This window comes from Fundulus heteroclitus, chromosome 3, assembly GCF_011125445.2.
Source record: "Fundulus heteroclitus isolate FHET01 chromosome 3, MU-UCD_Fhet_4.1, whole genome shotgun sequence".
Lineage (NCBI taxonomy): Eukaryota > Metazoa > Chordata > Actinopteri > Cyprinodontiformes > Fundulidae > Fundulus > Fundulus heteroclitus.
In genome coordinates, this window is record NC_046363.1 from 4,390,694 (window position 1) to 4,451,641 (window position 60,948).

General features: G+C 40.4%; 1 protein-coding gene and 1 long non-coding RNA gene across 3 annotated transcripts in view; one reads left to right on the top strand and one right to left on the bottom strand.

The window, feature by feature from the left end:
• The window catches only part of zgc:114181 (M20_dipept_like_CNDP domain-containing protein), a 19,011-nt gene extending 11,657 nt beyond the window's left edge, over window positions 1-7,354 (top strand). Inside the window, exons 8-12 of the mRNA XM_021308274.2 lie at window positions 1,061-1,221; window positions 1,305-1,469; window positions 1,547-1,688; window positions 6,109-6,256; window positions 7,174-7,354. Of these exons, the coding sequence (XP_021163949.2) occupies window positions 1,061-1,221; window positions 1,305-1,469; window positions 1,547-1,688; window positions 6,109-6,256; window positions 7,174-7,252 (695 nt within the window). The 3' untranslated portion in view covers window positions 7,253-7,354. The remainder of the gene's footprint in view (window positions 1-1,060; window positions 1,222-1,304; window positions 1,470-1,546; window positions 1,689-6,108; window positions 6,257-7,173) is intronic.
• Window positions 7,355-18,927: 11,573 nt separating this feature from the next.
• LOC110366563 lies at window positions 18,928-60,699 on the bottom strand. 2 transcript variants are annotated; one of them, XR_002426778.2, is made up of 5 exons: window positions 60,265-60,699; window positions 38,030-38,094; window positions 35,770-35,834; window positions 19,491-19,703; window positions 18,928-19,056 (listed from the first exon to the last, which is right to left on the bottom strand). It is a non-coding gene; the product is annotated as an uncharacterized LOC110366563 (long non-coding RNA). The 2 variants fall into 2 exon arrangements; XR_004928333.1 differs by having other exon boundaries at window positions 19,491-19,663; window positions 60,265-60,697.
• Window positions 60,700-60,948: the final 249 nt, after the last annotated feature.

Below are 60,948 nucleotides of genomic sequence, written 5' to 3' on the forward strand. Positions count from 1 at the left end.
TATAAGGCTTTGGGAGTCTGGGCAACGATAATTGAGAATTATTGTCCATCAACTTAGAAAACATGGAACAGTGCTCACAGAGAGTGGTTTAAAATGGCCTCTGTGAGCGTGTCCCAAAACCACTGCTGACCATGAAGATCACAACAGTCTAGTACATTTACCAAGAAAACATCTTGATGATCCTCAAGACTTTTGGGAAAATATTATGTAGATTAATGAGACAAAAGAGGAACTTTTTGTAAGCTTTGTATCCTGCCACATCTGTGTAAAAACAAACAGCAATTTCGAAAAAGAACGTCATATCAACAGCCAAACATGTCAATGTCAATTTTATTTATATACATTTAACAACACAGTGTTGACCAAAGTGCTTCACACAAAGGTCAATACAAACAAAATACAATGTAATCAAAGGCAGCCGTAAGACAGCCATAAAAAACAGCAAATACAAAAAGAATGAGATAAAAACAAAGCTAAAAATAAAACATCAAACCCTCAATGCTGCAATGGAGCTCAAACTGAACCCACGTTAAAAGCCAGTGTAAAAAGTAAGTTTTCAGGAGGCATATAAAAGACTGCAGAAAGAAGGTTGTTTGTAGTGTGATGGTCTTGACTGAAATCAAAATGAAAGTTGTGGGGGGACCTAGTCAAATGCTTGAATCAAATCTAAATTAAATGATGCTACAAGCTTAAATCACATGTTATTAAACCCTCCAATGTGACTGAATTGATGCAATTTGTCAAACAAGAGTGGATCAAAAGTCGATCATAGGAATGTAAAATACTTTGGACATAAATGTCTGATTGTTGCTGCCAAGGGTGGAACTACCAGTCATTTGGTGTAGGGGTAATTATTTTATACCACATAGTGTCAGGTTGGTTTGGACGGCTTGAACAGCACTGCATTTGCGTCTGAGTAAAATATTCAGTAATTTCAATGTGAAAAAAAGAACAGAATCATGTGTTGGAATTATTTTTTTGATGTATGTTTTATATTAACAGGGATGGGGAGAAAAGTGCAGAAAAAATTACTAAAACCACTGAATTACTTTTCCCTCAGACACACTGATCAGCCCCAGCGGGAAGATTCTGATTCCAGGGATCCGGGAAGCAGTGGCTCCCCTCTCGGATGAAGAATGGAAAATGTATCAAGATGTTGAGTTCAACTTGGACCACTACAAAAACAAGACTGGTGTCAACCAGCTCATGTACAACAACAAGGTGGTAAAAACACAATCCTGAAAATAGTCCATCAGTTTTCTCTCAATTAAAGGAATGATTGTCTCTGTATTGCTATTCCAAAGGTGGACTTATTGGCCCATAGGTGGCGCTACCCCACCGTTTCCATCCACGGTATCGAGGGAGCCTTCTCTGATTCTGGAACTAAGACGGTGATTCCTGCTAAAGTTACTGCCAAGTTCTCCATAAGACAGGTCCCTGACATGGATCCAGCAGTAGTCAAGAAGCAGGTAACGTAGATAACTGCTGTAGAGGGATGTTTTTCTAGTGTTTTGCTTAACAAAAGTCCTCTTTTTTTGTGCTTTAGGTGACAGACTACCTTTATTCTGTATTCGCCAAAAGGAAGAGTCCTAACAGCTTGAAAGTTACCATGGTGATTGGGGCCAAACCATGGCTGGCTGATACTCAGCATCCTCTCTATGAGGCTGGAAAAGCAGCGGTTCAGAGAGGTAAGAAACCTACTTCAACTCCAGAGGAGCTGGATCAAGATGATTTACAGTAACAACATCAGCACTTTGTAATTGAAGCATAACAACACCAGAATTTACACAAAGTTGGGGGAGGTTGTGGCCGAGTGGTTAGAGCAGCGCGCTTGCACTCAGAGAAGGATGCAAGTTTGATCCCCGGTGCCTGCACTCTGGGTCCCTGAGCAAGACCCTTAACCCCCCGATTGCTCCCCAGGCGCCGCACAGTAGCAGCCCACTGCTCCCCAAGGGATGGGTTAAGATGTAGAAGTTAATTTCTCCATTGTGAGAAAGATATATATAAAAGTTCATTTTTTTTATACATGTATCTTTAGGTCATAACATTTTTGTTCATAAAATTGGTTCTTTGATTCTAAAATCTAAAAATAATGCTTTATTTTTCAGGTTCTGTATTTCAAAACCTCAGTTTGTTTTTACTTGTAAGTTACTGACCTCTTTTAATCTGGTTGTGAATGGATGTCTATTAAATGAGAGCATGCTAGGAGGGTTAGCTAGACAAGATAAGCAGACGCTTAAAGGTATACTATGCAACCGGGGCGAAAGTAAAAGTGCACTGTCGTAAAGATGCTCAGCTGTTCTGGTTTCTCCGTCAAGCCAGGCGCGGTTGTTTTGAGCTTAGCAGACAGGCGAACACAACGAATACAAAAGTCGAAAAAACGGCAGTACAAACAATGACTAACACAGTGAAAGTATGAACATGCACAGAGAGAGAGAGAAACCATTCCAAAGTTACTTACAATCGCATCAGCAGAAACACGAGGTCCGCGTCAGCCTTGCAGCCTTCTATGTTCACCCGTGTAGGACTCTTCTCTCTGTTAGAGCCCTTTTCTTCTTTCTTGCCTGCTCCAACATGGGCTTTCGCTGTTTTCTCGCTGGTTCCACCATGATAACTGCACAAATATCGCCACTGTGCTAGCAACCAGCATGCCTTTAACTGGGGGCGTGTAGCAGTTCTCGCCGTAAAGCAAGACCGACTTTCGCAGTCTTGCACGAGACTTCTGAGCCTGTGGGTGCGGGCCGAGGGCTCTTACAATTGCAAGTGCGGTATTTCCCCCACAGACCACCAGGGCGGCCGAGAAAACCTTTGTTCAACCTGAAATGACTCATTTAATCATCCAAAACGGTATGGAACACATTAATTAACTGAAAAATGTTGCATAGTATGCCTTTAAGCTCTTAGTTTCATTCTTCACCTCAGACACAGAAACTAAGTGTTAATGTACATTCTGTAACACAAACCAGTTGCTCTTGCTGTATGACAGCATTGCTCTCATTATTTGGAAATGAAAAGAATCAGATTGATGTGCTGCTAGTTCTAATATTCCAACCAAGTTGGATCAAGCCCTAAAATGTCTTTGAAGTATGTGTCCATTATGAAACACTTCCATTCTGAATAGTGCATTTGTACAAGGATCAAGGTTGTGGGAGTCCCTGTAGGTTTTGAAATAATGTTGTCGCTTTGTTTTTGAGATTTTAGGATCATCAGTTTAGGGGTACATCCAGTTCATTGGCTGCATCCTTTGAAGGCCGCATTTGTTGGCCAATTTTTCACGTCTTCTTCAAACATGGCTGACAAATGTGTCCTTTTTGAAAGATGGGTCCAGTGTATCCTTGGAGACCCACCCTATCCCATGATTCATTGTGGTTTGAAGAGAATTGTTCAAGCGGAAACGATAATGGTGGAGAGGATTGAAAAGCTGTGAATAAAGTTGGATGTATTACGCTTTCTGTGACATAAAAGCTTCTTAGCTTAGAGAAGTTAAAAAGTAAACCTGAATATCTGCTTGTTTTTTTTTGACACATCGCTTGTCATGGTATTAAGTTTTTTGACCCACATGCAGAAGACACTGAGGAGACAACGCAGGCAGAATTTAGAATGGTTTATTGAACCACTACAGAGGAGGCTATGTGGGGGTTCTTCGTAAACGTCTGGAACGAAGGGAATGAGGTCACACCTTGTGGACAGAGAACGAGAGGTTAATCTCTACCGCTAAGAATGGCAGGTAACGGTGAGACGGGAGGCTTACCGCAACTACGCAATGAATCCCCCATGGGGGGAATGAGCGGATGCTGCAGAAGGGCCGTTGGTGGTGGAGCGTCTGGGCTTGCAGTGGGACAGGTGGCTGCCAAGCGGGAAGGCTGATCGGTGGAGGGTGAGCAGGCTTCGGCCAATCGGGCTAGGAGACTGCGGCTGGACGACTGTCAGCTGGATGTCACGCTGGGAATGCGCTGGGGCGGTAACAGAAGTTCGACGGAGGTTTGCTGGGATCTTCAGGAGGGCTGCGAAGCGGGTCGGCAGTCGACCGGCTTGGCAGATACTTGCGAGTCCTGGGAGAGGTCCGGAGAGGGATCTGCAGCTGATCCAACCTGAGGCACAAGAGACAACGTTTACGCAGGGAACGTGAGACATCGTGAGACGTTGGCCGACTGAGTCATACCATGTATGGCTAACACTCTGGCAGTGAAGTGCTGACAGCCGTCTGCCTATAGGCAGCCACCACAGACCGAGGAAATGCCAAACACCTGTGATCAGTGCCTCCCAGCTGGTCAGCAGCCACCTGTGGGAGAGAGGGAGGAAAAGAGCTGCACCCAGCCTAGGCACAGCCGCAGAACCCTGACATCACTTAAAAAATGCTTGGATGTGCTCAGACATGTCCGCCGCTGCTGCACTGCTGCTGCCTCGCCTTGGTTGTCCAGCTAACCGGGTGGTAGAGGCTCTTTATGTCGAGAGAAAACTCCTATTTCTCCCGGCACATTGCTTTCAAACTCACGCTGGCTTTCCGCAATGAGTTATAAGCTATAATAATTCAGTCGGTTATCTAATGTCAATGTTTGGTTAATTCGTTATTATTATTATTATTTTCTACAAATTAATTGATTTAAACTTTGCTCAAAAAGTTATAGAGTTAGTGAAGTTATGAAAAATTTTACTAATAAATTGCACAAATAGTATTGGTCATCAATGGATTTTATTTAGTGGTAGATTTCTATATCATCATGAAATTACTTTGAACATTGGCTGATTAATGAATAAGTATAAAATTAATAAAATATAAATCAATAACATTTCAAATGAAAGATTGTGAGCTATCATGGATATCTGAATGGTAAAATTAAAATATCTGTAGTTAGTTACAGTGAAGACAGCGAGATTAACTTTCAGGCACCATTTGTTTGGTTTCACAACTGCTTCACACTGTATTGGTTGTTGGGCAACGGGACACCATCCTGGGCTGGAGTCACAATGCTGATGCTCTTCACAGGAAGGGTAAGAGCAGACTCTAACTCCTGAGGAGACTGAGGTCTTTTGGAGTGCAGGGGGCGCTCCTGAAGTTGCACTTGCATTCAGAGAAGGCTGCTGCTTCCCAGTTCAGACTGCCACTATGGCATCCTAAGCAAGTAACTTAACCCAGATGGCTCCCCAGGCCTTATAAAGCTGCCCACTGCTCCCTAAGAGAAGGGTTAAATGTAGAAGACAGATTTCTTAGACTCAGTAAGTTGTTTTCATCCCTGCTGTTAACTGCATATTTTTTGTATCTTTTTAATTTTTGTCTGTTGCTGTAGTTTTTGCACAATTATACATGCACACATTCTACACTTTGGCTCTATCGACTCAGTTGCACATTTCATGTAATATTTATTTTTTAAATAAATATACAGTAATTTTGTAATTTGTAATCTTGATTAAACTGCAATATTGTCCGTTTTGCTACTGATACACCTGATTTTCCCTGTTGTGGGACAATAAAGGATTATTCCATTCTAACAAGAGCACCAACACTTTATGTTGTCATCGTGCACTATGCTCAATGGAGGATGCCCTATATACCACCTTCTTATGGTCATCAGTCATGGTTTTACATGTAAAACTATTTCTCTATTGATTAAGTTATTGCCCTCTGGTGCCTGCACTAGATCTTAGCTTTTTGCAAATCCTTTTCTTACCCAACAATGGTCTGCATGTACGCCATACTATGTCAAAGTTGGATCATTACTGATCCTTTGTGTTTGCTAGAAAGTACATTTTCATGTTGATTTATTCTATAGACATAAATCAAAGAATTAAACTGACTTGGACAATAATCGTTGTTAATTTCTTTTATATGTATGTGTGTTTTTGATTGTATGGTTTTAATCTATCCTGTTGACAGATTTGTCATATGTTGTTTAACCTTTCTTCTCCTACAGCTGTTAGGCTTTACAGAAGATTGTTAACCTAAGGAAGTTAAGGTTTTTTTTATCAAATAGTAAAACAATGTAGAGTTTCTGAAAATTCCATGTATTTCTCCAGTAACAAAGAACATACAGTAAACTAAACAGCAGAGTTTTTGTGTTGCAGTCATGTATTTTTTTTCACAAATAATATGTGTTGGTTTTTCTTCAGTTTTCAACATGGATCCTGACATGATCCGTGAAGGCGGGACCATTCCCATCGCCAGAACTTTCCAGGATGTGACAGGGAAAAGCATCATCATGATGCCCATCGGAGGCTTTGATGATGGAATGCATTCCCAGAATGAAAAAATTAGCAGGTTTCTCCTCACTTAATTTCTACCATCTCCTTCCTCTGTCTTCTCAAGATGAGCTTAATTTTCAGTTTTGGTAAAGTGTAAGCTTTGGAGCCTGATGATAAAACAGTATAAGGACTGCAGGTGGTAAAAGAAAAAAGTTAAAATTTAAGTTATATTACAGTGGCTCTTAGAAGTCTACTCACCCCTTGCCATGTGTTTTTGACTTATAAACAAGACCATAGAAAACATTGGCACATATAATGTGACATATTTTCTGCACAATTCAACTGAAAAATAAACAAATCTTTTGGTTCAATAACCTACTTGCATATGGACAATGTTAGACAAATATTTGTTGAAGCACATTTTGATTCAGTTACATCATTTAAATTTATTTGGTTGATGGTAAACAGCAACATCTAAGCTGGTTTCTATTGAGCTGGATCACATAGTGTGGATGGACGGCTTTGTCCCAGTGGTGCCCTAAACTCTCATAAAGCTTTTGTGTAACATTGAAGATTTGTTTCATTTTACCATTCTTAGTCCATTAGTAATAGGCAAACATTGGCGCATTACTGTAAGACACAATATTTATTCCCATAATCTTCAGTCAACCATCATCTTTTTCATGCTTATTCATTAAATTAGACACAAAATGTATTAAAAAATTATTTTATAAATTATAATTTATAAAATGCAACAACCTATCATTGTGTATAAATAACATTTTAGGACTGACTGGAAGGGCTTAATTAAGACTTCAGATGAAATAACGTTTTGTGAGAAATGATAGCCAGTATGATTGGTTGATGTATCGACATTAATGTGTTTTGAATTGGATAATTGTTAGAGTAAATACATTTTAAGAACTCTTTAGTTCTCTGAGGGTTTAGGTTATGCCCATTTAAAACCTGAACCTTTTTATTTTTCCCTTACAGATACAACTATATCGAAGGAACCAAGTTATTCATCGCCTACCTGAATGAAGTTGCCCAGATCAAAAGCACCAGTGTGTGATCATTAAAGTATCTATCTATCTATCTATCTATCTATCTATCTATCTATCTATCTATCTATCTATCTATCTATCTATCTATCTATCTATCTATCTATCTATCTATCTATCTATCTATCTATCTATCTATCTATCTATCTATCTATCTATCTATCTATCTATCTATCTATCTATCTATCTATCATGGTAGGAATACTGCATCTGTTGTTGCTAATTTCTTCATTCCCTGTCTATGTTTGGTACTCGTTATGCTCCATATCATACTGTACTGTAATAGTGAAATACTGTAATTGTCCCACCTTGCGTAAATAAACCAATATAAAACCAATACATCTTAATTGAAAAATAAACAGTACTTTTGTTTAATGACTGTTAATAAGGAGTCACACGCCACATTGTTCATGGAGTAATTTATTGAAATTTTTTCACAGCTCTAGTGGCTCTCATTTTATTACAGTAGGCAGACAGGAAGGAGGTAGAAGAGGGGGAGAGACATGTGGCAAAGGACCGTGGGTCGGAGTCGAACCCGGGTCGAGGACTAAGGCCTCCATACATGGATCGTGCTACCCGCTGCACCACCTTAACATAAAATTACCAAATAGGTATTAATTCACATCCTTTACTATGGTACATAAAATATTTTGGCAGCCTTGAAAGTCTCAAAAACCCCTTTGATCTCCATAATTACGTAAGACGTTTAGAACTAGCTGGACTATCCCAAGATCTGGTCTGTGCACTGTGTATCACATGGCTAACACCACTCCTGCTGTGATGTGTGTGTATATATATATATATATATATATATATATATATATATATATATATATATATATATATATATATATATATATATATTCTTCTTTTAACCAAAGAAAGACCTAAAGCCTACAGCCAAAATAATGAAGGAATAGCTTCAGAAGCAAGGCAAGTGTATTTGTGTAGCACATTTCAGTAACAAGACAATTCAAAGTGCTTTATAGGGTGAAAAGATAAGAAAATAAAACATAAATTACACTGCAGTGGCATGATAAAGGAGGGTAGAGAACATTTGAGTTAGTTTAATAATTTAAGTAGAACATTTAAAGCCAACTCTTAACAAATGGGGTTTTAACCATGAAAAAAAAAAAAAAAAAAAAAAAAAAAAAAAAAAAAAAAAAAAACGCTTAGTAGTGGTTCTTGTTATGAGGATGCAAAGTAGATCTGAACCAGAAGATCTGAGTGGTCTGGAATGTTGATAAAACAACACCTGTTGTTTACGATTAGTAAACAACAGGTGTGTTCGAAGAACCCACTTAGCCGGATCATGATTAGCCGGATGAAATCATCTTGGATGTCTCATTTGATCTCGGATGTTTTAAGCAACGTACGAAGAACGGACCCCTGTTCTTGTTTTGAGCCTCAGCACTGATGTCTGGTCTAATTACTTACTCTGCACACCTGCCTAAATCCACCCCTGCTGCAATCACCTCTCACCGGTTTCACCTGATTCCACCTCCATATAAACTGCTGAGACCAGACATCAGTGCCAGGTTGTCTTGTTGAATGTCGGTGAGTCTCCTCCTGCAAATTTCTGTTTGTTGGTTTGCTTTTGGATTTTTGACCCCCTGTTTTTCCAGAGACCTGAGCCATTCAGTCCTGCCTGTTCCTGCCCTGTCTGCCCTGATCGTCCGTCTATTTTTATACCGTCTTTTGGTTCGACGGTCTCTTTTGGATTTTTCCCTGTTTGTTTTTTTGATTTTGTTATTAAAGAGCCTTTCCTTTGAACAAACCTCTGCTGGTCTGGCTGAATTCTGGGTCCGCTGCCTCTGTTCATTACAGTTTTATGCTCTTAAACAAAGAAGCATGTGGTATTACAAATTAATAAATGTATAAAATAATACATTTTATATTTAATAAAGAAATAGGTTGGATTAATTTCCATTTCTTTCACTCTCTCTCTCACATGTACAATCCTGAGCCTTCTCTCAACACACAGACTTTTTTAAATGCCTGGATAAGTGTTCTTCAAAATTTTCAGGTCATTCCTGAAAAAAAAAACACCTGCATTTCCCCACTGAGGGACAATAGAGAATAGCAGTCAGAAGGCGGACTTCCTGTTTGCGGTAAGGCGTATTGCGTCACTTCCTGTTGTTGCTGTGTGAACGACGGAGCTTTGCTCCAGGCTCTCTCGCTTTTTATCTTTAAACCTCTTTGCTGTAACATCTGTTTCCAAACATAAGCACTTTTAAAACATTGTCTGTGGCTGCTCATCACGTTTGGGAACTCCTCGTGTTTCACACGGTTTGTTCTTTGGCGTGATAATAGGGCGTTAGCCTAGCTTTAGCCTAGCGTTAGCCTAGCGCTAGCCAAGCCTTAGCCTCATGATGGCTTCTCCGGCTCTGACTAAGTCTCCTATCTGCTGCTCTCTGTGTCAGATGTTCAGTTATTCCTCTGCCTCCTTTAGTGATGATGGTACATGTAATAAATGTAGTGTTTTTGTAGCTTTGGAGGCGAGGGTGTCAGAATTGGAGACCCGGCTCCGTGCTGTTGAAAAACCAGCTGATAGCCGCTCTTTTGCTAGCGCGGAGCCGCATAGAGTAACTTCACGTAGCGAACCTAAAGCAGTAGCACCCGAGCAGCCTGGTAACCAGGCTGGCTGGGTGACAGTTCGTAGGAAGCATAGCTCTAGATTACAGACCCCAGATCACCACCAACCCATCTGCGTTTCTAATAAATTTTCCCCTCTGAGCGACAATCTCGCCGAGGAGCCGACCTTAATTATTGGCAGCTCCATAATGAGAAATGTGGCACTAAAGAAACCAGGGACCATAGTTAAATGCCTGCCAGGGGCCAGAACAGGCGACATAGAATCCTACCTAAAACTACTGGCTAAGGATAAGCGTAAATACCGCAAAATTGTTATTCACGCTGGCGGCAATGACACCCGGTCACGCCGATCAGAGGTCACCAAAGTTGGTGTTGCTTCGGTTTGTGAGTTTGCTAAAACAATGTCGGACTCTGTAATTTTCTCTGGTCCCCTGCCTGATCTGACCAGTGATGACATGTTTAGCCGCATGTCATCATTCAACCGCTGGTTGTCTAGGTGGTGTCCAGAAAACGACGTGGGCTACATTGATAACTGGAGAACTTTCTGGGGAAAACCTGGTCTGATCCGGAGAGACGGCATCCATCCTACTTTGGAGGGTGCAGCTCTTCTTTCTAGGAATCTGGCCGGATTTATTAGTCCTCCTAAATGCTGACAACCCAGGGTCCAGACCAGGAAGCAGAGCCGTAGTTTAACACACCTCTCTGCAGCTTCTGTACTGTTACCCACCCATTACCCTATTGAGACGGTGTCTTTCCCACGGCCAAAACTTAACAGATCAAAAACTGATCTAAAAGGAACAAATCATAAAAACCTAATAAAAATCAATATGGTCCACCTTGAACCTAAAAATAAAATAATAAAATGTGGTCTATTAAATATAAGGTCTCTCCCTCCAAAGACTTTGTTAGTTAATGAATTGATTTCTGATAATCAGATTGATTTGTTTTGTCTCACAGAAACCTGGCTACAAGAGGACTACGTTAGTATAAATGAGTCAACCCCCTCCAGTTATTCAAATTTCCACATTCCCAGATCTGTGGGAAGAGGAGGAGGAGTGGCAACCATCTTTCAGTCTGATTTATTAATTAGTCCCAGGCCAAATAATAACTACAGTTCTTTTGAACATTTAACCCTCAGTTTCCCTCATCCAAACTGCAAAGCAATAAAACCTCTTCTGTTTGTTGTTTTGTATCGTCCACCAGGCCCTTACACTCAGTTTTTAGATGAGTTGTCAGATTTCTTATCTGATTTGGTGTTAAATACTGATAAGGTTATTATAGTGGGTGATTTTAACATCCATGTTGACACTGAATGTGATAACCTTAGTGTAGCCTTTAAAACTATCCTAGATTCAATTGGTTTTGCTCAAAATGTGCATGAACCGACGCACTCTCGGCTCCATACTTTAGACCTTGTTCTGACATATGGCATTGATTGTGAAGAATTAACAGTATTCTCTCACAACCCTGTCCTGTCTGATCATTTTTTAATAACATTTGAGTTTAATCTAACTGAATTCTCCACCCCCAAAAGAGGGTTCCATTATAGTAGATTTTTATCGGATAATGCTGTATCAAAACTTAAAGAGTCTGTCCCCTTTTTAATATCCTCAGTATTGCAGAAATGCCCTGTAGATGGCAGCATTGCTGTTTCTTCCCATTCACAAATCGATACCTTTGCTAACAATGTGACTTCCTCATTGCGTTCTGCATTAGACAATGTAGCTCCCTTGAAAAAGAAGGTGATTATTCACAGAAAACTGGCTCCTTGGTTTAATTCAGAGCTGCGTTCCTTGAAGCACAATGTTAGGAAATTGGAGAGAAAATGGCGCTCTACACACCAAGAGGAATCCTACTTAATCTGGAAGAACAGTCTATTGTTGTATAACAAGACCCTCCGCAGAGTTAGAGCAGCATATTTTTCATCATTAATTGAAGAGAATAAAAATAATCCTAGATTTCTCTTTAGTACAGTTGCCAAATTTACCCAGAGCCACAGCTCTGTTGATCCATCCATTCCCTTAGCTCTTAGTAGTAATGATTTTATGGGATTCTTCATAAATAAAATTGATGCCATTAAAAATAAAATAATTGGCATCCTCCCAAACATGATTACCTCGTCCTCAGTAAGTGAGGCAGCATTGGAGGAATCTTTAGAATCTGTGCAGTGTTTGAACTGTTTAGAAGCAGTAGAGCTTTCTGAGCTATCTAAAATTTTAGCTTCATCTAAACCTTCTACCTGTATGTTAGACCCAATCCCAACCAAGTTGTTTAAGGACATATTCCCTTTGATCAGTGGCACTATTTTAGATATGATTAATCTATCCTTAGTAAATGGATATGTACCACAGGTTTTGAAAGTAGCTGTTATTAAACCTTTACTTAAGAAACCTTCTCTTGATCAAGATGAGTTAGTAAATTACAGACCTATATCTAATCTTCTTTTCATATCTAAAATTCTTGAGAAAGTAGTTGCTAATCAACTTTGTGAACATTTACAAAGTAATGACCTACTTGAGGAGTTTCAGTCAGGCTTCAGAGCTCATCATAGCACTGAAACAGCTCTGGTGAAGGTCACTAATGATATTCTCATGGCCTCAGATAATGGACTTGTGTCTATACTTGTCCTGTTAGATCTCAGTGCTGCGTTTGATACAGTTGATCACAATATTCTCCTACAAAGACTTGAACATACTGTAGGGATTAAGGGGAAAGCATTAGGCTGGTTTAAATCTTATCTGTCAGACAGATTCCAATTTGTTCATGTTAATAATAAATCTTCCTCAAACTCTAGGGTCACCTGTGGAGTACCACAGGGTTCAGTCCTTGGACCAATTCTCTTTACTATATATATGCTTCCGATAGGCAAAATTATCAGACAGCATGGGATTAATTTCCACTGTTATGCTGATGATACTCAGCTATATTTATCCATAAATCCTGATGAATCCAATCAATTACTTCGACTGCAGTCATGTCTTGATGACATCAAAAGCTGGATGACTTTAAATTTCCTGCATCTAAATTCTGACAAGACCGAAGTTTTAATCTTTGGGCCAGAGTCCTCAAAAAATAAACTTCTTAACCAATCACTTAATCTGGGTGGCATTAATCTGGCCTCTGGTAATAAAGTAAAAAATCTTGGTGTTATTTTTGACCAAGACATGTCATTTAAATCCCATATTAAACAGGTTTCCAGAGTTTCCTTTTTTCACCTCCGGAATATCGCCAAAATTAGAAACATTCTGTCCAGGAGTGATGCTGAAAAACTGGTCCATGCATTTGTTACTTCAAGGCTGGACTATTGTAATTCTTTACTATCAGGAAGTCCACAAAATGCAGTTCAAAGCCTTCAGCTGATCCAAAATGCTGCAGCAAGAGTTCTGATGAAAATCAACAAGAGGGATCATATTTCTCCAATTTTAGCTTCCCTTCATTGGCTTCCTGTTAAATCAAGAATAGAATTTAAAATTCTTCTTCTAACGTATAAAGCCCTTAATAATCAAGCTCCATCATATATCAGAGCTCTGATTACCCCGTATGTTCCTAACAGAGCACTTCGCTCTCAGACCGCAGGTCTGCTGGTGGTTCCTAGAGTCTCTAAAAGTAGAATGGGAGGCAGATCCTTTAGCTATCAGGCTCCTCTTCTGTGGAACCAACTCCCAGTTTTGGTCCGTGAGGCAGACACCCTGTCTACTTTTAAGACTAGGCTTAAAACTTTTCTTTTTGACAAAAATTATAACTAGTGACTCATGTTACTCTCAGCTACCTTTATAGTTTTACTGCTATAGGCTTAGGTTACTGGAGTATATCAGGATCTAATTTTCTCACTATATTGAGTTCTACTGTTCTTCAATTATGCATTATGTGTTGTCATTTCTGCTTTAACTTTCTGTTATCTCTCTTTTCTCTTCATAGTAGGTACACCTGGTCTGGCGTTCTGTTAACTGTGACATCATCCAGAGAAGACGGCTCACCCGCTACTACCATCTAATGTAGAACAGATTACTAGATCAATGTGTGCTTCTGTGCTTTTTTGTTTCTCTTGTTGTGTCTCTGTTCTGTCTTCTGTAACCCCAGTCGGTCGAGGCAGATGACCGTTCATACTGAGCCCGGTTCTGCCGGAGGTTTTTTTTTCCCCGTTAATGGGTGGTTTTTCTTCCCACTGTCGCTTCATGCTTGCTCAGTATGAGGGATTGCAGCAAAGCCATGTACAATGCAGATGATTCTTCCTGTGGCTCTACGGTTCCCCAGGAGTGAATGCTGCTTGTCGGGACTTTGATGCAATCAACTGGTTTCCTTATATAGGAAATTTTTGACCAATCTGTATAATCTGACCCAATCTGTATAATATGATTGAACTTGACTTTGTAAAGTGCCTTGAGATGACATGTTTCATGATTTGGCGCTATATAAATAAAATTGAATTGAATTGAATTGAATTGAATTCCAGTGTCTTACTCTACCCTTCTTACAACTAGGGCTGGAGCTTAAGATCTTTGAAAAAGAATCGGTTTGGACAGCTTCCTGCATGGGCTGGCATTCTGTAACTCCAGGGTGCCTACTTTGGCAACGTGATTCAGCCTTTTTTTGTGAAATACAGACATAACATACAGATGTCATTGAACACCTTGTCGAGGGGGAGGGGGGGGGGGGGGCATGCATGGATTTCAGAGGCCTGTAAACGTTCATCAAACCGGCTTGAGCAATAACAGCCAGTAATTGGAAAGAGTCAAGCTTTCCAAGAACATATTTTTACCATTAGTTAATCATGAAACATGGTTGCTGCCTCTCCTCCTCTCTTATGGTGCCTATTCTAGCTTGGAATATCATTGTTGGTAACTCTATCAGTGTAGATGTCTTACTATTTTTATCTAACAATTTTTCTATTTAAAACATAACATCAAGATTATACTTAGTAATTTGGTCATTGATTAAAAATAATTTTCCTAAAAAAGGTTAAATAATGCTGGTTTAAGTGACCGGGCTGCACAGTTGAACAGTGGGTAGCCCTGTTGCCTTGCCACAAGAAGGTCCTGCATTTGAATCCAACCCTGAGTCTATCTGCATGGAGTTTGCATGTTCTCCCTGTGCATGAGTGGGTTCTTTCTGGGTACTCCGGCTTTCTCCCACAGTCAAAAAACATGACTGTTAATTGGCCTCTAAATTCTCCTTAGGTGTGAGTGTGTGCATGAATGGTTGTTTGTCCTGTCTGTCTCTGTGTTGCCCTGTGATTGACTGGCGACATGTCCAGGGTGTACCCCGCCTCCTGCCCAGTGACAGCTGGAGATAGACACCATCACCCCTCACGACCCCACAAGGGACAAGCGTGACGGAAAATGGATGGGTTCAAGTGACCTAGTGGCTGGTATTATTTCTGTTGGAAGCTGCACTTGACAGGAAATAGAATAAGTATAACGTTACTAATCTTAGCTTTGTGTTACCGATTAGCACAGAGATTTTACAGCATTCTCTCATCTGGGTTCAAGCCTTTCCTGTAAATAATCACTGCCGATAGTCTTATCATTTGGACCCTGTACACTTCAGTTTGCTTCTGGAATATCTTCAAACAGGCCCATCATCCCAGATATGCGGAGGAGGATGTGTGTTGTCATTTTTTGTTTGATTTTTGGGAGGGGGGGGGGGGGTAGCTGAACAAACCTTGTTGGATGCTGATTCAGTGCCTCAGGCTGGACAATGGTAGAGGTTGTCTGGAGAAAATGTGGGATTTGGGCATGGTGTGAGTTGCATTCTGATCTTAACAAGGTTTCTCATGTTGTCTGGCAGAGGGGAGTCTACGCTGAGTGGACAGAGCAGAAAGGCAGGTGAGGAAGAAGGTTTGGGGTCCTCTGTCAAGGCTATGGTTTGGGGTACACTTGCTGTCCTGCTGAAGTCTGGGAGATTCCACTTGTAGTGACGTAGAAGCCTTGTTCTGGGTCCTCTGTCCCCCATGGTTCATCCTTACCTCAGAAGGCTGCAGATGTCATTCTGAATGCTGTCTTATTAGTTGTTGTGGGCTTTATTGTTGTCTCTTGTATGCGGCAGAGGCTTCTGCTTTGATTCACAGAATAAAATGATGTCGGAAGTGGAAAGTTTTACTCGTGTGTTATGAAGACAAAACCCATCAGCCTTAAGTATACCCAGAAGATAAATTTCTCTGATTAAGCAGCACATGTTTAAGCCATTAGTTGAGCATCAGCAGTCTGCTGAGTCTCTCATCTCCACGCCCAACTGCTAGCAGAGGTCCACGAAAAACACCTTGACTTTGAGACCTGCAACTTTGTCAAGCAAATAAATGAAATCCTCTTTCAGGATTTTTGATTGTTGTTTCTCAACATCAATGGCTTCTGTATGTAGGACGTGTTTCACTGTTGGATGCTCATCCATGGTCATCAATATTTTCTCTGAGATATCAGACACGATGTTATTGATAAGGCAAGTTACTTTGGGTTTTACCGCTCAATCACTCTCTATATTAGCGCCTCAATAAACTGCTTCTTAACACTATCTAATCTTGTCTGTCTGAAATCTGGGTCCTCTATTTCCAATCATTACACATTTCTCTGCAGTGCCTGACAGTTTCATCTAGGTGCACAGTTCTTCCTGCTAGCTGTCTTCTCAGATCTGAAGGAAGGAATTTATCCTTTGGATTTGCACCAAGATTCCCAGGGAGGACTGCTAATTTTCTCTCATCAGCATTCTGTTTCTTGGTGGAGGTAGTTAGCTGTCTGTCAGTCTTATCACTGATTCACCAGTAAGGTGGTTTCATTTCCACATACAGCATTTACCTCCACCTTCACTTCAACCTGATGAATTTTCTTTTCCTTAACTGCTTTTCTTCTGGAGAGCTTTGCAGTCCTCTGTGGTAAAGGGAGGCATCTTGTACTGATTAGCTTAAGTTGCCATGAAAAATTGATGCTACAGCTAACATCATCTGGTCTTTCTCTCAAAAGTGATTAATATGAAGAAAAAAACTGAAAGTTATTTAGTTCAACTTTTCTGTGGATTTTGCCTGACAGCCAAAAGGTTAAGAGTAAAGAAATGCAAGCAAACAGAGAGCTAGTGTAAAGCAGGACTAGTGCACTTGGCAACAGAGGATGCACATCTTTTCAAAAAGCGTATTTTTTTCTTGTCATGAAGTTCTGTGTGTAGATATTTAACAAAAATATATTTCAGAATAATTTTGATCAATTTCTGAATAATTCTGTAGAATGAAATAATTAGAAAAAAAAATATTAAGGAATGTATATACTTGTTGTTGCTGGTATCAATGTCTGAATTCTTTTAAAATCTTAAAGGTGACTTATTATGAACATTTCTCTTTTTGCAATCAGAGTGCTAAAAGAAACAACACAATCCAGCTGTTTTTGGTAATTACTTAATATTTTCTTCTAAAAATGAGCCGTTTCAAAAACCTCCCAAATATTGCATCCCAATCAGCAGGCACTGTTCCCTCACCTAGCTGGTTTTCCTTATGTATGCACTGCACAATGGCTGCATGAAAGGACAAATGTTTTGTTGTTGGCTGCAATAAAACATCTGTCTGTGCACAGTTTCCCAAGCGTGGAGAATAGAGATGTGTGACTTAATTTTATTTTTGCTGACAATGTCCAAGCCAGGGGCAGCCTTCCTTGACATTGTCACGGAATAAGTATTTGGAAAACTACAGACAGTACAGTACACAGCAGGATTTACCAACAGACTTTTACCAAAGAAAAGTTCTGTCCCTACTATTCGTTGGAAATCTGCAGATGATGGGGATGTAAGTCCTTAATGATTTGTCTTGTTTGCTTTGTATTCTTGTTGTATTCTTGTAGCTAACGCTACTGATAGCCTATAGGGTTACCCCGACAGACGTTTGCGATTTCTGGAGAAAGTTCTGGTTTTAGATGACCAATCCGCAGGAGGGGGCTCCCCCAGGACATTTCCCTGATCGTAGCATTTGATGAATGATTAAAAAATGTTGTGTGTAGAGTGTTATTATGCTAGCTGGGTAGACAGAGTGAGTAAGCATGATGTGCATGACACCAGCTGTTATGGTAGCTGGTTGTAATGTTTAGGGAGGGTCAGGTAGCGGCTGCCTTTACAAAACAGAGCACAAGCTTGATGGGGAACTGTCCTTTGATAATATGGTATGTGTGAATTAATTCATTTTGTTTTGACTGTGCTGATCCTTGCTGGTTGTTCAGAAAGCTTCACCTCTGCTTCTGGATCTGACTCAAGGTCAAAGATGCACGGCTTTACTGTTCTGCTGGCAGCCATTTTCCTGGCTATATAGTCCCAGTGTAGACTTTGAGTAGGGGGAAGCGGCCAACTACAACTTATTTACATAAAATAAAAACAGTCCATTTTAAATTAGCTCAAAATAGACAAAACTGGGGAGGTGAAATCTCATTATCTGAAAATGATTTTGTGCTAAAAATGTAATGAACATGTTTGATAGCCTGTAGACTTAGGACCTATAAGTAATACTGACACCTTATGGCTCAAATCAGTACAACAGCTTGCCAATCACAACAATTTAATTTTTAAATGGTGTGTTGTTATTGTGAATTTTTACATCCATTATATAGAGGTATATAATGTTGTATTCTCTGCTACTTCTGGGGCCCGTTCTTCTTACTTCGCTAACTCAGTTAGCTGGCATGATCTTGGATCGTTTGGTTATTCGAAACTCATCTTGGACTTGCTGTCATAGCAACATGTGCGCAAACTTAAGCCTGCTCGAGAGCAGGATTAGATCGCAGCTTTATAAGCGGAGGAGATAGGGAGAGGAGATAGGGAACGTACGAAGAACGGACCCCTGGACAAAACATTGTTGATGGAGAGGACCGGTTGTTTATAGGGAATGTTACTTCCATCCCAGGTTACAAATGGGAATGATTTAGGTTGATTTTACAGTATATATCTTGCTTTTAGCTCCTTTAAATTAGATTAGTTAGAGGTTATTCTGCCTTATTTAAATAACATTTTTGAAGTTGCCCTTTTAAAATATCAGTTCAGTTTATTTATATAGGGCTAATTCTCAACACATATTGTCTCAAGGTTCATTACAAAAGAAAAGTGCATTCAGTCCAGTCATACAGACACATTCCAAGTCAATTTCAGTTTATTATTCAGATTGGTTCAAAAGTCTTCCATTTAAGGAAATGTAGCCGATTCCATCGAGTCATTTATTCCTCCTGGATGAGCATGTAGCCACAGTGGACAGTCGCTGGCACTGTGTGAAGTGAAATGTTTAATGAGCAAATGATCATCCAGTCACAACAGACATGTTAGCAGCAAACTCTCACACACTCAGACCATTGTGCATGATTATAGCAGACTGATGGAGACATTTTCATTCCAAACTGGGGATTATTTTAAGGTTTATTTCCGCCGTGCTGTCCTTCAGTTATGTATTCCAGCAGGAAATGGCTGGGAGGAACCCTGATGTTGTGAAGAAGCCGTCCCTGACACCTCAGCGGCCTGATTCACAACACCAGCTGACCCTCACCACCCACACAAGCACTCACCATGGCGCTGTGAGTCGGTGCAGAGGCGATATGAGGCGAGCTGCCCTTCAGGGATAGAAACATAATGCAGACAAGACAGCTGCAGAATCATGTGTTTCTCTGTTTCTGACAGCAAAGAACCAGTAACATTAGAACTCACCTTCACTCTGCAGCCCAGTTCTGTCTGGGATTAACTTCATTCGAATTGCTAGAGCAGAAGCTCGGGTGGCCACATGAGGAAATACTGGGACAACTCTGCGTGTATTTCAGTCTCTCCACTGGGGGGCAGTTTGCACACAGGAGCTCTGCTTTCACGTTTTAAAGGCTGATGATCTGATGGGAAACAGGTCACACAGACAAACCACGGTTTAACCTAAAGAGAAGACAAAAAAATTCAAAGTTGCATTTATCAAATCAGGAATCAAATCATGTGAAGATGTCATTTTAAAACTTTGAGGTTTTGAAAAGGATCTTCAACTGTGCGACCTCAACGCTGCAGCAGTTCATCTTTTCCAAAACTCCCCTAAAAAAACTGCAGAGGTGCTCTGTGAAATAAAAGGCCCGGTTCTTACATGTAGCGGCGCTCTATTTGCTCGCCTTTTTATAAAGTGCTTGGGAATTGAGGACAGGGTTATGATCAAGCTAAGAATAACTTTGGTCTCACAGCAGCAAGCCCTAATCCACCTTGAAGCAGCCCCACTGAGTGTGAAAACTCAAATCATGCTCAGGAAAAGTAGGAGACGAGTTAGTATAACTGTAGCCCTGGATCTCTGGGTAGCCCAAGATCTAGTTTCTACCCATCAGAACATGATAACTCTGTCTGATTTACAAAAATACTTAGCAGCAAAGCATTGTTTTAATGACTGATGTTCACTGTAAAGTGAACAACTGCTTTAATGATACCCACATGCATACAGCTTGGTTTTATTTGTAATAATAATTACTATTATTAGTGGTCTGCACAGCACTGCAGTTGATAGCACTGTTGCCTTGCAGTAAGAAGGTCCTGGGTTCAAATCCCAGCCTGGGTTCTTTCTGCATGGAATCTGCATGTTTGCTCTGTGCATATGTGGATTCTCTGCTGGTACTTCAGCTCCCTCCCACAGTCCAAAAACACGACTGTTAGGTTAATTAGAAAATAGCCCTTAGATGTGCTGTGCACGCTTGTTTGTCCTGTATGGCACACCGTCACCCCTGCACAGATAAGCAGGTATCGACAATGGTTGGAATATCACTCGTGTTGTTAGTAGCAGTCATACAAATGATTGATTTTGTATTTCATAATGATAACAATAATAGTTTAATAGTTTAAAATCACTGTTATAAAAAAAATCCACCTGATGAGGTCTTTCTGCATGGATTTTCCCTCTTAAATGTCACTTTTACCTGTCAAACACTCATTTTGTTTTTTTTTTCTCGTTGTTTGGTATTTGGTTGAATTCACCTCCATTACTGATCAAATTTACTTCATCTGCATCACAGCAGCAATAGTTTTGTGGGGACAACAAAGAAAAATATGTGCAGGGAGAAAAACACCAAAGATCACCAGCTCCAGTGACAATCTCACAAAGTATGAAGAAGCACCAAAGGCATAACGCGTGTGCCTTTATGGATCTGAGTGGTCTGGAGCAGAGCGCTGTGATCCCCCCACAGCTTGCCGGTTAAACCTTCACAGTGGGCCACCTCGCATAATGAAGTTGGCCCTAAACGTTTCAGAGTGCTTTGTTGGACCCTAGGTGGGAGCTGCAGGGTGTTATACAGCCTGGTCTGCTCATTATGAGCAGCGTGCACAATGTTCAACAGATATTGCAGTGAAATTAGGTTTTAAGCTTAGCCTTCCCCCCCTTCCCTCCATTAATCAGTGATTTGTCCTTTCCCCTGACCAGTGGTGGACAGGTCGAGCCTTTACTAATTCTTTCCAAAGCTGCTGCGGCACACTTCACATAATATCCCGGCAACACATTCCTCCTAATCCCTTTCATCAGGTTCACTGGCTTTTCTGGTCAATCTAATTGCAACAAAGCCCACATGAGGGCTTTTGTGCCAACAGAAAGTTCTTTAAGGGTTTCAATTAAAAGGCTGGGCTGGCCCAGCGGAGACTCCTGGCTGAACGCCAATGTCCTTCAGACAAAGAATGTCACCCACATAATAAATGGAAACACTTGAGTGAAGGAGAGGTGGAAGAGGTGCAGAAAACGGGGGGAACGACGCACCCAGCCGCTCTGCACGTAGCTTTACTCATTTCACAAGCAATTTCTGAGAGCTGAAAAATTTGACGTAGCAGTCGGAGGGATTATCACAGAGTGGGTGCATGTTTGGAGGGATGGAAACACAGACAGGCTCAGTTTCTGAAAAAAGGAGCACCCGTTGAGAAGATGGAAGCGGTCTGAAGTTTTGTGGAAAAGACTTATTTAAAGGCTGATATGAAGTTTCTTCTCATCCAAACATGGTGGAGTTTTCTGCCGTTGTCTGTTCTGTATGTTGGGTATTTACGGTAAATATCTCCTTCACTACATCTACAACCATCTTTCTCCACACCGTCCAAACAAGTGACCTAAATTTGATGGCTTATATTTTAACTCATGCATATCCATTGATGGGGAAAAGGTCGTGTCCATGACTGTTGAGGCAGTCGGGGCAAAAAGCTAAACTCATCCCAGAACTGAATGAGATCTCTCAGCGGTCTTACTTGACTATCTGGCTCACTTCATGTCAACACAGTTTGAGTTTTAGGTTTGTTGTCACTCATTTCTACACAGCTCCCATAAGAACATTACAGTATATGAAAGCTGAGGCCTGGACTTGGACCGGACCTTTGGTTCTTTTCTTTTTCAGCCATACTGACGTAGGTAAGCTGCTGTTTTTGGGATCATTGTCCTGTTGATGACCCAGTTTGTCCTAAAGCTTCAGCTTTCAAGCAGTCAGCCTCATATTTGACAAAACAATATTTTAAAAGTGGCCAAGTGCAGTGGCTACAGAACAAGTCCCAATCATCTCTCGGCCACCGCCACTTTGCAATTTCTTCAAACCCTCAGTCTGACCCTGCGGTCATTTTGCTGAAACAAGCACTCTTGAGTATATTGACAGTTGCTTCAATACTTTCCACAGTGGAATAATCTTTCTCTCTGTAAAATGGCAGAGACTATAAATAGTTTGGTTCTTGCAGAGTATGTACAAGATTAACATCCTTTCTAAGCAGCAAAGTACTTAGTTTATGGTGTGGGAACATCTGGGAGGGTGGCAACTGGCAGCCTAGAAGAAAGCTTCACCACCGCAGCTGCAGTTTGACGCCTTTGACTATATCTAACGAACAAGTTTGGGGAAAGTAATCGCGGAATGTCTGACGGCTCTTCATTGCACAACATAACGCTGCAGCATCCCTCCTCCAGGTTCTTAGGTCTGTTTCATAAGAACAAACAGTGCAAAGACAGAGAGCAGCACACTGCAGGCCTGATCAAAGCCCAGAAGTAACTATGAAGAGACGTGAATGACAAGGAAAGGACAGAGCACAAAGAGCTGTGATTCTGCTTTTCAGACTATCAAAATCGGATTCCTGGATTCCTTCCCTGAACCTGAAAGAAAAATCATTCCTTCAGTTTTGTCAATAAGTTAAATGCTTCTCTGCTGCCTGTAGTTGCTCGCTCAAGAGTCTCACATACCAACAAATTGACTGCCTGGGGGAGGAAATAGTCTCTGTGGCTGTTTGGTTTTTGCCAATATAGCTCTGTAGCACCAAGCTGAAGTTTAAACATCTATAAGCGTCCATCCAGGAGGGAAGGTCAGCTCTCATAATCTTCTCTGCAGACCTAATTGGCATTGCAGATTGGACTAGTCCTGTTTTGTGGATGAACCAAGCCACACGGTGCTAAACCAACGCAGGCTCTTCTCCAGATGCCCTTGTCATATGTTCCAAGTATTATAATCTTCCAGCAGCAGCTCACTACTTTCATTTCATGATTGCTCAGGTGAGCAATCTGAGGGGTCTGAATATTTTTTAATGGAGCATTTAGTAATATGAATTATTTTGACAATTACACAATCTCTGTGTAATAGGAAAGCTACATATACTCCTGACATCTACTTAGAAGTGGCCGTCTTCTACACTTCTTCCAAACACCTGTCCTTACTCCACACTGCACAGAGACAGACGACAGCCCAAAGCAAGCTGTCTCTTTCCTGATGGAGACCTGGCCATTTTATTCACATCAGACTTTTAAACACTGGCTCATCATTGTTCTCACAGGCTGAGGATGTAGCAAAAGAAAACTCACTGCATCCATTTGCTCATCTGCTCATTCTTTTTGTGAGATGCATTAATTAAATACTTGCTCTGTGTAATCAATCTTCTAGTTCAAAATCTGTATTTTACCACTGATGACTGATTCAAAAGATGTTATTTTCTTTTAGTTTCTGTCTTTTTTTTGCGGGTGGGGGGAGGGGAGGGGGCAGGGTTGCAACTTTCATCCTGCTGATTATTCTGCTGGCAGCCGTTTTTCCGGCAGACTGGTAAAATAAATGAAAGGGAAAGACTACAGAGGTCCACAAACAGGCCTGTCTGCCTGACTGACAGAAATATGTGCTGCAGTTTATGTGAAGACAGACAGAAACTCTAAGCGATCAGCAGATGGCCCGATTGAATCCGGTATTTTTGGGCCCAGAATAAACGACGGTCTTATCACAGGAGGTGCAGCTGGCTGGTGAGCGAGACGAGGGGGAGAGATGATGCTGACAGCAGCCTCCCTGCCTGCCAATCAGCTCTCTGGATTTCCAAAGTGAGCGGTGCTTCTTGGCAGCAGAACTGAAAAAAATGCAACATTTTAGCATGGCAATTTTGAAGAAAGTCTGACTGATGTGATGTGTTCACGTTGCGGTAACAGAACGTGATCACATATTCTAAACTTGTTTCTATTTTCATGCAATCAATCGTAATCTTGAAGTCCAAATGACAGGCTCCTCTTCTGGCATTCATTTTAAATGAACACTTAAGAAAACATTAATTGTCCAGGTTGGAGCCAACACACACACTCCTTAGACTAAAGAAGTACAGAATATAGACAGATCCAAAATATTATTCCTTCAAGGCAGCCTATATCCCTTAAGCCTAGATGGGTTTAGGAGAAATTTCTGCCTAAAATTACATACCTGATAGAAATCAAGTATCCACAGCAAGTGAGTATAAATGAAAACCTTTGGTATCTGTGTGAAGGTAAGGAAATAAAGAATATTTTTTCCAGTAGAACTACTATTGAAAGTGTCACCATGTCTGATTTGTAGCTGATTAAACAAAGAAAAAAGAAAAATGTTTGAACCTTGCCTACATTTTGTCTAACTAAACACCATGAAAACCCTTTTGAAAATATAGGAGCAGCCTCAGACGATAGACTTATAGTGTCTTTGGGATTAACTTATTTTTGTCTGAATGTTCTTAGGTTTGAAATTTCTCAAAAACTCCTGACACATATGGAATGACAACGTTTTTCTGTCTCTCTGTTTTCTCCTCTGTGTTAGACACGGTGTTGTTTTTTCTGCTAGTTTTGTTTGGCCTACTTGACATCTGCAGTCTCATCATGGTTCAGATGACCAAGTACTCCACTCATTCCAACCCATAGCCTCCAAAACCCCAGGACAGTGGAGGGTGGGTCATTGATTTGCATCTGACTTAGAATGCACCTAGGAGGATGGGCCTCCATGTCCTTAAAAACAGCAGCAAACCAACTACTAGTTGCTGAAGTGTGGGCCACCCAAACTGACAAAGACTCCTGATATGGCGTCAAAATGTTTTCAGGAAAACTGAGCGAAACCTGAGTTAAATCCATTGCCTCCGATTTAAGCCTTTTTGCTGTTGCGATGACCCAGATAACTGAGAATTTGCACAGGCAGAGTCTGCAATATTTGACAGACAGTTAAATGGCCTCTCGTGAGTTTAAAGTGCAGTGTGACGAAAACTGAAGGTATTTGTGAAAGAAAATATTGGGGACTTGTTTTAGAAACATTAAAGCCTCCTCTTTAAAGGAATTTAGAATAAGAGTGATTGTTTCTCACCTAATTTTAAAGCATGATAAAAATGGCTCTGCTCCTTTCGATATTGATGGGCTACTAACAAATTTCACGTACAAAACCTTTGCTTTACTGATATGCAAAAAGTCAAATACACAGAGATGTAACTTGCTCCTCCTACATATTAATCAATTAATTAAAGAACCATTAATTACAGAGTGTTGCCAAAGTATTCATATCCCCTGAACATACTCAATTCCTTATTTCAGTTCAAAATATTGGAATTTTTTGCAATAGGCAAGCAAAAAGTAAAACAGAATTCTTAAGCAGAACAAACATTTTGCATGGGTTTCAAAACAGTTTACTAATATAAATCTCAGAAGTGTAGTGCTATTTTGCTCTCGTCTGTCTCTGATACCACTAATTACAGGGAATTATAAATCTAGATACGATGCAGGGTTCCACACCTCAGATGGAAGACTTTGTGGAATCAAAAGTCTGGCATGAATTGAGAAGTGGCAGGAATTAGTCAATAAGAACGTTTGGTTCAAACCTTAAAAGGGGACACAGCAAACATGTAGAAGTAGATGAATGTATGTGGCAGAAAACTAGCAATGCACATTAACATGAGCGCACCATTTTACCCATTAAGAACATGGTGGTGGCAGCATCATGCTGTGGGGAAGCTTTTCTTCAGCAGGGACTGTGAAACTGTTGGGAGCTGATGGGAAGACGGATAGAGCTGTACTCCAGGACCATCCTGGAAGAAAACCTCTTAGAGGCTGACCAGATGGAGGCTCATCTTCTAGCAGGACAACCAGCCTAAATACACAGCTATGGATACTTTGGGTTGGATTAGATCAAGCCACCTTCATGTGTTAAAATACCTAGTCAAATTCCGGATAAAGATCCAAATAAATGTTTTTGACAGGACTGGATGTTTGCAGACGTTTTCCATCCAATCTGACTGATCTCGAGCTGTTTTAGAACGAATGAGTAAAAGGATGTGAAAAGCTGGTAGAGACTTACCCCAAAGGACCTTCAGCTGAATCCGTAGCCAAAGATAGGTTCTGCTTAGGGGTAACTCACACTTTTCTGATTCTTTTCTCCAAAATTCAGCAAACCTTGAATAATTTTCCTTCCCCTTCACAGTTAGGCTCCACTTTGTGTTTGCTTGTCACATAAACTCCTGATAAAATAAATTAAACTCTTGTGTTGTAAAGTGACAAAATACATAAATAAAATTGACAGAATGTGAATAATTTGTAAGGCTCTGTAGAGAGCAATATGCGTTGCTTCTACTATAGTTAGAGCTTTATGCAAATAAAGGCAAAGGGACATACTTGGAAAAAAGTAGCTATTGTACTGTTTTCTCCTGGGTTCTTTCTTTGAGATGAGCTCTGCTTGACTTTCATGTATAAGAGAAGACTTTCACTGCTTAATTAGTTTGTGAAATGTTGCAGGGAGTGGCAGCCCTGAAGCAGGGTCCCCACGGCAGACCAACAACAGCCTGCTCATTAGGAGAAGCCACTGGTCTGTGTCTCTGACTCTGCATGGGCTGCTATCAACGTCTCTGTGGCTTAGAGGCACACACATGTGAAAACTTGCAGCGTGAGCAGAACGCACACACAGAGGAGAAAAGTCCAACAAATCCCAGGAAATCTCATAAAGTGAGAACTAGATCCAACAGATGCACCTCTGTTTGTGACAGCCTGATGTAGCTGACTGTGACAGTAACTGTCCACAGCACACCCTGATCAACTGAAGGCACATGTTCCTCAATGTTCTGCATTAGTCACCTTTCTGCCATAGTGCAGAGGAGCTATGGACCCTGATCTGGTCACCTGTCCCTCACAGGCCCCTGTAGGAGCAAGCCATCTGTGACTCATTGAATCTAAGTCAGTTACTGTAATAGAGAGCCCGACTCTGCCTAACATTAAATATCCTAGCTCATCGCCTCCTAATTTAGCGATGCAAAACACACGTTATGCTCAAAAGAGACTTTAAACATTTTCATGAACAGGATCTGTTTACTCTTGAGTGGAAACGAATCTCCCTCCTTGTTTATGTTCAGATGGCCTGGTGTTTTTTTTTCATGATGAATTCTTAAACATATTTAATAAACATTCTTCGACATGTATGTCTTGGGTAAAGGGGCAAAATAATGTGAATTTCCACCAAAATTGGAAACCTCCTTAAAAAATGAGATTGTGCCTGGACCAAGCGATAAAAAAAAAAAAAAAAAAAAAAAAAAATAGAGGCTCATTGGATTATTTTGCATCAGCTCGGCAAGAAACTTACCTTCCTAATTAGTAAGGCTATCTGAATTTGATTTAACTGAAACCACCAAATATATAAACGGAATCTTGTGAGATCTGCTTCTGGTTGCTATATCTTCTAGTGTACCCAATCTTTTGGAGAGGAAGGGGTTGCTCCTGAAGACCTTCTTTGACTCTGGTGCCATCAGCCATCTTCTATGGAGAGGTTTGTTGGAGCAGCAGCTTTTATGTAGCTGAGAGGAAGCTGCTGGATAAAGTCATTAGGAGGGCCAGTTCAAAAGGCTCTCCTTTGAAATTGCAGAACAAACTCCCTAATCTCTGCTCCACTGTCACTGGGGCACCACAGCACCGCTATTGCTGCCCTAAAAGCATTAAACGATGTGTTTTGGGGATTAGATTAACAAAGGTTAAGTGTTGCCCTGTTTATTGACCTATCCCAGCAATTTGACAATGTGGATCACATCTCTTAGAAATTATTTTCAACAATGGCATCTCCATACAAGTTGCCTCTGGGTTTGCCGTTCTCTTGGCAAATAGCACACAGTGTGTTCAGACGGCTGGAGTTTTGTCCACCTTTCTGTAGCCTAAACAGTGACTTTTTGACGCCTGCAAAATTGTTTCTTTTCACACATATATTTTTCTTTCTCCTGACAGATCTGTAAATGAAGTGGACAACTGATCAAACATGTATATGTTTGAAGAGAAACTGATCTTCTTCAGCCTTTCTTTTCAAGTGACTAAAAGCCTTTGCTTGGACTAAAGTTCTTGGGTCTTCCGAGGTTAAAGACTGTTTTATCATCCTCATTGGGAGCCCATAAGCTTTGTAATTTAAATTTAAATATGCAGAGACGCAATAACACACTCTTATTTATTTGATTTCCCTAAGACAACTATTGAAATGGTCTTACTTGCTTTAATAGTTGGCTTTTTTTATTGTAAAGTGCCTAGAGACAACATGTGTTGTGAATTGGTGCTGCAGAAATAAACTGAATGAAGTCATTTGAACCATTGCTTATTTGAGTCTCCGATCGGTGTTTTAGGCAGTCCCTTATTTAATTACTGGCATGCAATACATTATTTTCATTGTTCTTTATCCATTTCAGGATTGGTCTGTAAGCAAAGCCCTGAAAGCCTGCTGCAGCATTACAGCCATCACTGGCTGGCCGGCAGCAGGGTGGGGCTGGGAAGCTGCCGGGGATTTCATGATGCTGGATGTTGTTTTGCAGCAGCAATGAGGGGAAGCAAACAGAGAGGAGCTGTACACTGGGAGTTTGACAGGCTCGCTGTGCCACCACCGCTCCGAAGCAGCTGCCATTTACACAGACAGCTGGGGGGGGACGGAGGGAGTCCTGCTGGAAGACAGGCATGGCTGCGGGGAGCAAGACGAAGGAAGGAGAGTTGAAGACATGGAAAAAGAACGAGGCGCAGCAAAAAGAAAGACACAGACGTACTGTGTACACACACGCACACAAATACATAAAAATGTAATATCACGCTCTGCAGGGCTCCATCATCCTCGCTTCCTCTCCCACCATTTTCCTCTGTTTGCACAGGCACCAAATTGAGTTGTCATCTACAGATGCAGCACTGCCAAATTACCTGCTCCTATTAAATTGTTGCTTTACCCAATTACTTCCAGTGGAAACCCAAAAACAAGTGTCGCCGTTCTAAACGCTCCCAAGGAGTCATTCAGTCTGAGGTGACTACCTCAGGCTTCACCTTGGCTCCCACACCACATTAAATCATAGCATCTGCAATGAGGTAACCACAAAGAAATATTAATCACTATTAATCCTCATTCAGAACTGACAGAAAAGTGAAATCATATAAATACATATAAAAAGAATCATCTCAAAAATTGTATAGAGGTTTCAAAACAAGGGTAAGTCATTGCATGTGAAACGGAAAAAGGTGAATAACGGGTCAATAATTATTGCAGAATATGATTGGGAAAGTTATTGAGTAGCTGTGCAAAGCATCTAATTCAGCTTTGTGGAGAGACTTGTGTTGGAACAACCTTATTTGCTGCTTCAAACCCCCAGACCAAACAGAGCATTACAGCAAAAGCAAATGAGTGTGCCTCTGTTGGAGACCATGGGCTGAGCTGAAAGCAAGTCATTGTCATTAATTTTGTTTTTTTCCTGTAATAATCCCCTTTTGGAAAAAGGGATTTCTAGGTGGACTTTTGTGGGACAATGTAACACACGAGGAACAATACTGGTTTAGATCCTTAGAGCAGCAGCCAAGAAAGAAATTAAAAGAAACTGGTTTAAGCCTCAAACTCCCACAATAGAGGAGTGGTTTGAAATTGTGTATGATATTTTCAAGATGCCGAGGATCACCTTCGGTATTAGAATGCGAGAGGCTCGTTTGATGAAAAAATTGTGATGGATGGATTGAGTATGTAAAACTTGTAAGAACAGACGTGGTTTAAAGACTTCCCACTTTTAATTTTGTTTCTAGCAGGCTTTCAGACTTAAGTTAGAGAATTACTGAAGGCTTTCCCATTTATTTGTTGTCTTTTTTCCTTTTTCTATATATATTTGTTTTTCCTTTCTTTTCTTTTTGAGTTTATGTTTTTATTTGTATATATATATATATATATATATATATATATATATATATATATATATATATATAACCTTATAAAGTAAAGAATAAAAAGAAAGGTAAAAAGGTAAAATCATATTGTATGATAACTTCATTAGGAGGAAGAGGAGCTGGATTTGCTGGTTCGCTATTACTAAAATTAGATTAAAGCATTTACACAATTCGCTAAAGACTTCAAAGGGAGTGAATGCAAATGGAATCCAGTGAATCACAGCTGCACTTAAGCGGAGACAGGATTATCAGATTAAATCCTGACCAGAACTAATTAAACATTCTCTGGCATAAAGCTTTATCTCCTGGTTTTTATCAACGAGTTTGTTGGAGAACCCAATAGCATTTCTGTTCACGCAGCAAAAAAAGACTTGGATAAGAGGAAAACGGCAGGAGATTGAAGCCAATGCAACGTGGCTTGTCCCTTTAGCTAACTGTGTAGGATGTCAGGTAAGCTCCTATTGGAAATGCAAGAATGTCTGTGTGTGTGTGTGTGTGTGTGTGTGTGTGTGTGTGTGTGTGTGTGTGTGTGTGTGTGTGTGTGTGTGTGTGTGTGTGTGTGTGTGTGAGAAAAGAATAAAGAGAACATAAAGATAAAGGTAACTGTAATTTGCTGAGCAGCTAGAGTGACAGAACCAGACTTCCTGTGAGCAGCTGGAGACCTCACACACGCGGTACAACAGCAGTTTCAGATATTCTGTCATTATTCCGACAAGACTATATTTACGCTTAACCAAACCCTATTAAGAGCCTGTTTTTCATTACACCTGATCCTACTGACAGAATGTGGAAACTTACTTGGACTGACAGCAGATAATGTTTCCGTTTCACAATCTGAAGGTCTGAAAATGTACTATGCCTTTGTTTTCCTAAGTCATTTAATGTTTCAGTTCCAATGGACATGGAAAAACTGCCAGCGCCTCATGTCTTCATAATGCTCATCTTTGAGTTGCTATTACCAAACATTATGGTAGATTTGCCTCTAGGCAGTTATCCATAATGAAAAGCACTGAAGACTCTTGTCATTGTAATGCTGACTCTGGTTTGGGTAAAGCTATTTACCTGTGGAGGGTCATGTGTGTTTTAAGCTCACCTTATGAAAATTGCCCAGAACCATCCACCACCAAGTTTTATATTGTGATCATACAGCAGTTAACTATTATTTGTGATACTACAACAAGTTTGGGGGTTGACTTTAACCTGTCAAGCTGACTTGACTGGGGGGTTAAAAAGACATCTTAAAAAGAGAGAGGCTAGTCTGCAGGTAGCACTGCTAAGCAAAATTGTGTATCGTCATGGGAAAATTAAAAGGTTTGTGTTTAAGATTACTGAGATGGACAGTTAATCTGTCCAGGGTGTACCCCGCCTCTAGCCCAATGGAGATAGGGACCAGCCCCTTGGTATAGACAAAATAAGTATAGAAAATGGATGCATGGATATTTAAGATTAGGATTTTTATGTAAATAAGCATCGTGTAAATTCTTTTAGTATGAATTAAATCTAAATATAGTTATTTTGACAAATACTTGGGACAATATAAATGTAATCATCTTAGAATCTGCCTACACTAGCATGAGTATTTAGCACATTAGACCTGGTCTACTCTGTTTCAGACTCTCGTTCACTGTAATAATGAGGTTGGAAAAACATTGCTTTGCACTAATGGGGACATTTCTAAAAAGTCTGATTTGGTGTATAGTGCCGAACTGAAGAGTTCTGACTTACACATGAGGTTTAAAAAGTGAAATGTAGTGCATGTCATTTTTAAGAGCTTAGCTGAGCAATGCCTTCTATCGCTGTCTGTCCAAAAGACCAAGGTAGCAACATGTAAACTTCTGATGTGCTTTTATTATACATTGGGAGGAAATAAAGGGCTTGAATGAAAACATAATAACGGGTGTGGGAAAATCTCAAGCCAAGTCTTACATTAGAAATGCTCAGGGTGTTACCCCTTTGAATTTGGGTGTAGTTAGATAATATTGTCACCTAGTTCAAACATGTGTATTTCAGTAGTTTTGTTGGAATTAGAGTTTGTGTGGAAGATTTTAAACAAGGGGGAGGGGGAGATTTTCCATTAAAATATATTTTGTATCATAGTTGGGATCTATAAATAACTTTAGGTCTTTCTACTTTTTCTTTGATTTGCTCATTGAAAAATTAGTTTATTCTTGGCTATAGTTTATTTTTACAGGTTACACTTTTCACTTATTTTGCTGATATTTTGCTGATATATTTGAATCTGAAACCTAAAATCTCTGGGTTATGATACTAAAAGATCTAGAATCCAGACTTCACAAGAAAAAGGTTAAATAATTTTTATTGCGTTTGGTTAAGCATTTACACTTACAGTACCTGTTGTTGATTATTTTTTAACTACTAACACACTGGGTCAACTAAAATGTTCTTATAACTAACTATCTGGCCCCATCTGGTGGATGGAAGGCTGAACCCTGAAAACCTGCTTCAAAGCACTTTAAGTGTTTCAGTCATTTGTCATGTTTTTAGGCTTGTCTGTGCTCTAGTTAAGCTGTGCAATATAATTATCTATTGTTTCTAAAGTTTGTTTCTTTCCCACAATTCTGGTCCACAACAAGGTGTCTGAGGATTCTCCACCTTGTAACTTTGAAATAAAACAAGAACATCTTTTAAAGTTAATGTTTTCTATTCTTATAGATTGACTGAAAGTATTTTTGTTATTTTATTTTAAATGTTTTAAAGGGATATTTCTGAAAAAGAAAAAAACGTCAGCACAGGCTGAGCCCTAAGACCAACCAAATCCTATCCAAGTCCTTTCCTAGCCTTTTTGTTGGTCCTTTGTTCTGACTAAAATCAGAGACTATTGACTATTTCTATTGCCTGCTACAGCCATCCTGTTTGTTCAGTTTCTTTGTCCTATAAAAAGCAACTCTTTACAGACCGCTTCATTCAAACCTCAGGGGAGGAGGTTTTGAGTGTAGAGTTCAAAAGATGTAGATCAGATTAATTTTCAGTGTTTACAGTCGTTTGCGCTTCCATTTACCTTCAGCAAAATTAGGGGATTACATTGTAAAAATGTATTCAGTGGCTAGAAGGAAGAAAGGTTAGAAACTGATAAATATAACTGATAAAGTGGCAGGATCCAACAGCTTGTGTTTATCTGAAAGCCACAAATATCACTACACTTGCTCATACTTTGTGTCTTTTTCTGCATTTGAACTGTACTGCTATTCTTCAGTTACTTTTGACTGAGAGCAACTCCTAAGCATAAGGCAGTCCTTTCTGAGCAGTTTTTCTCCCGTCTTCATCGATCCAGAAAGCTTTTCTGAGATGATGATTGGAAGCAAGGTAACTCTCTGTTGTTTTTACCAGAGACAAAGATGGGAAAAACACATAGGCATGGTTGTCAAGTTCTGCCATAGGGATGCAGTGATCCACTCCTCCATATCCACCTGGTGAATGGCCAGTACTTGGCAAACAAAATGGATGAGCTCATCATAGCATCATAATGTCCTGTTAGATCTCAGTGCTGCGTTTGATACAGTTGATCACAATATTCTCCTACAAAGACTTGAATAGCTGTAGGGATTAAGGGAAAAGCATTAGGCTGGTTTAAATCTTATCTGTCAGATTCCAGTTTGTTAATGTTAATAGTAAATCTTCAAACTCTAGGGTCACTTGTGGAGTACCACAGGGTTCAGTCCTTTGACCAATTCTCTTTACTATATATGCTTCCGATTGGCAAAATTATCAGAGAGCATGGGATTAATTTCCACTGTTATGCTGATGATACTCAGCTATATTTATCCATAAATCCTGATGAACCCAATCAGTTACTTCGACTGCAGTCATGTCTTGATGACATCAAAAGCTGGATGACTTTAAATTTCCTGCTTTTAAATTCTGAAAAGACAGAAGTTGTAATCTTTGGACAAGCCACCAGAGTCCTCAAAAAATAAACTTCTTAATCAATCCCTTAATCTGGGTGGCATTAACCTGGCCTCTGGTAATAAAGTAAAAAATATTGGTGTTATTTTTGACCAAGACATGTCATTTAAATCCCATATTAAACAGGTTTCCAGAGTTTCCTTTTTTCACCTCCGGAATATCGCCAAAATTAGAAACATTCTGTCCAGGAGTGATGCTGAAAAACTGGTCCATGCATTTGTTACTTCAAGGCTGGACTATTGTAATTCTTTACTATCAGGAAGTCCACAAAATGCAGTTCAAAGCCTTCAGCTGATCCAAAATGCTGCGGCAAGAGTTCTGATGAAAATCAACAAGAGGGATCATATTTCTCCAATTTTATCTTCCCTTCATTGGCTTCCTGTTAAATCAAGAATAGAATTTAAAATTCTCCTTCTAACGTATAAAGCCCTTAATAATCAAACTCCATCATATATCAGAGCTCTGATTACCCCGTATGTTCCTAACAGAGCACTTCGCTCTCAGACTGCAGGTCTGCTGGTGGTTCCTAGAGTCTCTAAAAGTAGAATGGGAGGCAGATCCTTTAGCTATCAGGCTCCTCTCCTGTGGGGGGTGTTTTCCTCTCCACTGTCACTTCATGCATGCTCAGTTTGGGGGATCGCTGCAAAGCCATCGACAATGCATATGACTGTCAACTGTGGCTCTACACTCTTTCAGGATGAGTGAATGCTGCCTGTCAAGACTTCATGGGTTTCCTTAGGAAAAACCTTGACCAATTTGTAAGATTTGATTGAATTTCACTTTATAAAGTGCCTCGAGATGACATGTGAAGTGAAGTGAAAAGCCAACTTATATTGGCTGGTTTTACTCCAGACCTTTCCACACCTTTTCATCAGACACACAGATGTGAACAGATGTGTGGGAAGGCCATTCCAGAAGCTTAACACTATATAAATAAAATATAATTGAATTTAATCGAATTAAGGGTATTCGGTTCGAGCCTCTGCCATGCTCTGCTTCACAGAAGGCTCTCTTGGTGAACATATGGTTGTGATCCTAGGGTGTTAGTTTGTGTAGCTTAAGTCCTGATCACTTTCTAGCACCCTGTTCTCACCTCCAAAGTCTCAGGGAACTCTTAGGATCACCTCATTTTCCTAAGTGTTGTCTTCCAACTCAGAAACGATAAGCTGAAATCTCACATTCTGTCATCTTACTCATACTTCTATTGGAGTCTTGCCTTCACTAATTGTTCTTCTTTACAGACACTGCTGCACCCATACCCTGTTCCTTTTCCAGTCCGGCTTAAAACTGTGTTATTTTGGAATAAACTCACTTTGCATTTTCCATCTACAAACTCTTGATGACATTGCATGTGGGTTCAGATATTACATCTGACCATGACAAGAATAGATTTAGTCTGCTTTAAAAGAACAAAGGCTGGTGTTGATGTCTATACATTTTAGAAAACATGTCGCCCTCACATTTTTAATAAACAGTAAATCTTTTTATTTCCCCAGTGAGTTCTCCTTGTTTGTTCTGGCCAGTGTTTACGTCCCACCATAAGTCTGCACATCAGAAACAGAAAAACATCTTACAGTGCTGATAACTATGGTATGCGCTTCTGTGCAGCAGAGGTATGTTGTAGCTGTTTCTTCTTACCTTTCTTCTGCAGGGTGGGACAGGTGGACGTCAGTCACAGGTGTATTCCGTCTATGCCAAGGTGGCTGGAGACAGACGGAAGGCATCAAAGTATTAGCTCACCTGAGAGGTACCTGACCAGAACCTTGTTCCAGTTCTGTTCCTTGTTCCCAGCGTTTCCTCAACTAATTTCTTGTTCCTCTCTTCCCCAGTTCTAACCTTGTTTCAGTCTAGTCCTGTCAAGTTTTTCCTCAGTCATCATCACCCAGTCCTCTGAATGTTCAGAATCCTTTGATCCTTCCTGGCACTCCAGTGGGCCATTGCTCCTCCGTACCCACTGGCATCTTCCGATCACCATCTGGCCTGTCCACCCTCCACCGTGGCTTGAAACACCAGATCTGGAACCGCACCTCTGCTCACCAGAGTCCGCAGGCAGACTCACTCTCTCCAGTCCCTTATCCATCACTCTTCCTGTAAATCAGCCTCTGCCGCACCATCAAACCAACCTTACCTCTCTCACTCCCACAGTCCGGGACAAGATCCTTTCCAGCTGGCCAGAACCACATCCATCTCTATTACCCCTTCCACCCTTACCCTCAATAAACTTTTCTAATTATACACTGTCTCTGTGTTTTTTGCTTCCAGGTCATCATGGAAAATAAGAACCTAACAAGATTTGGATGTTTTTGGAACTTTAACCACATCAGTTTGTGTAAGGATATGTATACACAAACCAAGACATTTTGGACATCCAATAAGGATGTCATCACTGCCTACAGGAGGTTTTTCTCCCCCAAGCCATAACTACCGCCTTACTGGCTGATGACCTCAAGAGCTTCTTATTCTGCAGTCATCTTGGGAATTCACTTCGTACTATACCACCTCAACTCCCCAGGGATGTATGCTAGAATCCTGTTTGTGGTCATCAGCTCGGCTTCCAACACTATCAATCCAGACATTATTCACCAGAAGCTCACCCAGCTCACAGTGTTGAACTCCACATGTCAGTGAATCACCAGCTTTCTGAGTGACTGGCACAGCAGGTGGTTTTTGTGTTGTTTAGAAAGTTTAACTACTTCTGTGGCTCCATGTTCTAACAAGGTACCTGCCAGAAATATTATTATAGCTATATAATATAACTCATTGATACAGGTAAGCCCGATATTATTCCTACCCCTGAAGGATTTAAATTTGAAATTATCTTTCCATTAATAGCAGCATGGAGTGCTCTAAGACTCCTGTTATATGACAGTGTTGACTGTAGACTTCTGGCAACCCAGTGAACCAGAACCAGCAGATGACATGACACCCCAAATCACTGACTGCAGGAACTTCACTTTGGACTTCAAGTAAAGTTAATTGCCTCCCCGCTCTTCCTCCAGACTTAGCCTAGGTAGGACACTCCTGACATTGTCTCTAGTTTAGCATAAGGTTCATCTGTGCACAGTGGCTCTTGATGCGCTGACTCCAGCCTCAGTCCACTTCTTGTGAAGCTCCTTGAAACTATTGAATGAACTTTGCTGAATAATCCGCTTAGGGCCGCGGTTATCCCTTTTCCACACCTTTTCCTTCCACTCAATCTTCTTTGAAACAGCTTGGATGCAGAACTCTGTGAACAACCAGGTTCTTCAGCAATGACCTTTTGTGACTTCCCCTCCAATCACAATCCTCTGCACATCTGTCAAGTCAGCAGTCCTTCCCATGACTGTGTCCCCCACAATTTAAAGGCTCAGGAAACCTTTGCAAGTATTTTTGTAGTTGATTAACTGACTGAGGCACCAAACCCCCTTACATGGATACACTGGTATAACTGATAGATGGATTGCTTTTATACAACAATGATAACCATGAAAAGAAATAAAGGCAGCTTGACTGCACAGTATATTGTAATGTGTGTGAATGATTTCATGACATCAGGAAACATCTGATTCCTTTTTTATAGCTACTCAATGCCTGTACGCTGTGAGCGCTTGAACTTGAAGTCAAATTGCTTGTTTGGGCATTCCCTTTTGGCCAATAAAGCTGATTCTGATAATGACATTTTAGGTCAGGATTCAGAAAGCATTGCAGTATATATTTTTAACCTGAATCCTAGGAATTCCAGCTTCTGAGTGCAAAACTGACCATTATACCAGATCATGCATGGGTGTTAGAATAAGCTAAAAATAAGAAAGACACAAAAACTACAATCTGATTAAATGATGGTATTGGAGGCCAAGTGAAGATAGTCTTTGTAACAAGTGTATCAGTAGCCAGGAAGCACAACAAGCAGGTTGCTTACCTCCCAGCTGACTTCAGTGTGGAAACCTTGTGCTTTTAAACTGGTGGCTGACTGTGACAGCTGACCTGTAGGAACACAGCAGATGTCAAAATCATTCATTTGATTTGTTTAAGGAGAAAGTCGAAGGGAGAGTGTTGTACAGGCTTCTTCGCTCTGACTCTGTCATAGTCCTGGTGTGTGAATGTGCTTGTAAGTGTTTGTTTGTGTGAGACCTCTATCAGAACAGAGGATCTTCATTAGAAGGTGACCTACTGCAGACTACAGGTCTGTCCGTAGTCTCTTAGTTAGACTGCTGGGATTATTTAGGTGCTGTAGGAAAACCAGTCTTTTGCCTGATGATCAGCCTTGTTGGTAGAGTTGAGCCTCCATGTTTTATTCCTAGTGACTATTCTTTGAGTATCTCCATTTACCTTGGAGAGAAGTTAGTCTAGTGACCAGCTTGTTTCTACCCAGCTCAGCCCTTCATACTCTATCTGCCTCCTAGGTCAAAGTTACCAGTTGCTTCCAAGTCAAACTCTGCATCCTACCCACAACCCTCTTCATGATAGTACTCTGCAACAACTTGCTCCTTACCCCATCTAACTGCTCCACTCCTCTTCCAGATGCCCTTGAGCCTCAGACTGAGAAAGCCACTTCAGTGTGCATAATTATCATTGTTGTTTGTAAAGAAATCCCTTTGGATTTGATCTTCTGCCTCCTGTGCTTCATTCTGCATGTGAAGGCAGGAAGTTGTCCTGAAACATGTTAGACTCCTCACACGTCTAATACTTACGCATGTCATATTTTTTTTACAGAGTTAACAGAGATTGCACAGAATCATGTGTTTTACTTATGTGTGACACATGTGCCTTTGTGTGAGACTGCTGCTCTGTTAGCATGTCTATCTGCGCCGGTTCTCCCTGTCTGAGGCGTCGCAGCAGTGATGAGGTCCGCTCTGCGTTGATAATAAGCTCATTAATCATGTCACTATGATGATCAGCATTGATTAGCTATGGGACAAAGCAGCCAGTGCCTCTGAATCAGTAATGGCAAAGGTTGGGAGGGTATAATAGCTGAATGTAGTCGAGTGAGGAACGAGACGAAGCCAAATGAAATCAGCATGCGATCAGAGGGTTATCAGAGGGAGTTTCAGCGGAGAGATAGATCTATACAGGAAAAACTCCCATGCTGGTGCTATTTCAAAATGGCAGAATAAGGGCATTAAGTTCAAAAATGTAATCACTTTAAGTTCAGCAGCTCACAGATCAAATAAAAAGCTGAGTTTTTATTTTATTTTAGCCAACACCAAACTCTACCCATTCTTCAGCCTGGAGCAGATCATCTCACTTCCTTGAAGGTCGGCAGTATTTAAAGAAAAACACATTTGTTCCTCTTTGCAAAGCTTTCCTTTCTGTCTGCTCAAGGACTTTTTTTTTTTGAATAAGTGGACTATGGGTAAATAAAATTTTACTATTATGATTATGTTATATTTAAGCCTAACTGGAATATATTTCATTGAAATGTATTGAATGGGTTGCTGATATCATAAAAAAATTATTAGGATCTAAAAGCCAAACCAACATTATTTATTAAATGAATTCCCATAAAAGTTACTGGAAAGACTATCCATGAAAAAAAACAACTACAAAACCATAGAACCACATAATTTGATCATAAATTACACTTTTTCTGTATTGAGTTTTATCAGGTCACCCTGGATTGGGTTGAGCCTGTTGCAAAAGATGCAAGTCACACACAGATCTTGTGACCTGATTACATATTGGACTACGCAGGCAGCTACCTATGGCACATTGAAAAAGGTTTGCCTTTGCTGTTTGCCAGTTAAAGAGTTGTGTGTTAACATTAGAGCTTCACAATAACAGTGCAGCATGGAGTATACAATAATGTTGAAGTTACAGTGATGATATGATCTTCGAAAAATTAACAATTACTAAACATGTTCATGTCTTTGGGTTCATTGCAAACCTAGACCGGGAATGTTGAGGAGTCTATCCATGTTGTTTCCTTCCCAACAACATGGTTGTATTAAAAAAACAGTGCACCTGGCTGCAGCTTCTGCTTTAGAAAAGAACCATCTTAGTTGTTTCTTTCTGACTTTACCAAAACATATTAATGCATATTTAAACATTCTCTGCTCTGTTAATCCACAGTCACCACATATTACCAGCATTGGGAGCCTGACTGCATGGTACTTTTATAATATAATAGGCCTATTATCCAGCAGTTAGACGTGCATAATGTTCACATGGCTCTTTACATTACAACAGTCTCACCTCCTTCAGAAGAAATGAGGATAAAGAAATAGAGCAGCCCAGAATAACGGTGGAGAGGCTCCAGGGATCCGCTCACAAATCCCTCAGCATGCTCCAATGAAGGAAACGTGTCCTCAAATCTCTGCTAAAATGTACCTGATTGTACCACTACAAGTTCATATGGCTATCCTTATTACAGAGGGATAATGACTTCCATCTATTTGTGTAGTTTAACTTGATCGCTAACCTCTGCCTCCACTTTCTCTGGTGTTTAGTTTTAAATTGAAGAATCCCTATTAGCCCCCACCATAGTAGAGACTAGCATTACAGTCAAAAAAGAAAAAAACACAGAGAATCTCAAACACATAAACAGAAGCCAAAAAAGCATAATTATGAGCTGAGCACTGCAAGTATTTCAAAGAATCTCAAAAATCAGTCTACCTTTCCTCCAATAAATCAACTCATGCAATTAATTACATTTTATTTATGTATTATTTTTTTCCAAGCATCTTTTTAAACCTATCCGGATCACCAATCAATGTTATTTCAGAAGGCAACATGTTCCATTATAAAATAGCTTTGTACATTGCTGTTTTTCTGAGAGCATTGGTTTTGGTAAAAGTAACAGCAGACGCTCATATAGTGTTAAACTACTATTATTCTGTTTTTTTCTTAAGATATCTTATAGAATTTTTGTATTTGTTTCTAATTGTGTGAATACATTAATTTGCTGTTTTTCTTTCTTCCGTGTTTTAATATTTAGAGTCTTTTTGTGAAGTACATTTAGAGATTTTTCTGTCAAAGGTGGAGTAGAAACAGTTTTTTATGGCATAGCAGTGAGAAAATGGAGTTAAGGTTTGCTTATCTTGTTCTGAAATGACCATAAGTCATTGAATACAGTCTTCATTTTGTGAAGCATCTAATTTGTCACTATGATGAAGTGGTAGCTAACACGAACAGATTGTTCTAAAGCATTAACAACTGCCTACTAATGAAAAGAATAATAATTCAAGCTATCCTTTCGCAGCAAAATATGAGGTTCATTCTGTAGCTGCACTGATTAATGCTGGTGAACCCGATATCCAGCCAAACACAGAGTTACGTTTTAAAAGGTTTATTGTGAGGATGAGTTCTGGCAGCTGAGGTAGGCAAGCAGAACCAGACTTGACAGATGAGTAATGGCTGATGGTGCAGGCAGGCAGGGATGAGCAGCGGATCAGAAGATGCAGGTAGTGACAGACGTGAGGCAGGAGCTGATCAGGTGCAGAAGGTGCAGGTCGATATGGCGCGAGGAACTACAAGAACGGGCAGAGCAAGCTGGAGCTCACGGGGAAACAGGCATACTTGTGCAGCACGCAGACACAGGCAGCTTTCATCAGAGAGGGGGGAAGCAGAAGAGTCCAGCTGGCTGAGGACACAGGAACTGGTACAGTAAACGCAGTACTGCACATGAGGCGAGAAAAGACGAGATGTTCTGGCAGGAATGAGTTGGCTGAGGCAGGTATATATAGACAGGGGTACAGGTGAGCAGAGTTGGCAGTAATTACTGGCAGCAGGTGGAGCTGATCTGGACTAATTGACAGGTGACTGAGGAGTGGACAGAGCTGATTGGCTGGTGGCTGAGAGGTGACAGGTTGAAACTAGGAAAAGTCCAAACCAAACAACCTAAATCATGACAGTAGCTTACATACCGGCTTGTTGTCAAACTTGATTACAAGAAATAAAGCACATCTAATTTCTTTTTGGGATAAATCTAATTACAGTTACAGCCAATATGAGACAAGCACCTCCAACCACAAGTCTAAGTCAAGTGACGAGCCTCTTAGCCATAAGTCTACGTTGAATTTAACGTGAAAATCTTTCTACTTTTGTAATAGAGCAATAAAAGCAATAGTTGCCTTAGAACTTTTGATATTTATTGCACAACAGTATGTTACAAATGACTACGATGAAAATAATTTATGAATGTTAAGCAAATGTAATGCAAATTAAATAATGCTGTACAAGTATTTTCTGTCACACAAAAGCTGAAGAGGTTTCACTGTAATAGCCAAAAGTAATTGCATAGGATAACAAACTAAGGTATAGAAATGTAAATATGTAATGAAAAATCTAAACTCCATGGCCATCTTTAGGCATTGATAATCTATATCAAGTCACACAAGTGCTGTTGTCACAGTAGAAGTTATATTTTCTGAACATAAATTGAACTATGAAGGAGTTTTTTTTGGCCAAATCCAACTTTAGCTACATCTATTCCGGTCATAAATCCAGTTGTGTCTTAAAACAAGAAGGTACTCATACTTCTCATCAGACAGCCTTTTCCTGTTTGGACTGAAAAGAAGCTTCCCAATGCTAAACCACCCCTGCTGGAGCACTTGATGGCGTGACTACATTGAGTCAGGAAATTTTTCTTTATCAGTACTTCTATCTTCAGAGTCAATTCCAAGTGATCCTGATTTAAAATAACCTGGGCTTGAAATCAAGTTTACACTGCTTGGATAGCCTCCCCTCATCGCTTTCATTAGGGTTAAGGTTTAAAAGGTGAAAGGATCAGTAATGCCAAAAAAAGTAATGCCATTTATTTGAATTATTTCCATTACTGGTGATATCAAAGTTCAGTATTACTTTGAGAGTTTCTTAAACATGGTTTGTTTTGAGGGGTTGGGATTAGGGTCAAATTATCTTTAAAACTTATTAAGAACAACAACTGGCTCTGTTGGGCTATTTATCCTTAATTTTGTGTCAACTACCCATCACAGGAGGTGAAAAATGGTAGTTTAAAACATGTATAGATTAACGATGTGGCTGTGGGACAGAAAGCGTGATCATGTCACATCTGGAACTAGCGACCCAGCTTAACAACAAAGAAGAGAGCAGCTGTGAACCTATTTAGCAACCTAGGAGTGTTGGTCGTGTACTAAGACTTTTTTACTCTGCCAGCGAAATCACGCATGTTCTCCCTTACGCAGCCTGTCGAGAGTTACTGCCAAAGAGGAAGAACTCTGCTCTACTTATGCCTCGATACCTCTGTGACGTCACACAGATTCCAGCTGTGGTTCCTCCTTTCATGGGAGAAGATGCTATGCATTCTGGGACTCAGAGTTTTTACAAGTCCCCTCTATTTTCTGTTTGTAGTTCAGTCCTTCTTCCCTCCCATGGCTGAGGTAATCAGCTGTCAATTTATTAATCAGTCACTCATAGATGACTCAGTGTTTACTTTTCAGATAGTTGCACAGATCTGCTGTGTTAATGAATGGCACAGACACCACTGAGAGGCAGATCTTACACACAATGCAATTTTTAATCCCTATCTATGCGTATGATTGCAAGGTGTTTCCTCGCAAACCAACCAACTGTTCGCTTTCCACCATCTTTACTTTAATTGACTTTTCAAACTCTGGTAGCTAAACTGGGTATATATGTATCAATTTTGTTTGCAGGAAATATATTTCTAATATTTCTTCTGACATGTGGTTCAAAATATATACAAACCCTTTAAACAAAGAAAACAAAAAGTGATGAGAACAACAAAACAGGCTAGTGTTAATGGTTAAATCTGTGTCTCTAAACTATTAATTGTTTCAATCAGCACTGGTAAAGCCATAACCTGGAAGTTTAAAGAACGTCCTCTTACTATATACCTGCTAGTCACCCCTTGTAAACTTTTCAGCAGAGAAGTCAAAAGAATAATAAGACGAGGAAGACCCACAGAGATCTTCAGAAAGACATGGATATTGAAGCTACAGTTTTTCCCAGGAAAACTAAAAGTAATATACTCAGCTAGAATGGTCTCACTGTACGCTCACTTGGCAAGACTCCACTACTACAGAATAAGTTTGTTTAAAGCTTGATGCAGGATATTTACACATGCTTGTTAAATACTAGTCTCCATGATCACTACGCCGTGATTGGAGGAAGGATGGTTTGCAGGTGGGAACATCATGGGGTGTAAGACTTCATATAACTGAAGGATTAATGGAGAAATGGGCCAGGACATGATGATAAACTGAAGATGAAACCAGAGTGGATTTCCAAGCAAGACAATAGTCCCAAACACACAGTCAAGGAAATTCCTCGTTGGTTACAGAGACAGAAAGTATAACAGATAAAAATGACCCAGTAAATTATCAGACTGGATCCAGCTAAGAATCTGGAAAGAATTGAAGTATCTAGAGTATCTAAATGCTCAAGTATCTTGAGTATTTAGAAAGGACTTACAGAACCTTTAAGATCTGAAGAGAGTTTGTGTGGAAGAATGGGTCAAAATCCCACCTGAGTAATGCATATGACTAGTTTCTCCATAAAGGAAATGTCTACTATTATGGTCACATAATCATTACCAACATAGGCTTTTTTATTTAGTATTTATTAACATGTGTAATTTTGTTCAATACTTATTCCCTGTACCATTCCAGTTTGAATCCATTTTTTTTTTTAGATCAGAATAGAAATCATTCTCGTCCTCAGAAAAGTGAGAGACAAACAGTGTCATTTGCCATCTTTTTCTCTCCCTGTTGGAGACTGGAGGCATGTTTTAGTGTTTTCAGAGGAAGCTGCACCTGGTTCACCTCTGCTGTCTTCTCAGCTCCACCAAACAAAACCAGAAGAGAGGAAGGCAGAAAACACACACTCACATTTTTGTCACAACCCAGCACACACATAAACACACATATTCCTCTGATAAAAGCCACTAGCAAAGTCTGTCACTCAGTTAATGTCGCGTTTTATCAGGTTTTAACACACCTGCCATCCTCAGCTGGAATTAAAGCCTCACGTCTTTCCTTTTCCTCGCCTCCAGACTTGCACTTTCTTCTATCTCTAAGTAGCTCTGTGCAGTGCACTGGATTAGGCTCTGTGGTAATAACTTGCATAGTGAAAAGTGCGAGACTGGGGCTTCCTTATGTGCACAGTAACATTGGTCCCATAAGACGCCTACCTCACGCTCTATAGCTCAGCAATGAAAACTGTGTCTGTCCTTGTAAGATTTATTTGCATAAACAAGCGTTACATTTGTACAGTAGGATCTTGGGTCAGTGCCTGTAACTGTTATATATGTTGTTCTTCTCAAAATTTTGTGTCCCTGCTTTCTGTGGCAGATTGGAAAATGAAGACATCCCAGTCAGATGTGGCTCTAATTTCCCAGCAGCTGCATGTTACGCAGAATAAAATCTGTCCTGCAGAGATTCCTACAGAATGCTTGTCTGAGTAAAAAAAAAAAAAAACTGAAATACCGTACTGTAAGAAAGGTTTTACCATCCTTAATTTTTTATTTTTTTTTGTTGCGCACTTAATTGTTTCAAATCTTAAAGCTAATTTTATTGTCATACAAGGATGATGAGACAAAATAACAGCAAGTGTTAAGAGGTGATTTAATTTATCAGGGAGGAAAATGCTGTCCAACTCAACTGGACTCCTTTTGCTAAATAACTCAGTTCAGTTTCACCAGCCACATCCAGGCCTGGTCACTGACAGAATTTGCAGGATCAATTAATTTACCTAATAAGAACCTGTCTTGCAACATGAAGTAGGCCAAAAGTGAAAAAAAAAACCATCTCATCAATCAGAAATTATATCACTGACATGTTTAAAAAAAATACGAAAATAAAATAAAAAATGTATGTTATGTCTCTGTGTTATGTGTAATTATGTGAATTCTAAGCCAGTGTCTGCCTCCACAAAAATGTCATTATTTTGACACATGATGACAACAAAGCTTCTTGATTCTTGAAGTCCTGTGTTAACCTAGAAGACACCTCAGATCAAATTTATCAACTTCTTTACTATAGCTGCAGCAAATTTTAAGTGAATCAGTTCAAGCATATTTGATCCATATCCATGTTGCTAGTGGGCCATTGTCCCAGGCAGAGCTTTCATTTTTGCACAATTTAGCCAAATGAGCCTCTGGTCATGATATTCACGCGGTACCTGATCAACCGGAGCAGTTCGTAAAGGGAATCATCTATAAAGCACGAAGGTTATAAAGGTAGTCCCAATGTTATGACCTCTGTTAAGCATGGAAATTACATCACCTGACAACATCGGAAAAAAATGTCTGATAGGTTGTTGGAAAGGTATGACTCTTACCAGCCATGAGGGGTGGAGCAAAAACATATCTGTGTCCTGAAGCATTTTTCTGGAAGAGTCCACCATGCTTGATAGACCTTTAAAGGGCATCTTCTGTGATTTAAGTGCAATAAAACTAATTGTATTTGTGAAAGAAAAGTCACCGACTTGGTTTAGAAACAGTAAAGCGTCATCCCTCTAGGGAAATAGTTGGAAAAAAATAAGACAGTGCATGAACTACATTTAGAGTAGGCTAACCGTGGGTGTTGCCCTCTTGGCCAAATACCAGGCAGGTCAGGATTAAAGGTTCAGAGTTCAATACTTAACAACAAGGAGAGTTCAAAGACCAGAACAGATTTTGAAAACAAGAACACAATACCTACCGTTAATCATGATGCTGGTAGTGTTATGTCCTGGGCAATTTTGCTGCTGGACTACTTAATGCAGTAGAGGGAACCATGAATTCTGCTCTCGTGCAAAAGAATCTAAAGTTGAACTTCCAGCCATCTGTTTAGCTTAAACTCATTTGGGTTTTTCAGATTGATGATTTAGTAATGGATCAAAACTCTCCTACAGTGATGGAAAAGATTCCTCGCCAGTCATAATAAATGCTTCATAGCGGCTGTAGCTGCAAAGGTGGAACAAACATTTATTGGGTTTAAGGGATGATTACTATATCACGTAGAATCAGGTTGTTTTGGAATATTTTTTTTTTTACTTATTAAAGCTATAGTTGGTAATGCTGGAGAGCTAGCAAGATTTGAAAGTGGCACCTCCTCTAAGCTGCACCACCTTCTCCCCCTACCATCATTGCTCCATTCAAAGCCACGCCTCCCCCTTAAAACATGAATGTGCATCTGACAGGAGAACTCAGCAGTGGAGAGCCGACTCAGCCACTTCAGCACATTTTGGACATCAACCAAACTACCTCATGTCTCACATGTAACTAAATTATATTATTATTGTAGTTTCAAGGTAGAATGTTATACTTAGCAATACTAACCTTACAAGACGACAAAGTCTCTTCTCTCTTCTTGTCCTGCTAACATGGTGTTTCTGTGATGTTTGTGCCGGATATTTTCCAGCAACAGTGAAAAGTAACGAGTGTGCATGCAGGGAGGAGGGAGGACATAGGTGGGCGTGGGCAGGATTAGACACGAATGCTTCTGATTGGTTCTTTCCATTCGCACCGAACGGCAGGGATTGGTCCGAGTTTTTACACGCCTGCAGCTCTCACAGAGGTCTAATCTTATTTTCTGAATATATAATGTATTGACTGCTTTTAGGAGTATAACAAAACGTGTTTCTGAACAGAATTATCAACTATAGCTTTAAAAAAATAAAATAAAAAATATTATATGAAAAATATTCAATATAAACTCAAATTGTCTTTTATATTAACATTTCTTTGATGATCTGAAAATTTTAAATGTGACAGAAAAAAAAACAGAAGTACTCTGGAAGGGGTTAGATCATTTTTCACAGCTCTTGACAGAAAACCCCTTGCTGTACATCTCACAACAAAGACAAAAGGGTCTCAGCTAGACTATGATTCTTCCTTAACCATCTGTTTCTTTGTTTCATGCTCAACTTCCAGCTAAAGAGGAAATAGCTCCTGGAATCGAACAAAAAGAAGCGGGAGCTCTGCCACAAAAAGGTTTGTGATTCATGGAGCTGGAGACATGCTCCATTCTGTTCCTGCAGGTATGGGAGCACAAATGTCCAAGTTAGACTGAAGCATTTCAGCAAAAGATGCTGCTGCCACTCTAACCCATAAGCTCTGGCCCATCAGAACAAAAACACACAGTCCTGTCTCTGTTCCTGCATTGCTCTGCACTAAAAAGAGCTCAATATAGGTTCTGCACAAAGAATTCACATGCGTCAAACCTTTTTTTTTTTTTTTCCTCCCACCCACGATGTTCCTTTCAGGTCGGATTTCAGAGCGCAAAACTGGAACAAAATAAAAAAATTGCTGCTGATATGTTTATGCTCAGCCAAATGAATCATGCCGCGTCTGGGAAAATATTCCAGTGACAGTCGAGTCACACTGTCTCAGGCTGAGCAATCTCAAAGTGAGCCGATGTGCTTTCTAGAGTCAATATGTTCGCTTTTGTCTGAGCAAGAACAAAGGTCTCCCACACCGGCTCATGAAAGCTGCTTCGTTCTTTCCGTTTTTTAAAATTTAGGAGCAAAGGTGGTACGTTTTTTAGCATTTTTCCATTGAGCAGCCTCAGATGGAAAAAATGCTATTTAATCAAGGGCTTTATTTTATGGCAGCACGGCTCTATAGTATAGGCATGAAGTGTAGCTTCAGCCAATCACAAGTGGTCCTGATGAGAGACAGCATGTGTGTGTGCGACCCATTAAAGTGTGAATGCCTTTGTGTGCAGCTATGTGTCAAACAAAGGGCCGCTACGCCTGCCTGTCCACACAGCCGGGCTGAGGGGGGTGGGGGGTGGGGGGGGGTGGGGGTCGGGGCCGAGCTGTGCAAAAATATTCTGAACTGTCTCTCCTCTTTCTGACACTGTAGACCTCTGGGGCTTTTTGTCATTTTTCTCTTCTTTTTCAGAAATGTTCACCTCTTCTCTTCACCCTCCCCCTGAGCCCCTTCCCATCTCAGTCCATCCGACATTCCCCAGCACTCACCAAGGACCAGATGTTAGCCTGCAACACATTCTAATGGAAAGTTTACCGCCCATTACTACTTTGGGGAAAGACAATCTTTGATATGGTAATGCTGCCGCAGCCAAGTGGGATGCATACGGCTTAGGATGTGTGCACTGCTCTGCGTGTGTGTGTGTGTGTGTGTGTGTGTGTGTGAGAGAGAGAGAGAGAGAGATAAGCGTGGGAAGACAATGAAAAATTGAAGGTGTATCCTCAGGGAGCCCTGTCGGGAACAGTTTGACAAATGGGGACCGTGAGTACATCATCTCAGGGGGCTTTTTGTAGCCCACGGCCAATATACAAAACATCACAGTTACCCATGACAAACTGTAGGTGTGGATGATGGAGTTACGACGAGCTCTTAATCGTTTAAATGTGCTCAATCCTGCTTAGCCATCCTGAGGGTGAAAGTGCTCAAAGTGGATGGAAAGATTAGCCGGAGAGTGTGCGGACAAAGAGAAATGAGCGCACAGCTAACATCCATGAGAAGAGTCAGATCTGTCCATTTAATGATCTGAGTGCAGGAATCCACAGAGACAAAGAAAATGGAAAGGGCTTACCTTTAACTTCCACAGCTACATGTGACAGCCAGCCGCTCTTCAGACAGATACGCACTCAAACACACATGCACGTGCTGTCCCCCCCCCCCCCCCCCCTTTCCCCCCCCACACACACACACACACACACACACACACGGCATGAGGTGGGAGAGACGAGAACTCATCATTGTTCTCTAAACTCCTCCCACACAGAATCGTAGCTCTGTCTGGATGGGAATATGTGGGGATAGTACTCTCTCTCTCTCTCTCTCTCTCTCTCTCTCTCTCTCTCTCTCTCTCTCTCTCACACACACACACATGTACATAGTGAGGACGGTGCCTTGATTTCCATTCATCTTCAAGCCTTTCTAAATCTAAACCTAACCCAAATTGACGTCACCGTTCTAAACCTAACCCTTAGCCCAGAAAAAAAAGAGGACCTTTTTCGGTCCTTCACTTTACATCAAAGTCCTCGCTTTATTAGTAAAATGAGCAAAACATGTTCTCACTCAGCTGCAACTACAAGAACGCACGTGCACGCACAGAACGATGTCCGTATAGAAAATTCACCCTCCCTTTTCTCCAGGAACTCCAACATAGCCACGCTCTGCTCCCACCCCCATAGAAAAGACTCAAACTGAGACAGGGTGCGATAATGTGATGTGCATGATGCACAATGCATGTGTGCATGTGACAGCATGTGGCGCTGCTCTGTTGCCTGCTCTTCGTCAGCCAGTTTATGGGTAGTGTGCACACTGAGATGGGATACACCACTTCATGGCAGACCAGAGAGGCTGAAATAAAACACAGATCTCTAAATGACAGTAAAACAATACCCCAACTACAGAATCCCAGTAAAATAACTACATCACTTTCAGTTTAAACAGTTTTTGGACTGTTAACACTGAAATAAATTAGTATTTCTAGCTTAACTGTAGTTCTTTGCCAAATCAATCACGGTGACAGCGGCTTTTCGGGAAGAGTAATTGTGTTGCTGTGGGAAAGTTGGGGGTCTGATTCCAGCCCCTTTTTTGCCACATGTTTGATGTGCCCCTGAGCAAGACACTTAGCTCGGAGTTGCCTATGTTGTGCATAAGGATGTATGCATGCGTGTGAGTGTGGCTTGATGAATGAGGCTTTCATCCAGAAGCGCTTTGAGTGGTCATTATAACATGAGCTCAGTCCGGTAACATTTTACAGGCATAATCATTTATTAGGTTATTTTATTTTAGAGTTTCTTCATTATGGATTTTACTCATGTATTTATTTCTAATTCAATCTTTTTTTTGTGTGTCACATTCTCATGATGCAATCATTTTCAAAACGGATTTACTGTATCTTTTCTACATTGCTCGTAGACATATCTCCCTGTGGTATGTTTCTCCGTTGCGTTCCAATACACCGTTTATTTCCATACATGTTTCCAAGTTTTACCTTTGTTATAAAGTGTTTCAAACATTTTCATAATGCAAAGTAAAAAAAAAAAAAAAAAAGATGAGCTGCTGGTTCCGGTCCCCTTATCTCAAAGATCTGGGGGTTAGCCAGCAGGATTATTGGCATCTAGAGACATTTTAGACCCCCTTCAATAGAAGCAAATGTCTCTGGATTCCTCCTGCAGCCATCAGAGCTCAACTCAGAGCTGACACATATCTGGTGCTTGTTTCTGTCAGGCACCATCTTGTCTTCCTCTGTGCACAAGGTGCTTTCCACATACAAGTCACACGCTCCATTCTAAGCTGGTGGTAGTCAGGCGTGGCCTTTCTGACATTACACAGCTGCTCACAATCTGACGTTGTAGTCTTGGTAGACTAGTGCTTCATTGTTGACAGCCTGGGTCCATATAAGGTTCTTCAAGATGATTTCATTAAAAAAAAAAAAACAGCAGCTTTCAAATAGGTAGGAAGGCTGTCAGGGGAACACTGCCCATTGTGGATCTGAAGATGCACATGGAGGCTGTGTGCAATATTAATACTAAACATTAATAATCCAAATTTTTTTCTCTGCTTCTTATCCGTCATCACACTGTCCTTGTAACTCTTGGGAGGCTTTTGGCCATTACTAATGATATCATGGTGTGAGGGAATTTTAACCACCCAGTCCAAGTAACAGGTCCGATATATGATTACATGTCGAATGGGAAAACATGGAATATGAACTACAGTCCTTTGCAAAACTGTTAGTAGTCCTTACTGTAAACTCAACGTTTATGTTCTTATTGGGGTTTTATGTGACAGACAAACACAGAGACGTGGATGAGAGTAAAGTTAAAAATTATACATGGGTTTCAGCAGTATTTACAAAAACAAAATCTGAAAAGTGTGGTGTGTATTTGTTTTTTTTTTAGCCTCCACCTGAGCTTGTAGACCAGTGGTCTTAAACACCAGTCCTGAAGTGGAGTCCTGCTACTTTTTGATGTGTCTCTGTGTCCACACCCCTGACTCGAACATTAGCTCATAGCAGAGCTCTGTAGGACACTGCCCTCGAGGACCGTGGAACCTGCTTTGGCTGCAATTACATGTTATCTTTTGTGAACTACAAAGCTAGAGACAGAAAAAGTTGCCCTCTCTTTGCAAAAAAAGCTCAAGCTCAGTTAGGTTTGATAGATGTGTGCAAAGTATACATTAGAATGTCCACACAGGTTCAATTACACCCCTTCTTGGCCTGTCGGCAATACAGTTTACTTCTTTCTTTGAAGAAAGTCAGATAATTGTTTTTACTGAGAGATTGGGCCGTTGATGGAGGAAAAATAAATAAGACTATAAGACCAAACTGCAAGACATGTGGATTGACTGCACACATTGTTATTTACTCCTTCATTTCTCAGGCTGGAAAACTGTGACACCAGTTTAAAGATGTAAGCAGTGGTCTGCAGCAATGAGAATTACTGAAGAAAAGAACAATAGGGAATACCTGGAAAAAGCACCAACACAAACCAGATGAGGGTGGGACAAAAAATCTGCAAATTTAAAAAAAGCATGTCCACCCCAAATTACCTCACACAGCATCACACGTCTCTCTTTGTCTAAAAATTATACAGGATACATTTAGGAAAAACTGAAGGGGGGAAAAAGAAGAAAAGAAATCTTCAAAAAAAAAGCTGATCTTCACTTCCCTTCCCTGAGAAAGATAACCCTGCATCAAGGTCCACCAAAGTCTTTGTCATTGAACAAATGACAAAGTTAGAGATTTGCTCTAAAAGTCGAAAATGTCTAGGCTGCTGTGAAATTGCTTTTCATCTTGTAAATTCGCTGGCATTTAAAGAAAGTGCTACATGGTGTGAAAGGGGAGGAAATGAAGCGGATTTTGTGCAACATCAACTCCTGTCACGTCTGTATGTTCTGTGGCTTTCTGTTCATGCACTCTCATTCTAAATACGTCAAGTATCCCAGGACCAAGGCGAGGGAATTCACACTGTTCTGATGTCTCCTGACTGGGTACTGTGGCCAAAACTGTGGCCAAAAAGTAAATTAGTGTTACTTTGGTATAATATTACTCAAGTAGAAGAACAAAGAATTCATCCAAAAAAGGCTTTCCGTCATTAGTATAAGGTTAAAAGACAACCCAATTAATGTCAAATAGGTTCCAATTTTTTTAATTTTTTTTATTTTATTCAATTGTGTGCATACCATATAGCAATTTCAGTTTACAGTTGTGATTTAAAAACTTTGAGTGGATTGTGGGTCTCAGATATGACAAAAATGTGAAATAATGTAAAATAATGCACAGTGCATGTTTGGTGAAACCATGGTTGTTCCTCACACAGTGACATAATCACAAGGGGGAAGAATAGCCAGAAACTGTGCTTAAGTACTGTTACTTCAGAATAATATCACTTTAATAAAAGTGAAAATGTGGTGCAGTAAAACTAACTTTTGGACATCACCTTTCATTCTTTTCCAGATTTAAGGATCCACTGACCACCTGGGAAAATGCTGGAGATAGGCACCAGCATGGATGGATGGATGGATGGATGGATGGATGGATGGATGGATGGATGGATGGATGGATGGATGGATGGATGGATGGATGGATGGATGGATGGATGGATGGATGGATGGATGGATGGATGGATGGATGGATGGATGGATGGATGGATGGATGACCACCTGGGAGAGAAATTTCAAAACTCCACTGGTGCCACCAAGTGGTCAGATAATTATTTGTCAAATGAATAAACCAGTAAGGGGTGCCATAGGTTTCCCTATAAGGTTCAAGCATTCATCATTCCGAGGTGAATGAGACATCTGCATAGCAGAGGCTGTGAGTAAGTGATGTTTTTTGGTCATTACTGCAATATTTGATTTGCAGTTGTATTCTGCAGCAATATTGATCATGTAGAAAATAACCAGTGCATAAGTGTGGGATGCACGTATGCTGCTTTGCTGCCCTTACACGCTGGAACACGTCTGGTGTATTTTCTCCTTAAGTGGCGAGTGAGAGCTGCATTGTCTGGGATTTCAATGAGAAGAGACCCAAGAGCTATACGGCCATCATACTATTTAGGTATATAGTCCATGTAACACTGATTGATGGTCGTGTGATGTTTACTGCATATGCTCTGAGTTCGTTGACCCACTTGGTATTGGCTGAACCTGAATGAAAGGACTGAAAAAATCTGGACTGGAACGTCTACATAAAATAAATCTTCAGTTGAGTAGAGAACTAAAGAGAATGAATACCTATTTTTACTGTAGCCAAAGAATTTATGCCTTCTGCAAAAAATAAATAAAAAAATAAATAAAAGTATGCAGGAGCTCTCTTCAGGACAGGGGAGCTCCGAAAAGGAAGTTATCACTTAGCTGGCTGCTCAGTCAGCTACTTCTAATCTGACTGTGTTAAGGCAAAGCTGTACAGTTAGAGACCCTCTTTGACCCTCCCCTGTTTCTTACATTTTTGGACCTTTTGTAGGTTACAGAAACACAGATTGAATGATTGCTTAAAATTTCATACAGTTATCCTGTATGAAATCCTGTATCCAGATGAAGGTTACATCACCACATATGGCAGTAGGTCAAGTTTTTACAAGATTCTGGTCCTTTAAAGGTACTGGCAGTTTCCAAAAAAATATGTCTGCAAAAGTAAAAAAAAAAAAAATCAATTAAGAGACATGCTCAATAAATGCATGTATATGAACTACTACAGCTAGAAAATAAAATGTAAATATTGGTCTAATGCCACAGTAAAAAACAAAGTGTTTTTAGTGATTATTTTGTTTTATTTAAACAGTTATTTCTATATTTTGGAAATTATTTTCAATTTGACAGTCCTCCATAGTGCTGCTCCTTACACACATGCACACAATAATCATTAGTTTGTCTGCTTCATGTGTAACTTTTCTTGAGGTTAGGTGTAAAGATAAATAATCACGCACCTTTCCAATGGCTCTTTTTGCACAACCAGCTCTCATTTGTGCTCTATGGGTCCCCGGGGCAGCTCAGGTACATGGACTACGCCGCCTGCATTGCTGATGGGCGAAGATGGTGCCGTTAAAGAAGTACGTGATGTTGGGGGATGGTTGGATGTGGGACTGTGGAGGATTGGTGGGCTGCCTTCCTTCCTTTAATAAGGCAAAACAACGAGGATAATAAGGTGTTTTTTTCTGGTGAATTCTTGAGGAGAGAAATTATTTAGTTTTGCCACTTATATTTTTGCGGTTTCTTGTTTGAAATCAGTTGGAACATTTAGACGATATGGACCTACGTCGTTTTATTAAAAAGTAATGAAATTGTTTATTTTATCTCTATTTCTATTGTTTGTTTAAGTCTTTGTTAAATCATGCATAATAAAAGACAAACCCAATGAGGTAATAATCTGGGTTTAAAAATAAGCCACAACGTTAACTTCATACCTTTGGATCAATTTAAGGAACAAATCTCTGCCTATATGATGAAAGTCTAAATGCCTTTCCGGTTCCTCATAACAATGACAGCTTCCAGTGTCCTCCCTTAGATCAGCACCAGTTTAGAAACACGTGTTTGATGGAGCGAACATGTTCCCATGTGGGTCTCAGATTTCTGTCCAACAGGAGCAGCCAGCAGCTGTATGGTGCTCTGTGACTGGCCCACAACATACGGTATTAAATGCTGCAACAATATTCCACCACAAAAATATGTCTATCATTGTGTTATTTTATTTCTTCTTATGAACTATTAGTGCATAATCTTATCATACAAACCATTGTTTGCAAATATCACAATGATGTACAAAACCAAAAAGATTAATTTTTCTTCGCTCATTTTTCTCTCTCCATTAAGAGCAAAATTCTTAAAAGTGTCACATTACTGTGAAGTTCATTACTGTAGTAATCCATGGTCCATTTGTTCATTTATATATTTATTTTTTTGTAGAGGTTTATGAATAGATAAGTGCATTTTAATGTCCACAAACACGGTTACAGCCCTGCTTGGTCTGTTAGAGATCAATGGTTTAGCTTTTCATCAGAAAAAAGTCACATTGTTGTTTTTCACTTACAGATAGGACTGTTGTTAGAGGGGGAAAAAAATTATTTAATTGATAATATCTTTATTACTTGGATGTAGTCCTGTCATCAGGATAAAGCAAACATATACATTTCTTTGAATTATTCATTCTTCATTACTTAAACATGGTACTATGATCAGTGGTACAATAGACAAATGCATATATTTAAGTAATTTTTATTATTCTGACATTCAGTCATCATTAGGGATTAAATAGACAACTAAAGGTAAAACAAATAAAGAAATGCATTTAAAACGTCTTTATTAATTTGAGATAGGACTGTGAACATGGGTAGACTAAATTAACAAATAAACTATTATAATCCTTGTATAAAAAAATTATAATGATGAGTTATGTCGTAATTAATTTTATTTTTTAAATTAGAATAGGTCAGTGGAAGGTGTAAAATAAATTATCAATTTAATTAATTAATTTATCAGAAAGGGGACTGTTGCTAGAAGTAAAATAGATAAAAGAATAAATATTTTAAAATATAAAATATGATTTTAAGATTTTATATTTATTTTATATTTCTACATCAGTTATGTGGTTTTATTTCAAGAGATCATGTATCTGTTGCAGCAGAAGCTAAGGTAGACATGGTAAAAATTTTGTTAAATGGGAGTTTAAAACAAAATTTTGTAGACATAATTATGCAGTTAATTAATTAGGATAAATCTAAAATTACACATCTAAAAAATTAAATGCGGAAACATATTTTCTTCTTCTGAAAAGAACATGTTCATCTTAGTATAAAGAAGATCTTAAAAGTCAAGCTTGTATAAAAGACAAAATATGTAAAATAATATTTCTTTGTTGCAATAATGAGAAATAAGACAGAGAGGGAAAAGTCAGACTCTGCGTCTATGGTGTGTTGTTCAGTGAGCACCGTGCTCTGCACACAGTCAGACCGTGCGACGCCTCCACGGCCACACTACTTCGCTCACAATGCATTTAAGGACGCCGACAGAGCAACAGAGCTGAAAAATAACAATATGTCTAAAAATTGCTTTTTGTTCAAATTGAGATTTAAAGCCTCCTGGTGGACAGAACTGCGTTTCCTCAGCCAAAAGCCACACCCAGATGCCCTGAAAAACCCACTATGTTACAGGTGCACGCTATTTCAGCCCATTTTAATGTTAAAAACAGACGGATAGAGGATCAACGACGAGCACTCGGGTACAAAACACATGGAGTCGCTCTTTTCCTGGAGAAACTGCTGCATATTCTCTGCAGAAATCCTAATGCGGGTGGCGCCTGGCAGCCTCGTGGAGACATGAGAAGGATGACCAAGCATTTAGCGAGACAAGCACATTGAATTACTGCTGATCAAACAAAACTAATTCAATTGGAGACTTTCCTCTTTCTCTGTTTCAATAACAACTCATCCTTGAATCATTTCTTTTTTTATGTTTTGTTTCTGCAGGCAGCATTTCATGTTCCCAGAGACCAGGTGAGCTTCCAAACATGACCAACCAGCAGAGTCTTATTCAGAATTTGTCCATGCTGATACCGATCCACAGAGGGGGGGTTGCGTTACTTGGCGGCGTATTGTTACAGCTTTATACTTTTCAAATTATCCCTTGCTTGTCAGCACATGTGAGAGCGCCGGGGCTTCATGCCATAAAAGCGATAAAAATATACAAACTAGAGAAGGATCCTTATCAGTGCTGGGGGCCATTTTTAGCTCAATTAAAAGATCCGGTTGGATGGGGGAGGGCGACATAAGATCTCCGTATGATAAAGGCTGAAAATAAGCCTCAGATCAAGAAATGATGTTTGTATGCATGTGTGCAAACAGAAGCATCAGTCCAGATAAAAGGGATCTGAGGAGGAAGGGACAGATTGATGTTCTAAAGAGCTGCCCAGCACCATGCCATACCCTCCAGTCAGATTCAGCAACAATATGAAGAGGTTGTGAAAGGGAAATTTCTCGCCTAAATTCGGATGTTCCACAATCTGCATAAATGTCTGCCTGCTTTCTGCCATCAGTGGTAAAACCCACCCCCTGTGCAGATACTCAAGTACGGACAATTGTTAAATTGTCTGCTGGCATACATCTGGGCTTAACATATCTGCTTCGATACATGTATGACATCTTGACCTCTTTAACAAAGGTGGCACTTTCCTCCAAAATCTCCTGTATCAAAGCCAACACTTATCTTATGTCCCCTGGTGGAGGGTCTGAGTACTACAGGTGAGGAGGGCCAATTTTATTCAGATAAAAGTGCACACCCTCTACCAGAGTATAAACCGTTCCGTAAAGCTAAATAAAACTATGACCAATAATAAACATTGCACATTTTTTTTGTGAAAATCTGTGCATCAGTTGTAATGTGTTAGGTATACAGGCATATTTTATGTGTCAGTGCATGCATTTGGTGGACTTCCTAGTTTAATTTGTGCTTTAAATACTAAACTAAAACACATTTGTACATTAATTTGGACTAGAATGTGCTACAAGAAATATGATAGATTAGAATATGACATTTATTGTCAATATGTGACTGATTGTATGGTTGTTTAATCAATAATATATTTGATACTGGGCTGTTTTATTTATTTTTAGGTCACTGACATTATTACTATATCACCTAAATACTGTTTATTATGTGTACGGCACTCTGGTCCTGTGAGTGTTTAAAGGGCTCTATAAGCAAAGCTGGTAATAGATGGCGTATAGTTTATGAAATAATGTAAAATATTGATGTTTAGATATTTTGTCAAAAGAATCGGACGAGTTCATTTCTGAAAGTATTGTAGGTTCTGACTGTAATTTCTGCTATTTCTTGTGTCAAATTTAAGTAGTGATACGATAAGAGGAATGCAGTTCAGAAATTGTCAAGACTTAAGGATTCATGATTAAATAAAGATTAGAGAGCAGTGGTAAAAGCTGGTCAATAACAGCTTTCAACAGAAGCAGAAAGCTCAACACTGAGCCATGGAATCCAGCGACCCCGCCTTGTTTCTGCCATCAGGCTTCCTGCTTTCGCCGCCAGAGCTTTCACCATCAGAGCTTTCACCATCAGAGTTTCACCATCAGAGCTTTCACCATCAGAGCTTTCGCTTCAAAATCTGCGTTTAGATGCTCGCCGAACATTTTTTACAGAGCAAAAAATAAATAAATACAGCTGCTTTTGGTGGAAAAAACTGCAGAATGCTCCTTTTAGAACAGGTGAGCCCCTTCTACAGGGGTCCTCACCCACATCCACAATCTCCATGACAACCACTTATCATGACAAGCCACCACCACCCCCTTCGCCATGACGACCTCTGGCACCCAGCTGTCCTCTGGAGGCCTGTAATGGAGCTAACACGGCTTCGGCGGCGCTAGGCCTGCTCACCCTTCCTGTACCGTCCCCGCTGCAGGGGGCTAATGCAGAGGAATCACAGGAAGCACCTCTGCTTTAGACAATAAAATCCCCTTTATCCTCCGCTTCCATCGGAATAAGTGACCCCTCACCCCCAGACAGAGGAATCGATTGGCCCTACAAACCAACAAACACCTTCCTGAGAACATGGAGATTCTTCCCCTGTGTGGCCTGAAGGAAGAGTCAAGGCCGGATAGGAAATAGTCTGAATTGCTGCTTTAACTCAGTTTAGGGCCCGACTGCTAGTCCATTTTGGCACTGAGCTGAGTGTGTGCTGCGAAGAGAAGGGGCGATTGTGCGCTGCAGAAATGCGTGTGCACCTTGGAGCTGCAGAAGTAGCAGTGAATCACACATGCACACAGTTTCTTAAAGCGTCTCTTTGTGTCTGCAGGTTGCATAATGATTTCATGACAGCCTGTCAGACATTTGAAATTGATTCCAGGCAGGCAGACCTCCCTTCTCTCTCTCCACGCTATCATCCCTGTCCCCTGATGACTCCGCTTCTGATCTGGTCTTTTTTAGCTCGCATTACCTTTTTTTTTTTTTAAAACACTACAGTGTCCAGGCAGTACGAGAGAAAGGGTCAAAGCAAATACAGGTGCGATAAAAACGGGAAAGAAAGGGAACCCTGATGGGTGGGGGATCCCTTCAGGGCGATCCCTGCTTAAACACACTGAGTTTTTGACCCGCAGCTTTAACAAGATCTGAACCAGTCAACTCACTCATTCCTGCACTTTTGATTAAGACTGCGTATAAAAGTGTGTGAAAGTTTGCCTTTAGGCCTCCCAGGATGGGATGAAGATGCACTGAATGCGCGCAGCACTGTGAGTGTTGCATGTTTAGCTGAGCGGTGTGTGACTTACCCCCCGGCTGTCCCTGCAGGCTGAACATGCTCTGACAGCGCTGATGCTTCTCAGTGTTGCGCTCCTCCCAAAGCTTCATCTACGGTATGTTTGCTATCTTTCCAACCTCCTTTCTTCCTTCGATGCTCACTCTCTCTCTCTCTCTCTCTCTCTCTCTCTCTCTCTCTCTCTCTCTCTCTCTCTCTCTCTCTCTCTCTCCTGTCTTCCCATGCTGAATCCTTCCTGTCCCTCACTCCCTGTGTCCCTGCTCATCCGATTTCTCTGTCTTCCCACTTTCTTCGCTCTGCTTCTCCCACTCTTTGCTCACTTTCTCCATCCCTCTTTTTCTCCCCTCATCCTCCCTTCCTTACCCCTCCTCCCCCCACGCCTCAGCAGAGCTCCTGGAGCATGGCATCACTTGTCTCTCAGCTGGCACAGAGAACAGGCAGACACATGGGAGGGCTGTTTTGTAATCCAGCAGGTCATACCACCCTGGCACAGCTAAGGGGGGAGGGGGATGCAGATCGTGAGAAGAGGGGGAGGGAGGATGGAACAAGCCTATACTGCTACCTTCTAACCTATACCTTCGCTTCATCCCTCTGTCTGCGCCTTGATGGTCTCTCCCTTTCTTCCCACTGCCGACAGGAGGTCTCACCTCTCTACATCCTCTCTTTTAGGGAGGGGGGGGGGGAGATGGGAAGGAAA